The 69,643-nt window shown below is 54.5% G+C and overlaps 1 protein-coding gene across 2 annotated transcripts; it reads left to right on the top strand.

Moving 5' to 3' along the window:
• The first annotated feature begins 11,053 nt into the window (after positions 1-11,053).
• On the top strand, positions 11,054-67,809 carry PCDH1 (protocadherin 1). Of its 2 annotated transcripts, XM_052816295.1 has the most exons (6): positions 11,054-11,393; positions 17,257-18,071; positions 19,682-21,874; positions 38,826-39,045; positions 61,664-61,706; positions 63,684-63,797. In XM_052816295.1, the coding sequence occupies exons 1-5, from the start codon at positions 11,330-11,332 to the stop codon at positions 61,687-61,689; spliced, it is 3,318 nt and encodes a 1,105-aa protein (XP_052672255.1). In that variant the 5' UTR covers positions 11,054-11,329; the 3' UTR covers positions 61,690-61,706; positions 63,684-63,797. The 2 variants fall into 2 exon arrangements, with proteins under 2 accessions (XP_052672255.1, XP_052672254.1); XM_052816294.1 differs by lacking the exon at positions 61,664-61,706 and having other exon boundaries at positions 11,055-11,393; positions 63,684-67,809.
• The last annotated feature ends 1,834 nt before the right edge of the window (positions 67,810-69,643 follow it).

The following is a 69,643-nucleotide window of genomic DNA, read 5'->3' as shown; positions in this document are numbered from 1 at the left end:
AGGCAGGCAGCTGGCACAGATGAATGTTTCTGCCCTGGGCTTTTCTTGGCAGAAAGAAGAACAAGCACCTCCCTCAAGGGCCTCCTCTGCCTGCCTTGTGCCCCGGGGCATTCGTGCACCTTTCTCTAGAGCATTTGCATGGGGGCACCACAGAGACTGCAGGCTAGTCTGGAGGGATGCTGGTCTGGAAATCCCCACTGCAGCTTCCCACAGCATATGCCAAGGGGCCTGAGGACAAGAAATCAGGAGGGACCCTCCCCCACCCCCCCCACCCCCCTTAACTGTTGAAAAAGTAGGACAGGTCTCCCAGGCTCTCCTGTGCTCCTTCCATCACTCCCAGCATCTCTCCAGTTCACTCCTGCCTAACCCTGCCCTCTCTTGCTCCACCAATGTAATCCTCAAACTCAATCGTGTCCCCGATTTAACTGCACCCCCTTTGAGCCGGGGCTGTCTGGTGTCTCACAGGATACTAATACCACAGGCATGGAGTCACAAAGAGCAAAAGAAGGGCAGAGAAGGGGAACACGTTGCCCAGCCTGAGAACTGCCCCTTCAGCCCAGCTAAAACTGCCACTGCAGGCAGCTCAGGAGCCTCTTGGTGCTCTGTGAGGCACTTGCACTCTCTGGCATCTCCAAGATGGACCAGAAGGTGATGAGCACCATGCACATCAGCAGTGGATCTGGTGCCGGTGTCCCTGCAGGGTTGACTTGGCAGAGTGATGGTGTCACGATTGCCCTGTCCTCCCCATATCTCCTATGCCTGCTGTAGTTGCACCATCACAACTGTCTGTGGGGCTGCACTGAAGTAGAGTGGGTTTTGTCCAAGGGCCAACAGCTGAGCTTCCCCTTGGGGCCAGCCTTGGTTCAGCTTGATGGGCTTTGAACCCGCAGGGCAGCCCCTGCACGGAGTAGGGGAGCGGGAAGGGGAGCACGGGGTCCCCTTCCCCCTTGCATTTCAGCAGCCTGCGTGCTGGCTGTGCCTTGCCTCCTCCCTCCCCGTGCTGCCACCTCCCATGGCGCAGCACCCCGGTGACATCGGCACGCTGCCCCCTTCACCTTCCTCGCCACTCACAAGGGGCTGAGCAGCTCCCCGCACCACTTCACAATGCCCTTTGCGTGCAGCTCTTCAGCCCCCTCCAGGTCCAAGCGACACTGCTGTAATCAGGCCAAGATATTTAATTTTGTGAGCGAAACGTAATGTGATCAGGCTCACTAAAAATGTCTCACTGCAAGCCAGGCCAACACTCTCCAGTTTTTTTTCCTTTCTCTGCTCATCTACCCTTTTGCTTGAAAACGTGTATCTGGCATGCACAGCCCTCTCTAACCCCAGTGGCACTTCCCACGCTTGGCTCCACTTGCCTTGTTTTCACGTCTCATGCACAGAACCATTGAATTTGCTGCGTGGGATAGGCCACGGTTTCTTGCCACGCAGCACTGAATTCACTTTCCTCCAGCTCTTACCAAAGGCTGCAGCTCCCTGTGACACCCCTCCGACTCACAGGGCCATCTCCATACTCAGGCTTGGGATGTCTTGATTTCCAAAAGGCTTTCCTTGTTGCCTGTTGGCCAGGTCATGGTAGTTTTGCCAGGGACCTCAGCCGGATGGATGGGATCTCGTTATCCAAACGTCCCCTCCAAATTGTCTAAGGATGTTAGTTTTACTTCTTGCTGTGGAGAAGACCCAGACAGCAAGATTGCTTTTTCTTCTTGGCCCCTAGCTCCTGCAGCTCAAAGCCTTTTGTGATTAAAGCCTTGATTACTGTGGGCCAGGATGAGGTTGGAGAGCCTTGTCCTGGCCACAGGAGGGGTAACAGGAAGAACATCCCTCCCCATGGTGGTGACTGTCCCCATCGTTCCCTACAGAGAGATAGACTGTCCTGAGAGCCCGGTCCCTGTTCTCTCCAGTCCCTGTGTGGCTCTTTACACCCCATCACTCCCTGCTCTCAGTCCATCCCATCAATCCGTCCCTCTTGCACTTTCTCATTTCACAGCTCTCAAATCCAGACACACTCCACCCATTTCCAAAACAAGCCCCGGGGCAGCGGAGTCCAGAGGTGGCCATGGCACCTGGGCCACCGCACCGTCGTCCCTGCAAGAGGCCACGTTGGGCGCACTGCTCGCCTCCCTCCCGGACCCTGGCAAGGAGACACCTCCGTCACCCATTGCAAGCTCTGTCCTGGGTGCCTGGAGGTGGCCACCCCATTTCGCAGGGGCTGAGACAGCCTATCTCAGGGTCACCCCACATCATCGCCGGTCCTGGCAAAGGGCAGGGTCCGGTTCCAGCAGTGCAGGGCCAGTTCCTGTCCTGTGCCAGGCCACCAGTGATGCAGGCGGTGGCCATGGACTTGTTTGCCTGCCTTGCTCTCTCACCCCCTCGCTTGCCAGGCTCACATGCACGTGGGCTGCAGTGCCTCTCGGGGGCCCTTGCACCGTGCCAAGGGAGCTTTCTTATCTTCACAGGAATGAAAACCTTTCCCAAATCAAAGTGCTTGGGTGGCTTTGAAGAGTTTCCTCTGGAGATGAAATAAGGCTGTTTGCAAGTGTGAGCGATTGCTGCTGAAGCTGGAGCTCCTGGTGGGATGGTGACTGGGCTGCTGGTGAGCACTGGACCCGATCAGTGGTCCTGGGGCTACCCCAGGCTGGGCCCTTTGGTGACCTCAGCAGGCTTGAGGCCAAAAGAGCCATCCTCCAGGCTGAAACCTCCCCCCTCAGACAAAGCCCACCAACACAGGGCTTTTCTAATTCATTTCTAACTGGCTGCACACCGGCAATTGTGTGGCATGAAAGACAACCAACAAAGGAACGTTTTAGAGGATTATGTGGAGATAATATAGATGTTCAAAGGGCACCCTGCGCAATAAGGTCCTGTACAAATCCTCAAGTCCCCAGGACCCACAGGGCCCATCTGAAGGGGAAAAATAAATGCAAGGGCCAGTGCAGCAAATGAGTCTGAAGAAAGTCTCACCTCCTGGAGGAAACTACCCAGACTGGGTTGTTCTGCTTTGAGATGCTGGATGAACGGTAGATGTGGAGGGACTAGAGACAATCCTGCTGTGGGCCTGGGGACAGGCAGACATGCTTATGTGATCTGGGACTCACCAGCACAGGCTGTACCTGCCAGCATGCCCTGGGGAGCAGAGAATGTCTGAGAAGCCAGTATGCATGTAGATTATTTGTTGTTTGATATTTTCCCTTTAATGCTTTTGTCCTAAAATAAATATACAAAAGTTCAGGGCCCTGCAGGTTGTGTCTGTTAGCAAGAGAAACGGATGACTGACTCAGTTATTGCTTTGGAGCAATCGATGCTATTTGTTTACCAGGATGGGCAAAGTCTAGTCTCCCTGGGCACATCTGGCTCACAGCTCCTCATGAACCTGCCCCAAAGCTGTCTTGCCACCCTGCCAACACAACCCTGCCACTGCCACCTCTCCTCTGCCTCCCTTGTGGGGAGAGCACACTCACCTGCATGGCACCAAGCAAACTGGTTGACATACTGCTGCACGAGCCAGGGGGTTTCTTGGGCTTTGGGGACAGAAGGACTTTGTCAAGGGGCAGGAGGGGCGAAGGCCCACACTGGATCCCAGCCTGGGGCGATGATGCTCAGGAACAAGGGCAAGCAGGATATACTGTGTGCTCTGTGTCAGCGATGGGTCCATCATCCTGGCACCTGGGCACAAAAAGGCAGCCTACAGAGCACAGCAATGCTTACCATATGCATCCCATCCCCAGTATGCCACCTACTGAATCCCAGGTCCAGCTGATCCCCCCACCAGCACATGCACCCTGGCACATCCATCATCCTCATGTGCCCCAGCCCCACGTGAAGATCCCGATACAAGGATCCCACACTCCAGGCCTCCAGACCTCCCAGTTCAGGCTCGTTCTCTCCCTAGGGATATGCTATTTCTGCATGGGGCTGGATCAGGGCCACTGTGGCCAGCCTGGCTGTACAGGGCTCCCACTGCTGGGAACTGCACCCCTTGTGAGAGGGTCTCGGTTGGCCTTTACAGCAGAGCCCAGCTTGTTTGTAACTCATTTAGCACTGCATTCCCCTTGGAGTCTCACTCAAGTGTCTCTGGATTTTTCCCTAGAAGAGTGTTGGCTCTAGGATATTGCAGAGCAAACAAAGAGCAGAGATAAAGGGACAGCATCATCCCGTCAGAGCAAACACAACTCTCCAACCTCCAACACAGTGACTACAAAGGCCGCGCGGGTCCACCACTGCTGTCACCTCCCACCCCAGCCCCTTGCTGGCCCCAAGCCTCTGCCTGTGGTCCTACCTGGTGGTGCTGGGAGGCCACGTGCCAGCTCCAGCGGGCAGCACACTGACCTCCCACCAGATACTGCCCACATGGCCTCAGTGCTTCTCCGTTCCCAGTCCATGCTGCCCTGGTCTCCCCCATCCGTGAGGTCCCAGTGCCAGGGCTGCTTGTTCCTGCCTTCCGTGTCCACAGTAGTCTTGTTTCTACCCTGCTGATGCTCATGGCAACTTGGGGTCAGTCCCTGTCCTCCACCTCCCTTCTCCTTTGCTGTTTCCATCCACTAACCTTGCCTTGGGCCCCCACCTCTCAGTCTGTCCCTGCCATCTTCTGCCAAGTCCACGCTGACCCTGAGCTCTCCATCTTCTGGTGTCCATGCGCATGGTCTGTCTGCCCCCGCCATGGTCCCAGCGTCACGGTCGGTACCCAGCACCCACCCTGCCGTGGTGCCTGCCCCTGATGCCACCCTGAGCCCTACAGAAGCACGCTTGACAGCACGGATGGCCAGGCCTCCCTGAGACATGTCTGCCCTGCCAGAAGCGGGGCTGAGGGGACCCCTGCTTCTCCCTTTCTCCGTACGCAGAGCAGCTTCTCTCCTGCCCAGCCCAGTCTCCGTGGGCAAGTCGGAGCGTGAGCCGAGTTTCCTGCTGTTGTGTCTCCCGTCCCCCATGTAATTCACGCCAGGCAGGGCAGGTCTAATCTGGTCTCCTCTCCCCGAGTTTCCTCCTGCCTCCCTTAGACTGCAGCCAAAAGGCAGGATCTTGTGGGGAGAGGTCATGGCTGGTCTGACAGCCAACAACTCATGTTCTGGGGATGTGGAAACCTCCATTCACCAGTGCCTGCTCACAGAGACTCTCTCCAGGGCTGGACCATCTCCCAGCAGCAGCTGGGGGCTGGCTGGAGGTGGGCTTACAAGCAGAAGACCATTGGACCCTAACAAAGGCAGGAAATGGGGGTAATTCTCCTTGCGGAGGAGGTATGGATAGCAGATCCCCCAGAGGAGGTGAGGCCAGCTTAGAAAGCAGCAGGGACCTGGTAGATTCAGCTGACTCCTTGCAAAGGTGTGCTTCCAGCGAGCTTCCTTCTTCCTGCTCCTTTCCATCCTCTCCTCCCTTTGGGCCAGCTCTGCCAGACCCTCAGCAGTTCCTGCACTAGCAGGACATGAACCCACCAGTGTCCCGGCCAGGGCATGGCTGAGGGTGCCTGCTGCTAGACCTGCACCCTGCCAGGTCCAGGGCTGGAGGGTTGGGGAGGCAGCGAAGGGGGCCAAAGGAGCCCCCACACCTCATGCATAGCACAGCTCACTGCTTCCTGCCCAGGAGCCCTGTGCTAAGCACCAGGAGAAAGAATTTGAGTCTCTAGGGGAATAAACAGAGTGCCAGAGGCAGGGCATGGGAGGGAGGTCCCCACAACCCAAGTCCCTGGCATGGGGCGTGGTGGTGGGAACAGCAGGAGCTGCCCCTTGGGGGTGGCTCACAGCCCGGGGAAGCTGAGCATCCCCATGGGCTTCCGAGAGTCTGATAGTCTCTAGTAAGCTCCTCTCAAGTCTGAATCCCAAGATCAGCTCTGGTTTTGAGCAACAAAGCTCAATTTGCCAGCAGGATTTCATTTTTTTGGTGCTCTGCTGTTTCTACTTCAAGAAATCTCTGCTGCCGCAGAGGATGGGTGGAGATTGGAGAAACATTCTCTGCAGAAGTCCGCCTGAACCCTGAAGCAAGAGATTGATTAATCATTGCTTGAATAATTGCAGGGCACTGCAGACAATCTGTTCCCAACGGCCTGTGAAGGAAAGGGATGAGGTGGACAATTGGGCCCCTGCAAGGCCAGGGGAGGTCACTCACCCCAGGCCATTCGCACATCAGCCTCAGGGTTGCTGGATTAAATGGTTTCTTTTTAAAAAGGAGATCTAATCTCTTCAAAAAAGCTTGAGCAATGCTGTGAGCCCATCATCTCCCTGAGAAAAGCTCTTCCAACCTTCAAATGCTTTCACCACTAGGACACTAGCTTTCAATTCAAGGCTGAATCTGCCTCTCTTCAGTTCCAGCCCTGTTCTTGTTACACCTTTCTGTGGGATTTAACGGTTCCCCACTATCTTTTCCACATGCGACGACATAGGCCAGGTCCTCAGATCACCTGACAACATACTTTTTAACAAGCATCACATCACTAGGCCTGGCTTTCCAGCCTGTGGTCAGGTCTGCGGTGCTTCTTCAAGCTTTCCTGGTATTTCCCTGCCTTCCTCCAAGGGTGGGTGCCAGACACAGAGCTCCAGCAGTGAGCTATTTACTAGCGCTCCCCTTTGAGACACCCACAGCAGGGCACACCAAGTTCATTTTGGGGTACCTGTTCATGCTGATCCCTAATTCCTTTTCCATGGAAATATCTGCATCACTGGATGAGGCAGATAGTCCTGGGAGGGCTTCAAACGAGCTCCCTTGGTTGCTGGTTAAAAGCCAGTGTTCATATCTCCGCCCTGTATAGGCATGCCTACAGTCATTGCTTTCCAAGACCTAGCCTGCAAGCTTAACATGCAAGCTTCATTTCCAGATATATATATTCCTGTGTTTATCTGTATTCAAATGCGCCCTGACCATTTAACCAGGTGATTCAGCATGAAACCATCCTCATTCCTTTCTGTCTCATCACTCTCGGTGTCATTTTCAAGCTTTACCAGCAAAGATTTCATATCTTCTTCTACATCATTGATAAAAATGTTTAATAGCAGTGGACGAAGAATGGGTCCCTGGGGGGAGGTAGGTAGAAATAGCGCTACTTACTGATATCTACCCATTAGCAACTACCTCTGAGATCTGCCAGGGAAGCATTTTTAATCCATCTAATATGTGCCCTGTTAATTCCTTATAATGCAAGTTTTAATCAAAATGTCAGGTGGAAGTAAGTCAAATGCCTCGGAGAGATCTGACTGTACTATATCAACACAATTGCCTTTCTCAACCAGACCAGTAATCCTGTCAGAAAAAGACAACAGGTTTGTGTGACAAGCCCTGCCATCCATGCCACCATGCTGGCTGCAGCTCCTGGTTCTGGGGACCTCACATCACCATTTGTTCCTCAACCCAGGGATCCACGTGTGGACCAAAAATCCACCAGAGACCAGCAAAACCCTCTGAGCAATAGCCTCATCCCCTTCTCCTAGTTTATACCCATGTTTCCTCCTCATTCGCAGTGATATTTTGGGGACAGTGGTCCCTGAGGAAGGGGATGAGCTTTCAAGGCTAGACGAGGTCTGTGATGCTCAGCCCCAAGGGTCTGTCCCAGGAGGAGCTTCCAGCGTGGCAATGGTGGAGCCTGTGCGGCCCTGAGATGCGAGGTGGGCTGAGAGCCGTGGGAGGACCAGAGCTCAGGGGCTTCCCCGGCTTGCAGGATCTTTCATCCTCCGTCACCACAAAGTCGGGCCAGATCTGCATTTGCAGCAGCCCACAGAAGCTGCCTCTGTTGTCTTATTTTTGTTATTTTTGAGAGGATATTTTAGCGCTGAGCACATTCCCTCCTGTTGCCATGGCAGCCGTGACAGGGGTTATATACCGTGAGAAAAATACCAAAATTAATGAGTGAGTGAAAGTGCAGCCGAGAGAAAAACAAGGTTAAAAAAAGAGTTAAAATAGTAATAAAACCCATCTCCCAATAATTCGGCAGCAAGTCGAAGTCCCACAGGCAAGACAGGCAGCGACCATCCAAGCCGTTCAGCCCCTCCATCGATCCCAGCGTGGGGGTCGGCTGCCCGCATCCCGTGGCCAGCACATCTCCCGTCTGCGCTTGCCAGCGCAGCGCTGTCCGAGGGATGCGCCTCTCCCGCAGCATCCCGCTTACACTCCGGATCAGGCCAAAACCGCTCAGTCCCTTCCCCTGCAAACCTGCAGCCCTTCATTACGTGGTAGGCATGCGGAGGAGAAGTTCTTTAATGTGCTCATTTCCTTGCATTTGGGTTTTGAGGATCTTTTTGTTTTTAATTGTAGAAACAAGCAAATTGTCAGAACATCTGTGTTATTAGCATTTGCTGCCCAAATCCGCGCTGCTGCTTCTCCTGTGGAGCCCAGAGCTGATAAGAGAGAGAGAACAGAAGAGCCTTTGAACTCCTTGCAGCAGACGGCAGCCAGGTTGCTGCGTGTGTGTGTTGGGGAGGGGGTATTTATTCTCTTGTAAGGTTCATTTGCTCTCCGTGTTTCCCTTTCTTCTCGCTTTCCCAGAGATTTAGCTGGATGCTCTTCTCTCGCAGGCTTTGTTCTTCTGACAAGGCCCCACCGGCACCACGAAGCAGCTGTCTGCGTGACGCCAGAGCATCCCGGCATGGGGTACCCGCTGTGCGGGGCGAGCCAGCGCCTCCAGCAGCATCTCCAGGGTCGGTGGCACTGCCAGCACCGGGGCAGGTGGGTGGGAAGGATCTGGAGGGTCTCACAAAATAACTCAGCAGCCAAAGCTGCAGCTTGATGGTTTCCCATTGCTTAGACTGGCCCGGCTTTCTGGGAAATGGCGAAGACAAGGTAAGGACCAGTGACGTGTACTGTAATGCCCCAGCAAAGGGAGGACAGGGAATGGCAACACCAGCATCAGGTTTTCCTTGCTGTCAGAGGGCAAGGAGCACTCTGGGAGGAGCTCGTCTGCTTTCAAAGGCAGTGGGCAGAGGAGGAAGGTAAAGACAGACAAATCACCGCTGGGATGCCAGGCCTTGGGTGGCCTGGACACGGCGTCCTGCCAGCTCCCCTGGCCGTCAGGTGCTGCTGGCACTGCCCAGGGTTTTGCCAGGCAGCTCCTCTGGGCTGCAGAGAGGTGAATCCTGAGGCTGGGACATTTCTTTTTCCCCTACGCTCTTAGAGCCTGGACCTGCCTCTCAGAAACGTGCCTGAGCAGAGGCTGCAGATGGCAGGCTCCAGTCCCTCACAAATAGGAGGCATCTAGTAAACTGTGTGCATGCACAGCTTCCCCAGCTGCTCTCTGCACAGTTTGCCTATCGACTACCTGTGCCTCTTGCGAAATGGAAACCTTTGGTCACCAGCGATCTCTTAAGTTTGCCTTCACTGCTCCACAGACAGCCTTGGATCCACAGGGTCACTTCCTCAGTTATTCCCTTTGCTACAGCTCTCCAGCCCTCCCAGGAGGGCTGCCAGTGACTGATAAATTAAATCTCATGCTGTCTCCAGAGAGTTTAATTCCCTCTCTCTGTCCAGATCCCCGCTCACGCTGTATCAGCAGGGTAAACCCTGACAAACCCCACAGCTCCTTTCCCTGCCCTTCCACGGTGGGCTTTGACCTTCCCTGGCTTTTCACTTCACATCTTCCGCTAAATTGGCTTCATGACAATTGACACCCAGAAAAAAACCAAACACACAGACGCAAAGAAGCCGACATCCCTGTAGGAGCAGAGATGGCCCTGCTACAGGAAAGTCTCGGAGGAGAGCAGGGTTTTCCACCCAGAGGGGATGACTCTCCAGCTCCTTTCTCCTGCCCAGCAGGAAGAAGCCCTGCCAGGGGCTGAGCTTCCATCTTGCGGGGGGGAAAAGTGGGGTGATTTGGGCTGAGCCAGAGCCAGGGCTCCTCCGAGCATTCTGGCGCAGCCTCTAGATGGTGCAGTCATCGCAGCCGAGCTGAGCATGTGTGCAGCGAAGAGAGCTGCGCAACAGGTTGGCGTAGCTCAGCGGAGAGAGCGAGGCTCCCATCCTCACGCTGCGGAGAAGCAGAAAGCGACTTTCCAGCACCCTGGCGAGAAATCTGCACTGCAACCGGCTGAGAAGGCGGGTGCTGCTCGGTGAGGGGCCCTGCAGCCCCGTGGGGTGCCTGGCCCTAGCAGGGTGCCGAGAGCCACCCCAGCATCTCCGTCTGAGAGAGTTGAGGCCTTTGGGAGGGCCAGGCTGCAGGTCCAGCCCGCTGGCAGGCAGCACTGGCTCTCCTCGCAGGAACACAGAGGCCAGCGTAGGCATCGAGGGAAGGGGCACCCCTGGAGCACGCTGTCCCCAGGCCCCCTGGGACTTGCACTCACCCATCTGGGGTCCCACGGGGGCTCAGCAGGCGAGTGAGGACCCAGCTGAGGTAGCAGAGCTTGTGAAGACGTTGCAGGGGCAGCCAGGAGCATGCAGGTGCTTTTGGGAGCTCGCAGGTGCTCTCTGCTCCTGAGTCCCGACACCCTGCAATAAAAGCATGATTCACCAAGGTGTGACGGGAGGGGACAGTTGCTTTTCCAGGCCCCAGTGCCTCACCCGGGCAGGGCTGCAGGAGCCATTGCTTGCAGCCTGCCAGGAGCCCTGCTCAGTTGGGGGGATCCGAGGAGGGGTGGGCACAGCCCCCCGGTGGGCTCCTTCCCACGGAGGGGCCGTCCCCTTAGCACAGCGGGGTGCACTGCCGGCCGAGCCCCCTTCCCCCGTGCAGCGGGGCTGCGGGGGTGTGAAGCGCCGGGTGTAAAAATAAATGAACAGAAATGAATAAACAAGAGCACTGGGAGGGGAGCGAAAGGGGAGACCCGTCCCACACGTGAGCGAAGGGGTCTCCGGGGGTGAGGGGTTCCCGGGGGGGGATGTGGGGGGAGCCCTCCCCTTCTCCACCGGCCCGGGGGCTTGGCGCCGTGCCCGCAGCCCGGAGCCGGGCGGTACGCGGCGCGGTGGGCGGACGGCTCTGCCCGGCAGACGATGCCCGCTCGTCCCGGCCCGGCTGGGCTGGGGATCTGATAAGGAGCCGGAGCTCCACCTCCCCGTGGTGGCGGCGAGAGGCGGAGGCAGCGGGGAAGGAGGTGGGGGGGAGGGGGGGGGGGGGGGAAGGGGCCGTGCCTGCGCTGCGCTTCCCTTGCACATCCTCACACACACCGAGGGACGGAGGCGGGCACGGACGGAGCTGCCCACCGGGGCTGCCGCCAGCCCTGCCGCCGCCGCTCCGCCGGAGGAGCCGCAGCCCCGGCCCGGGGGAGGGGGGCGGTTCCCACGGGACATTTTTTTTTTTTTCGCCCCCCCTCCCCTTTTTTCTTTTTCTTTTTTTTTTTTTTTTTAAATTTGGTTTTCATCCGTGGATAACGATCGAGAGGAGCCGGGGGGGTGGGGGGAGCCCGGTCCCGGCGGGGAGGAGGCGATGCAGACGCCGCTGGATCAGCGCGCAAAGGGCCGGCACGGAGCGCAGCGCCGTCCGCATCCAAGTAAGAGCTGCGGCAGGACCGGGAGTCCCCGCCCGCGGCCGCGGAGAGCTGCGGAACGGTGCGGAGCGGTGCGGGATGCCCCGGGCGGGAGCCCGCCGCTGTGCGGGAGGGTGAGCCCGGGGCCGGGCGGCGGCGGGAGAGGCGCTGGCGAGCATCCCGCTCCCGCTCCGCGCCTCTCCGCGCCTCTCCGCGCCGGGTTGCGCGGGCGGCGGCAGCGGGGCGCGGGGCTGGGCGGGCGGCTCCCGGTTACCGGTACCGCCCGGCGCTGCCACTTGTTGTGCGGCGGGGAGCGGGGACAGCCCGGATCCGGGCAGCGTGGGTTGGCGTGGGGTGGCAGTGGGTGTGCGGCTGTGTCGGGGTGAGTGCGTGTGGGTTGTTTTTTGTGGGTTTTTTGGGGTTGGTTTTTTTTTTTTCTGTCGGGGGTGGCTCTGGGTGTGCGTCCCCCTTGCACCCCTGGGTGTGTGCGCCCGGGGTGTGAGCGCGGCTCGGGGTGCGCTGGTGCGTGGGAGCGGGAGAAGTTGCCGGTAGGAGCCGGCTGGGAGCCGGGGCGAGCGCTGGGTGCTGGGAGCGGGGCTGTGCGTGTGTGTGTGCGTGTGTGTGTGCGAGGGGAGCGGGCTGAAGGGGTCTGGCAGGTTTGCACGCCTGTGTCCGTGGCGGGGTGTCTCTGCGTATGTGTGCGTGTACCGGTGGGGTGTGGGTTACAGGAGTGGTGTGCGTGTCGAGGAGCGGGCTGCGTTTGTGTGCCGGGAGCGGGGGTGTGTGTTGGTGTGTTGGAGGGGGGGTGGGTGTGTGTCACAGGAGCGGGGTGTGCGTGCGAGTGAGTGTGTCAGCGGGGTGTGCGTGCCTGCGCCTTAGAAAACCCCCGTTTCCCTGCCTGTACGCCAGGCTGAGTGTGAAGCCGGTGCCGGGAGAGCGGCTCCCGTGTGTTTTCCGCGGGTGTGTGCGTGTGTGTGTGTGTGCGTGTGTGTGTGCGGGGCTGGCGGGAGGCGCCCCGTTCATCCCCCCGGGGCTCGCCGGGGAGCGGCGGAGCGGAGCGCTCCGTGCCCGGAGCCTCAGCCCGGGCAGACCCGCCGGGGGCCGGGGAGCCTCGGCCGCAGCGGCCGGGGAGCGGAGCCCGGCCTCCATCCTCCCTCCCAGCCGGCGGGGGCGGCTGGGGGCCGGGAGCCGCGGCTCTCCCCGGCACCCTGCGAGGTAGGGGGTTCCCTATCCCCCCCCTCCCCAAGCCCCCCCCCCCCAGCCCCTCCGGGCTGCAGTCCCGGAGGAGAGCCGCTCCCGCTGCTGCCGGCTCCCTGCGGCCCTGCCGGGGTGGGGTGTTTCAGGCCCGCCACGTTTTTGCCTTCCCCCAGGACCTCCCTCCAGGCCGGGATGGAGGGTGGGATGGTGGCAGGAGGGGACAGGAGCCCGCAGGACCCCGGAGGGGCTGTGGGGGACCCCCGAGGTGGGAGAACGGGGGCTGCCGCCCTAGGGAGGCTCTGACAGGTCTCTGCCTCGCTGGCTGCTGGAGTTGGAAGGGATGTGGAGAAGGAGGCAGAAGGAGGGAGGGCCCCAGGCTTCGCCCTCTTTTCATCACTGTGCAACTCCTAAGAGATGATTTTGGGGTAAAGCTGTTCCCAAGCAAGTGGGGTTCCTCGTTACAGGGTGCTCTGGCTTCGGGGTGCTTGGGCCCAGCCTGCATAAATGCTGAGCAGCTGCAGTGGCAGCCAGAGCCGAAAGAAACCATGGGACGTGCCACAAAATGCCCAGGATTCACGCCATCCGTGCCTTCGATGCAGGACTGAACACCAGTGGCTGTTTTTTGGACAATATGGTCCTTGATCTCAGGCCCTCGCGTGGAGTGGAGCCCGTGGAGCCGTGATTAGCATTTGCTGCTTCCTCGGATGTTGCTCCAGCTCCGAGCATCAGAGTAGAGCTTTGGGGGGGGGGGGGGGGGCGGGATTAGTATTTGTGTGCTCAGTGCAGGGTTTGGATAGACTTGTAAGCATGGCTCCCAGCCACGCAATCAGCCGTTGGGAGCAATAAGCGTGGACTTTGGTGCCCGTTCCCGGAGCGCTGCTGCCTTCCGTGGAATGGGGCCAAGGGGCTGTGGGAATCACAGGGAGCACAGGCTTGTTCAAGCAGTTGCTTAAATTCTCGGTGCTTTATAACCTCTCTGTCATTAGGGCTTGTTATTTTGGGGGGGGGGGGGTGGCTGAGTTCTGTAGGATTTTGCATGCCACTGTCCTCTGAGAGCTTCCCAGTCATGCATTAAGCAGCGTGACTAACGCCTCTCTCATGTGGTTCAGTCTCTCACACTCTCCCCGTAGGGAGAATTGTGTGTGCGGAGGAATAGTTGTTTTGGGAGGGGTTTTTATTTTTAAGTGCTCTGTGCTCTGCCAGCAGGTCGGAAAAAGGTGCCTGGCACCTGAGAAGAAAGTGTGGGATGGTCTTTAGATCCCATGGGAAAATAGCCTGATGCCTTGGACTGGCCCCTGGGAAGCCTCTGTCTCCTGCACAGACGTGCTTTTCCCCGGTGGTGGAGGCTTCCTCCTCCTCCTCCTCACGCCCAGCTCTGGGCTCCCATGTCTGTGCTGTGTCATTCGCACCCCTAGGCGCCAAGCAGGATTCCTTACCCCGGCGAACCCGGGGCCCCTCACGCCTGCCGGCAAGTCCATTGCGGGACGATGGTCCCACTCGGGTTCCCAGCCCCTCTCTTCTTCCAGCCTCCCTGTTTTGGAGGTTTCCTTCACCTGCAGGAATGGCGCTTGGGTTTAGGCTCCAGCTCCTTTTTTGGAGCAGAAAGCATGGGTGCTGGGCACCCTTGGGTGACTCCCTTCCTCCTCCGCTGGCACAGGGCTCCTGGCATTTCCAGCTCCTGGGGTCCTCCCTCCCAGCTTAGTCAGGGCCATGTGAGGCATCGCACTGCTTTGGGACTATCACCTTTACCTGCGATCTTTCACGTCACACCAAGGCTTAGTCAGGACGGCGCTACATCATCAGCAGTCACAGCCCAGCCTAGTGCAAACAGACTTGTGCAAACAGTCCGGCAGCGGGCATGGGTGCCTCTCCCAGCTGGGGTATCCTCCAGGAGCCCCTTCCCAGTGGCCCGGGCTGCCCGTTTTTCCCTTCTCCCTGTCCTTGCCGCACAGCGATTTCCAAAGGGAGTGCGGGGCAATGGGGTGATGAAGCTCAGTGTGGGTTTGGACACCTCATGGAGGCAGGTGGACATGGGGGGGTTGGGGTCTGGTGTGAGAGCACACGCATGCTGCGGGCAGACACACGTGTGACCCAGTCGGGGTGTGCACACACACACGGTGCAAGTACCCCCGCACGGGGTGACATCACACAAATGCACACCCGGTGGCAACAGGGGCATGCGTACATGGTCCCCCCACGCAGGCACACGCGTTGCTCGGTGCACACACACACACACTCAGTGCAGGGTTGCAAACTCCTGTCTGGTGCACAGGCTCTCCCAGTGCAGGCACGGATGTGCTCCTCGCAGTGCGTGCACACGTGTGGCACGCCTGCACACCCGGCTAGTGCACATGTGTGCGCGTGTCCACTTTTTCCTACAGGCACATAGTCGTGCTCCGGGCAGGTGCACATACACCCAAATGCTCATAGCGCACACACGGATACATGCACACTGAGTGCAGACACACGCGTGTGCGCGTACACGCATCGCTGGGTTTTGCCTGTATTGATGCAGAGATGCGTTGTGTTTCTGCTCAGCTTCTTACCTCCTCCATCCTCAGCCCTGTGCATGCCTCTTCCCTTCCTCCTGGGGACATACATCTCAGAGGTATCTGTACACAGTGCCGGTCTGGACAGTTACGCATGGCCTCAGCAAGGTTGGAAATACCTCTTCTCTGCATGAAGGACGCTTGCAGGACAAGGGATCAGAGTCAAGCTAGGCTTCAGGGCCATAGTTTCGTCTTTAGAAATAGAGATGTATTTTCACCTGCGGAGGGAGAGCTCCTCTCTTCCGTGCCACCAATGAGGCACTTGTCTGTGGGGAAGCGGAGGGGTGGAGGGACTGGGAGCTGCTGGCTTATGGGAAGTACCAGGGTGGACAGTGCTGGATGCTCCACTTGTTGAGGGTCTGTATGATGCCAGGGTAACCAGGAATTAAGCACTTGCTATGTGGCACCGTGGAGGGGAGATGGTGGAGGAGCACTCACCCATCCCACAGGCTAGGTGCAGAGTATGGAGAGAGCGAGTGATGGGAGTGGCGAGAGGGTTGCTGCTGTGGGGCCATGGCAGATGCTTGTGGCTGTTGATTTTAGGGCATCTGACCACTGAGCTTTCTGGGTGCCCGTGAGCTGGGCTGCACCCCTTCATGCTTACGGCTCGGCAGAAGCTGTGTGGGTGTGCCTGGACCCTGGAGGAGGAAGGTGTGTTCCCAGAACAGAAAGCGGGGGACGGGAAAGCTGGTGGCCAAACACAGCAGCAGGCAGGGGCTTGGTGACAGGGCATGTGGCTTGGCATAGAAGGGGACAGTCTCTGTGGGGCTGGCAGTGCGCCTGGCACTGCCTCTGCAGTGTGTGCATACTGGGAGGAGGTTTCCAGTGGCTGGGTGCCTGCGGTGCAGCGTGTGCAGTGTGTGTCTCTGCAATGCGGGGGGGGGCAGTACTTCTGTCACTGCCTCTGCAGCGGGTGGGGTGGACACTGGCACTGGCAGGGTCCTGCCTGCGGGGCAGGGTGGGCACCCAGTGCGTGCATGCACTGTCCCAGTCTGGGAGTGGGAGGGAATGGGAAGGAACAGTGTGTCTGCAGTGAGCGAAGGGAACAGTATTTGCTGGCGCAGGGTGTGGGGTTGCCTAGTGACTGTGCAGCAGAGGGGAGATGCTGTGCCTACCATTGCAGTGTGCTGGGGCTGTGCAGTGCTGCTGCTCCGCGGGGAGGCACGGGCTCTGCCCTGAGGGGTATGTCCGCACTGCAGTGCAGGGTGGGCAGTGAGTCACTCTAACACAAGGGTGGGCAATGTCCCTCTTTCTGCGAGGGGCACAGGCGGATGGCAGTGCCTCGCATGCAGTGCAGGATGGATGATGCTCAGGGCTCCTGCATCCCTGCAGTGCTGGATGGGTGGTGCCTTCGTATCTCGCAGCGCCAGGCTGGCAGTGCTGCTGTGTCGGCAGTGCAGGGAGGGCAGTGCTGCTCTGTCCCCGCCGTGGCAGTGCCCTGTGTCCCTGCGGTGACGGATGGGAGGTAGCTCTGTACCCGTGCAGTGCCCCATGTCCCTGCAGTGCTGGGTGGGTGGCAGCCCTGCATCCCTGCAGGGCAGGCAGAGCCCCTGCCCCCCTTTTGGTGCTCCTGTTTCTGCAGGGCTGGCAGATTCGTGCAGTGCCTCTGTGTCCCTGCTGTGCGTGGCAGGCAGTGCCCCTGCAGTGCGTGGCACACAATGCTCCTGTGTTTCTGTGGTGAGAAGCTGTCTCTGAGCCTGGCCGGCTCCATCGGGTTGCTGGCAGCAGGCTGCGTGCAGTCCACCCTGTTAGTGTGCCTCGTTGGGTCTAATTACAGTTTGTGTGGTGATGAAGAGGGTGGACAGTGGCAGGATTGGCTTCCTGCAAGTGACAGGAAGCCAGGGCTGAGGTTTCAATGACTGGGTTGCTCACTCGAGCAGGGCGTTGCAGGAACTTTGCAAGCCGGGACCGGTCCTCCCGGGCACTTGCTTGCGGAGGCTGCCAGGAGACCATGGCTGGGGCCAGCTCTGCCAGGCGAGCCCCTGAAGCCCCTTGCCTTCGGGGGGCTGCTTTGGGACCGTGTGCAGTCCTGCGTGGCACAGGGGGTGCACCCAAAGGGATACGCCAGGGAAGTGGGCTGGGGCGGAGCGGTCCCGGGGGCCTGGGGCTGCCTAACCTCCGGTGTCTGTATCTCCTTGCAGCTCCCCTGCAGCGCAGGATGAAACCACTGGCATCCTGCCTGGGCCTGTGGCTCCTCTTCCAGCTCCCTGCCCTAGTCTCTGGGACGCGCGTGGTCTACAAAGTGCAGGAGGAACAACCCCCCAACACCCTCATAGGGAGCCTGGCCTCCGACTACGGCTTCCCAGATGTGGGGCACCTCTACAAGCTGGAAGTGGGGGCCCCGTACCTACGTGTGGATGGCAAGACTGGGGACATCTACACCACAGAGACCTCCATTGACCGGGAGAGCTTGCGTGAGTGCCAGCACCTCCTGCCTGGACAGCCCTGCTTCCTGGAGTTCGAAGTGTCCATCACTGACCTGATCTTGAGCAGCAGCCCACGCCTGCTCGAGGGGCAGATAGAGGTGCTTGATATCAATGACAACACCCCCAACTTCGCCTCGCCCGTTCTCACCCTCTCCATCCCTGAAAACACCAACATCGGGACGCTCTTCCCCATCCCCCTGGCCATGGACCGGGACTCGGGCCCCAATGGCGTTGCCTCCTATGAGCTGACGGCTGGTCCGGAGGCGCAGGAGCTCTTCGGGCTGCAAGTGGCAGAGGATCAGGACGAGAAGCAGCCACAGCTGATTGTCATGGGGAACCTGGACCGGGAGCAGTGGGACTCCTACGATCTGACCATTAAGGTGCAGGACGGAGGCAACCCGCCACGGGCGAGCAGCGCCCTGCTTCGCATCACCATCCTGGACATGAATGACAACGCGCCCAAGTTCGAGAAGGCCCTGTATGAGGCGGAGCTCTCCGAAAACAGCCCTGTGGGGCACTCTGTCCTCCAGGTGAGTGCAGGGGCTTTCTTCTCTCCAGCTCCCCTCCTACCTGGCTGCAGCAGGGACAGCCTGGGGAGCATTTGTACAACTGCTTGCTGCCACGGTTCTTCAAAGGAGGAGGGAGCCTAGAAGAGTTGCAAGCCATAGGAGCCCACAGTGTCACCTGTGGCCATCAGGCAGGCAGGTCCCTGGGATGTCACGTCTGCTAAAATGAGGTTGGAAAGGATGCGCGGGAAGGTGCAGCCACAGCGGGGGCTGCAGGACACAACTGAGGGGCAGCAGCAGGGCTGGCGGGTATGTGGGAGAAAGGCTCTGGGTTATGGGGAGGGCTGGGACCTGAGATCCATGGGGAGTCTGGCTTCATGCCAGACCTGTCTCAATGCTGCCCGCAGACAAGACATAGACCCTTTCATAAGTTGCATTCCCTTGGCCACTCCATGGAAACTCAGGCTCGCACAAGAGATGGGGGGCAGGCAGTGTCCCTACTGCCCGTCTGGGGGGGCTGCCCATGACTCCAGGGGTGCCTTGCTGTCTGCAGGGGCCAGGGGTTCTGCCCCATCTCAGGCAGCGGTGCAAACTGGACCGGGGAGCCCAAGGGGATGAATCTCAGTGGATTTGGCTTGGAGGGGGCATTGAGATGATAGTAGCCGACATCTGTTTATCTGCAGCTGCCATCTTAATAAGCGGAGCGCGGCCAGCTCTCATCTGCTTGCTAATTCTGATGTGAATTTTTTAAGAATTCATTTTTCACTGTTAAGAGAATGGAAGTTGGAAGCAGATAAGGGAGCTGCACGGCCGGGAGGAGAATGGGCTGAGACGCCACTGCTGCCATTGCTCAGCTTTTATCTTTCAGGGGGAAAATGACTTCCGCCTTTTTTGTGAGTGGAGGTAAAAGGTGGAATTTACATTTAACAACTTTCGTTCTCCATCCAAATCTGCTGAGCAAGATAACGGCAGAGCAGCAAATGGTGCAGAGAAGAGGCTGCTCGGAGAGCCGATTAGGGAGGCAAATGTTAGACAAACCTCATCTTCTTTAGAAAGCAAATAATAGGCGTAGAGGCAGGTTTATGTGAATGCAGAGCTCCTGACGGGTGGGCAGGGATGGCTGGTGCTGTGCAGAGCTTAGGCAGCCCCAGTCCCCGCTTGGCTGAATCCCTGAATGCTGGGATGGCGCTGCTGCAGCTCCGCACATCCTTGCCTCCATCCTCCTCATCCTCACATCGGCCAGGCAGCTGCTCAACGAGCCCCTCTTTGGGGAGGGTTTTGCAAAGCGGGCACAGCTGGAGACGTCCCTCCCCGCTGCTGCTGCCTGGGTCGAAGAGGCACGGGTTCCCAGAGGATTCCCTGCGTGCCGGAGCTGGCCGGGAGAGGAGCGCGGCCAACCGGCCTAGCCGGTTTTGCCGGAAGAGCAAAGAAAAGCCTCTGTGCCGGAGGGCCGCTCCCAGCTGCTCTGACAGTCCCAGGCTCTTTGCCCCATAGTCCTTGGCCCCAGAAGAGGAAATCCTGTTTTTTTCCCCCCAGCTATCCCCAGAGGAGGCTGCAGTGGGCAGTGCGGCGGTTTGTGGAGGGGCTCGCACTGGCTTGCCCTCTTGCTCACCGTTTCTCCCTCCGTCCCGCAGGTGAAGGCCAACGACTCGGACCAGGGCGCCAACGCCGAAATTGACTACTCCTTCCACCAAGCCTCAGACATGGTGCGCCGGCTGCTGCGCCTGGACCGCACCACAGGGCTCATCACCGTGCAGGGACCCATCGACCGCGAGGACGTCAACATCCTCAAGTTCTCCGTCATGGCCAAGGACAAGGGGGCCAACCCAAAGAGTGCCCGCACCCAGGTGGTGGTCACCATCAAGGACATGAACGACAATGCGCCCTCCATAGAAATCCGGGGCATTGGGCTCGTCACCCACCAGGATGGCATGGCAAACATCTCGGAGGATGTGCCAGTAGAGACAGCAGTGGCTCTGGTGCAGGTGTCCGACCGAGACGAGGGCGAAAACGCCGTGGTGACCTGCGTGGTGGCTGGTGATGTCCCGTTCCAGCTGCGGCAGGCTAGTGAAACAGGGAGTGACACCAAGAAGAAATACTTCCTACAGACCACCACGCCACTGGACTACGAGTCGGTGAAGGAGTACACTATTGAGATTGTGGCGGTGGACTCGGGGAACCCGCCCCTCTCCAGCACCAACTCTTTGAAGGTGCAAGTAGTGGACGTGAATGACAATGCGCCTGTCTTCAGCCAGAGCTTCACCGAGGTGGCCTTCCCCGAGAACAATGAGCCCGACGATCTGGTGATGGAGGTGAGTGCCAGCGATGCTGACAGTGGCTCCAATGCCAAGCTGGTTTACTCCCTGGTGACAGACCCCTCCTCCAAGGGCTCCTTCACCATTGACCCCGACTCCGGGGAGATCCGGGTGAAGGCAGTGCTGGACAGAGAGCAGCGGGAACGCTACGAGTTCTTGGTGGTGGCGGCAGACAAGGGCAGCCCCAGCCTCAAGGGCACAGCGTCTGTGGCCATCAACGTCATGGACAGGAATGACAACGACCCCAAGTTCATGCTGAGCGGCTACAACTTCTCAGTGATGGAGAACATGCCGCCCCTCAGCCCTGTGGGCATGGTGACGGTGATTGATGCTGACAAAGGAGAAAACGCCCGCATCCAGCTGTCGGTGGAGCAAGACAATGGGGATTTTGTCATCCAGAATGGCACCGGCACCATCCTCTCCAGCATCTCTTTTGACCGGGAGCAGCAGAGCACGTACACTTTCCGACTCAAGGCAGTGGACAGTGGGGATCCTCCCAGGTCTGCCTACGTGGGGGTGACCATCAACGTCTTGGATGAGAATGATAATGCCCCCTTCATCACTTCACCCTCCAATGCCACCTACAAACACATCCTGCCCCACACCAGCCCTGGCCAGCAGGTGAGCAAGGTCAAGGCAGAGGACATTGACTCTGGTGTCAACGCAGAGCTGACCTACAGCATCACAGGAGGCAACCCCTTTGAGCTCTTCCAGATCTCCCCGCACAGTGGAGACATCACCCTGGAGAAGGAGATCCTCCGCAAGCACCATGGCCTGCACCGCTTGGTAGTGCGTGTCAATGACAAGGGCAAGCCCTCGCGGCACGGCACGGCCCTGGTGCACTTCTACGTCAACGAGACGCTAGCCAACCGCACGCTGCTGGACACGCTGGTGGGGCACAGCCTGGATACACCGCTCGACATAGACATCGCTGGGGACCCTGAATACGAGCGCAGCAAGCAGCGAAGCAACATCCTCTTTGGAGTCATTGCTGGCATCGTGGCCGTCACCCTGGTCATCGTGCTGGTTGTCCTGGTGCGCTACTGCCGGCAGCGGGAGGCCAAGAGCGGCTACCAGGCGGGCAAGAAGGAGACCAAGGACCTGTATGCACCCAAGCAGGCCAGCAAGAGTGGTAAGAGCAAGAGCAAGGTGAAGAAGAGCAAGTCTCCGAAGCCGCCCAAGCCCACGGAGGATGAGGAGGAGACGGGGCTGCAGAAATCGCTCAAGTTCAACCTCATGAACGACTCTGTCAGCGACAGCCCCCGAATCCACCTGCCTCTCAACTACCCACCGGGCAGCCCAGACCTGGGTCGCCATTACCGCTCCAACTCGCCGCTGCCCTCCATCCAGCTGCAGCCTCAGTCGCCTTCTGCCTCCAAGAAGCACCAAGTGGTGCAGGACCTGCCGGCCACCAACACCTTTGTTGGCACCGGGGACAACAACTCGACGGGCTCCGAGCAGTACTCGGACTACAGCTACCGCACCAATCCCCAGAAATACACCAACAAGCAGGTAGGAGAGCTCATCCTGAGGCCGGCAGCGGCCCCCCCCCTGCATCGGGGAGCCATCTGGACAGAGGTTTGGGAATGAGCGTGGACTGGCCCCCAGCCCTGCACGCGTGGCCTGGGAGGCTGGCGGAGAACTACCCTGGAGCCGAGCCACTGAGCCTGGTTGTGGGGTGGGGAGGGGATGGGGATGGTGGGAGGGGGAGTCCAAAAACTGTCAGACCCCTTGTCAGAGCGCCCGGGGCTGGGTCCTGGCGGCGCTGCCTGGGTGACGGTGATGCGAAGGGTGCTGCATGCGTGTGCCTCTGCATGTGGAGCTCTGGGGAGGGAATCCCACTCGCCCAGGTCCCCTTTGGGGACCAGCTGTAAGAGCACCGAGGAGGGCAATGCCCACCCTCCCATCCATCCTTCCGCTTGGGCTGACGTGTGGGTAGGAGAGACGGGTCCAGCTCCTGCCACAGCTCTGGGCAGCTCGTTTCCAGCCCTGCCCCTGTCCAGGGAGCAGTGAGGAAGGCACTAGCCTTGCTGTTGCCAGCCTGCCTCTGCTGGTGCGGCTGTACCTTTTAACCATCCGTGCACAAAGCCACCCAAAAGGGAGTTTTGCACCCGCTGTGGCTGCCCAGGCAGGTGGGGCTGGGTGGAGGAGCAAAGCTCTGCCTTTTTCCCAGGCTCAAGCTCTGGCTTCCCCCAGGCTTGGGCCCTCTGCCATAGTCGGCGCGGTGAAAACCGGGCTTCCCTTAGCGCGAGCATCGGGCCCGGAGCTACGGCTCTGCGGCAGCCGTGCTGCAGCCGCTGCGGAGGGGGAGAGCGGATCCCGGCGGCCGGGGCGCTTCCATCAGGCGGCATGGGTCCGGCCGTGTGCTGGGGCTGGGGCTGGGTCTCGTGCTCAGGGCTGGAGGAGCGGGGCACTGGGGTCTCTGCTGCGTGCTGCGGTCGGGTCACTGCTCTTGGTCCAGCCGGGGGTTTCTGCTGCGTGCGGGGCAAGGCGGAGGTAGGTCTTGGCTGCGGACTGGGAAGGGCTGCTCGCTGGTGTGCACTGGAGCTTGGAACTGTCCCAGGAGGTCGTGGGATGAGCCTGGAGCTTGCAGGACCCTCTTTCCTTGGGCTGTCTGGCTAGTTAGCTTGCACCACGTTTCTGCTTTGGCGCCTGTCGGGTCTATCCTTAAGTAGCTAGGGAGGGAGAGGGGGGATGAGTGCCTGTGGCTTTGCCTTCTTCCTGCGGTCCTGTGAGTGAGGAAAACCCACTCCCCCACTGTGCTGTACCCTCTGTGCCCTGTGGAGACCCCTGCTCCCTTCTTTGTATCCCAGTGAGCGGCAGGCTGGGCTCCTGCCGTGGGGCTGAGCTCAACTGCCCTGTTGGATTTGATTTCAATAAAGTTTTCTATTTTTGACCAGTTGTGCCTTATTTTCCCTACTGCCCCTGAAGATGCTCTTGCTCCCAGCAATTTCCCAGGCATCTTTTCCATGTCCTCGGCCACCAGAGCACCCGGGCCCCGCAGTGCCCAGAAGTGATGCTCACGTGGGCCAGCCATCTCCACAAGCCCTCCACCGTGCCCCAGCATGGCCAGTCCAGAAGCCTCATGGTACTGAGCCCCCCTCCCCAGATTGACAACTCCCATCTCTAGTCACTGCCTGGCCCTCTAAGGAGACAGCTTCTTCCAGGACCTGGTTCACAACGCATGCATGTACATACACACACATGCACATGTGTGGATGTGGAGGCAGTCTGAGCCACGGACCAGCCAGCCCAGCTTTCTTCCACCCCAACATCCCCCTCCATAGCTTCTCCTGGTTCATACCCACGTCCTTTTGAGACCCACCCATGTTCCAAAGCCAGTGCATGGAGGAGCAGAACCCTGCCACGCGATGCCTGGCTAGCATGACCCAAATCCTGCCGGTGAGGGCTGGAAGATGCCTGCAACTCGCCCGCTGCAGTGCTGGAATGAGGATGCACGTGGTTGCAGATGGAGTCTCAGTGCGTCAGCAGTGCCGGGGGGAAGCACCCGAAGCAAGGTGCTCCCCCCCCACCCTGGGATGCAATGGGCACCCTTGCAGTGAAGGAGAGGTCCTCCCAGGCAGGCTTGCTGGTGGTGGTGGGGCTGCGGGAGGGCAATGGAGCCAGGAGGCCATGCTCCCCATAAAAATGGCTCTGCCCCTCCTGGCAGGCAGGTTGGGGGTGATGCTGCTGCCACGGGGCTCACTCAGGCTCTTGTCTCCAACGGGTTGGAGAGAGGATGGATCCTGCTAGGCAAGAGCAGCACAGCACCCCTTCCCCAGGCCCTGGATGGGGCTGTCCTACAGCCCCCTCCCTCCTGCCAAGCATCACATCTCAGGGACCCCCTCCGGGGCCACCTCTTCCTCTTTCTCATGGTTTTTCTTTCAAACTGGGGCAGACATCCCTGCACCCATCACGCCAGCTTCACCTCTTCCCCAGGGGCTCCAACCGGCTGCACCAGGCTGCTGGAGAAGAGGAGCTCTGGCTCTGGGAGAGATTAGATCATCTGGGGAAACCAGTGGTTCTGGCTTCGGTGGTTTCATCCCTGTGCCAGCCTTGGCTCTCACAGCCTCCTAGTTTGTTTTGCTAACAGCATAAGGTTTTATCTTGAACCGTCCAGGAAGTGTCTGGGCCTCCTAGGCAGGCAGGCAGAGCTGGGACCTGCGGGGAGATGCAATGGCTGCAGAGGAGGAAAGGAGACACCAGCAACCACCTAAATAACTAGTTCCTGCAGGGCTGGGCAGGGCAGTCTGGGGGCTTGGCTCAGTGTTGCTATCTGCTTCCCTTTGGGAACTTTCTGAGAGAAGTTTCCCTTCCTTCCTTGTCCTCTGCAGCTCTTTGATGAACGTGGGGTGAGAACGCAACCTCTCAGACGCTGGCGTGGGGAGCATCTCTTTCTTCTGCCTGTCTCCCAGGCTCCATCATTTAGGGCTTTTTTTATACCAGGAGGGCTATGCTACATACTTTCCTGGCTGTACAAACCCAAGACTGCCCTGGGTCCTTACAGCCCCCCCACCATCTGAGAAGGTGGCTGGAGTGGTGTTAACTTCAGCATGCTACTGCAAGCTCAGCAGAGGTGCCTGCACCTGCCTGCAGGCTCAAGAGCACGGTGCAGTATTAATTACTCTCTGCGGGGGGGGGGATAAGAGGAATATTGTAACTGTAATGGACAGAAATGAAATTGTCTTGTTTTAGAATTTAGCTTAGAGTCTCCATAAATTGCAGGTTTAGGTGTTGGCAGATGTCTGGGAAAGTCTCCTACCGTCCTGGGTCAGTGGATTTTCTCAAGGTCGTTCACGTGGAATGAGCTGATAAATGGATCCAGCAACGAGCTGCAGATGGAGCTGAGGGTTCATGGGGGACCTGCCCTGTTTTTCCCCAGTTTCAGAAAGACACTGTGCTGGGAGCAGTTCCCAGGCACTGCAAAATCAGCTCCTGCTCCCGGGATCAATTGCACTTGGTTCAGATTTGGCTCTGACGTGCAGAGACTGAATGAGGGAGTGTGTCGGTGAGGTCCCGGGGGCTCCGGTGCGGGGGCTGAGCCCTAACTGTGCTGGGAGGAGTGGCTGGGCTCTGTAAAACAACTATGAATGCACAGCAGCTTGCGAGCATCAATGGGGTGCTTGTGGGAGTTGAGGAGCACAAGAGGGGGCGAGGAGTGGGTCGTACACCACGCTGGCTTCTGGGGAGTTAGTGAGGATGCCGAGAGCCCCACGAGCGAGGCAGGAATGCGCCACGGCTCCTGGCAGGCCTGTGCTGGGGCACTTCGGTTTATGGCAGGGAGGGGTGCCTCTGCCCGGCAGAGCTCCGTGGGACATTTGGGACCCCGAAATGAAGAGCTTCAGCCATGGGCGACAAGCAACCCTGTGATACAGCCTGGCCTGTACCGCCAAAGGCAGCGTGGGTGTGCGTGGGCTGTGCTGCAGGGGGAGGTGACAAGCGGGTGTACTCAGCCTGCGCTCTGCGTGTGGGAGGTGACAGCGGGGTGCTCACAGCCTGTACCCCACTGCGGGGTGGCACAGGGGTGCGTGCGATCTCTGTGGCGGGGGGTAGCGGAGGCACGTGCGCAGGTTGTGCGGCAGGGGTAGGTGATACAGAGGGGTGCAGCCTGTCTCCTCCAGGAGGAGGTGGCACAGGGAGGGGTACAGCCGCTGTCCCCAGAGGAGGTGGCAGCATGTGCAGCCTGTACTGCAGCGGGAGGAGGCACGGGGGGTACGCAGCCACTACCACAGGGAGAGGTGGCACAGGGTTATGTGCAAGCTCTGTTGTGCGGAGCGGTGGCAGTGGGGTGTACGTAGCCTGCCTGCGGTGGGAGGTGACAGCAGGGTGTACATAGTGGGCAGCCTTGGGCAGGTGACGACTCCTCTGTAAGCAGCGTGTCTGCAAGGAGGCAGTGGCACTGACTGTCCCTATCCCATTGAGGAGAGCATCGAGTCTCTCCTGCCTGACAGTCCCTGGCCTCACCAGAGCTTGGGACCTTGTCCTTTGCTCCCTTGAAGGCTCGCCCAGCCTGTGCTACCTGCCTGGGGCCCCTCATATCAGGCTGGGCTTGCCTGGGTGGCTTGCAGCTCTGGCCAGGTCCCCTCTTCCCACCCTGCTGAGCCAGATGCTGCTCATTCCTCCCTGCCCTCCTGTTCTCAATTCTCACACCCCCAGGCTCTCCCCTGCCTGATGCACTTGGAGCCAGCGTTGGTCTGTGGTGAACACGGGCTTTCCTAGCTTGGATCTGGGGGGCTTCTCCTCCCCCCCCCCCCATCCTCTCCTCTTTTCTTTCACAATTGTATCTGGTCTTCTCCATCCCTCTCTCCTGATCTCTCCCCCTGCTCTGCTCGGGCAGTGACCTCCCCCTTCCCCATTGCTTTCTGCTCCCCATCAGTCTCTCCTGACCGGCTGTCTGCTGGCCCCAGTACAGAGGGATGCTGAGCCCTCCACAGCACAGGGCTGAGTCCCTGGCTGGCTCTGACAGCCGAGCTGTGGAACCTCTGTGCGATGAAAGCGCTGGCTGTGTGGGCAGCCGCCTGGTCCAAGCCGCACTGATTGATATTCCCAGCACTGCTCTGCCCGCTCGGCCGGGCTCTCAGCTGCAGTGCTGTTCCCTGCACGCACAAACCAGCCTGGAGCAGGGCCCAGCCCTGCAGCCTGCTTAATCAGTCAACCAAATCCTGGGGCAAAATCCGATGCTGCGACGGGGCGTGTCCCCGGGCACTTTGTGGTCCCTCCGCCCAGAGAGCATCCAGCAGGACTTGGATGGGGTGAAGGGTGGAGGGGGGGATGAGGCTGGAGGGGGTGGAGGGTGGGGTGCTGCCGGGTGAGGACAGAGCTGGGATGTTCTGGGACAGGATGGAGAGGAGGCTGGGGTAATGAGAGGGTGCGTGATGTAGGGCAGGATGGGGTGGGGTGTTGCGGGGGAGAGCAAGGGCTAAAGGATGTGTGGAGCAAAGGGGCGCAGAGCAGCTCTGTCCCTGGGAACTGTGTCAGCTCAAGGTGTGGAGGGCAGCCCCAGGAGGGTGTGAGGCAGCAGCCGAGAGGTGGATGCTGTGCGCTTGTGTCTCTGGAGCTGGTGTCCACCCAGGAGCCCCGGCGTGAATCGGGTGCGAGAGCCACGCAGCTGTGCACGGGCTGACTCACGTGGGGCTGTGCCGCGGTGGGTCGCAAAGAGCAGGAGCTCCCCTTCACGGTTTGTGGCGTCTTGGACATTCAGCCCCTGCGGTACCCTGTCAAATTTCTCTCTTCCCGGCATGTTCTTTTGAACGCTGCCCCTGGAGCTGAGCCCTGTGCCAAGCCCAAAGCACCTTCCTCCCCCTCCATCCCCATGCATACCTGTTGTGTGAGAGCACCTGCCCCTGAAACCCCGGGCACAGCCCATCTCCACGGGAGAGCTGTGCTCCTACGTACTGCCCTGCAAGCCGGTCCATCCAAGCTGCAGTTACACAACCCAAGCTCTGCTCTTGGGAGAAACCAAGATGGTCGATGGAGATTACTGCAAAAGGGACTCTTCCCACAGTCCCCTGCTCCTTCAGGAGCCCGGGAAGCATGCAGTCTGCTTGGCTGAGGCGGAGAAGGATTGAACGTGGCTGGGGAGGACCCTGGCTGCAGGGGCACAGGCCACCTCTGGCACTTGTTCTCCCTCTTCTTGTCACCTCTGATGCTAGCTCAGCGTCCATCAGTCCAACCGGGAAGAAGCTCGGTCTTGGTTTCACTTATGGGAGCCAGGGTCACCTGCGACTCAGACCCACTCAGCCACCCCCCAGTAGGTCCTCTGTTGACTTTGTCTTCTCTCTGACTTTCTGGACTTTTCTGGAGGTCTCAGTCTGCACCCTTGAGGACCTGCTTTCCATATTCCACCAGCAGTATAGGTTTCTTTTCCTAGTGGGGTTCCTGATTCAACCCTGGGCTTGAAAGCACAAGACAAAGAGGAGGTCAAACAAAGGAACAGAAAGAAAACAACTCCCCAAAATCCCTTAAAAATGTCTCCTAGTTGTTTTGCATGAATGTCTTCCCATGGTGTAAGCTGTTTACTGCCTCAATCCTTCAGATGCTCACAGGAAAGAGTGGGTGGGAGAGTAGGTTTGTGGCAGTGACCTGCTAGGAGGGCAGGAGAAAGGTCATGTGTTATCTCATCATTTACATCCATTTTGGCATTCACAGCCATGCCTTGTGGATCCCGCCCAAAGATCCCTAAAGATGCCCCTGCCCCAGGAGGTAAACAACCTTCTGAGCACCTCTTCACTTGCAAAATACCTGCCTCCTGATCTACTATCTAAACGTGGCATGGCATGGCTGGTGATCTTGGCAGGTTTCATCAAAGGTGTCTTTAGAGCCATCATTTTGGGAGGGCAGCGAATCGCCACCTCTCCCTTGGAACTGATCCTGCTCCGTAGTGAAGTTCTCGGAGCAGAGTGCCCTGATTCAGCTCCTCTGAGACATCTCTAAAGGCCTGAGCAACCTGAAAGCCCGGAGCTATTTAGCTCCCACGTGGCCTGGTTTTCACATGCTCCAAACTCCCCAATGCTCTTGAGCAGCTGCAAAGCTGCTGCCAGGGAGGCAGGAATCCCAGGGAGACTCTGACAGATATCCATCCCTGCTGGGGGGGGGGAACTTCTTGTCTGAGCTTGGGACTGAGATCGTGCTCTAAATGTCTTGCTAATGTGATGTCTGATGTTCCTCTTATACTAATCTGTTAATCTTTCTGCTTCTTCATCAAAAGCACTCAAGCCCAGTAGAAAGCAAAATCAGTATTTCAGATGTTTGAAGAGCCCTTCGTTATTATGCAGGCTGGGCAAGGTGGTGTGATTCAAGGCTCTGGGAGTGCCTGGAGGAGCTTGGGTTGTTTTTTCCAAGGATTTCAAGTAGATCACAGTTTATTAGGGACTATCAGGACATCTCTTGCCCAGAGAATAGAGCTCAGAAACCTTCTCTAATGTTCAGGAAATTTTTCTTGAGCCATGATCTGCAAGTTCTGGCCTAAGGACTTGACAGCTCACCCGGGATTTGAGGATAGGGTAAAAGCAAGCTGTCCTCAGCTCATCCTTACTAGGGTTCCTGTGCCAGTAAGAGTGGCAATGCCAGACCAGTGCAGGCAAGATAAGTGGCCTTAACAAGCCTTACAATATTACTTGTCTTACCTCTTACCTGTTTGATCTCTCCAAATGAAGGCTTGTCTTACCCAGTATTATCATTCATCATTAGGTGCAGGTTGGTTGCAGAGCACTAAAGTGAGGGCTCTGCTGATGTCTAGAGTGTGTTGATGCACAGACACAATTCCTTGACCAAGCAGGAAAAGCTTCTGCCCTTTGCCTATGGAAATAGAGGTGGTTAGAAAACAGGGTTGCTGTCAGAGGAAAATTTTGAATTTGAAAACATAACAGCAAGAATTGACAATTTTTTTTCTATTTTGGCTCAAGTTAATCAATGGATATAGCTGTATAAATATATATATTTTTCCTAGTAATTTCTGAAGGCATGATTCTGACTGACCTTTTTGAATTTAGCTTCATAATTAATACTTGGCTTGAATTCTGAAGTGAAAGTTACCTTTGCAAGAGCATCATTTTTTTCATTTTTGCATGTCAGCAAAGATATCCCCCCTGCCCCAGCTTTGAAACAAGAAACTCACTTGAAAAATGATCCAATTTCAACAAATTGACATTTTTCCCATGCAAAGTCTTCCATTGAAGCATTCCTGGTTATCTCTCCTTTTTTAGAGTCCTGAGTCTACGGCTTGGGACCCCCTGCTCTCCCCAGAGCTTTCAATACTATCTGTCAGCTCCACTGGGTGCAACTGGGAGCCAGATTAGCTCATTATTTTGCCAGCATTATTTTCCCACTCTACAGCTGTTGGATTCCTCAAGGGCTTTATGCAAGTGTTACTCCCAGTCCTGGAACCTTTTTCTCCCTGGGATCTTCAGATGGTTTTAACGTGATTATGAGACCTCCTTCTGTGTCCTGAGCAATTTCCGCTCTATACCAACTATCTGCAAAATGGCTCTATTATCAGCTTGAAGGTGATAGACATTTCAGGACACCACGGTCATTCCAATTTAGACATCATTCCATAAAGATTATGACCCCTTTAGATTTTATGATTTACCCTTCAGATGATTTATTTCCGTATTTTCCTTTCCAGTCTTAATTTCAACCAAAGAAAAGCCAAATTGCACATCTTTGATGGGCTCAGAGCTCTGATAGGCTGAGAGGTTAGGCAATCTCTGTCCTGAGGCTGTCTAAATGGGTTTCTAATTGTGTTAGATCTTGCTATGAGTTAGATAAATTCGATCTGACCAGGCAGGTTGGCACCGGGCTTTGGCGGCTTCTTTGAGCGTCATGCAAATTTCAGGAGGCTTCAGGGCACCTATGTGGCGTCAGCCCACATTTTACCCAGATTTATTCATTAAATAGTGCCTTGGGATTTGATGTCCATTTTAGGATGGCTGTTCTGCTGCCATTATTTCAGCAGGACTTGTAGCACCTCTCTTCTGACTGCAAGGTCAGCACTTGCTAATTGTCAGCAGTGGAAGCCATGCAAACAGCCACTTAGAAGAGCGAGCAGTTGCTTTTCAGATAATACCTGGTTTGGGGAGGTGTGATTCACATGGATTCCTGTGCATCTTTCCTCCAGTGGTGGATTCCTTCTGTAGCTTCATTTGTCAACACTGAAAGAGGTAAAGGGTTATTGGGAACAACCCTTACTTCAGACACTGGGATGGGGATACAGACAAGGATTTGTGGGCAGAGCACAGCCATCAAACAAGACCTTATGAACATCAGATGGACCGGAGCTGTCAGCCCTGTTGCTAATGTGCCTTGTGCAACCACAGTAGCTGTGATGGAGGTGATCCCAGCAAATCGTCAGTCTGGTAGATCAGAAAACTGGGCCTTTAAGTCTGCTAGTAGTCCTGTCCAGAATTGTCAGCGCTCATTTGGAGACACCACCTTCAATGACAAAAAACTGGGAAGGCCTGAACAGTTTTTCTGAATGCCAGAGGGGTCTTACAGGTGTGTGTAGACCACACCTTTGCTTAGAGCTGGGTCCATCTATCACCCTCCCTTGTTTGTGGTGGCTGGAGCTCCAGGCAGGCAGTTGTCCTGCCTGGTTGCTCCATCCCTCCCTTGACCAAAGCAGGCAGAGCCCCCGGGACCTGTTCCCTTGCTCTGCACCAGCTCTTTCCTCAATTCCTTCATGTTACGCTAAAAGGGAGCAATCCAGTACTGCTAGGAACTGCAGCTCTGGCGTGGTTCAGTCCATTTTACAGAGTGGTGGTTAGCCCTTGTGCCTCTGAAAATCTGGACCTGGAGATGCTGTGGCAGGGCAGGGAGGAACCTCTGGGGCAGACAGGATCCCGAGACCACAAAGGGGACCAGAGGGGCACAGGAGGGAGAAACGCAGTCCTTGAGGAGCAGAGGGTTACCACGGGTGCCAGGAGGCTGACGCCAAGCCAGGGCAGCATTTGCCTTTGCTGCTTGTACGCAGACACTCTCCCTCATCATGCTGCTCTGCCTGGTGCCGCATAACGTTGTGAGCTCTTCACATCACGTGCAGGTATGGCAGCCTTGGTATGGCGTGAGGGTGGGTGCAGGAGGAGTGGGGGATGCTCTTGGGGCGTTTCTTCTCCAAAAGTCAGTGCAGTGGCCAGACGGCGTGCTGCTGGGGTAGCACAGGAAAGAATGGGGAGAGCTTTCTGCTCTGACTCCGTCCTCACCCCAAAACACCAGAAGCACATGCTGTTGCTCAGATGAGCTGTAAAATGGTCGACCGCTTATGGCCAAGAGCTGAGCTTGTGTCCTCTTTCCTAGAGCTAGAGCGTTGCCCTGGATGGTTCTTGGCAATTCAGCTCCAGCTTTCCTCGAGGCTTGCCCTGGTTTCCATGGTCATAACATTCCCCTCGGCCTCCTGCTCTGCGGCCTGTGTTGCATTGCACTGGAGCTGTGCTGTTCTCCAGACATGACGCTAGCAAATACAATAATTCCCACATGCAGCAAAGCGTCCATACATGAAAAGCTGCATCTGTGTAGTTTGGGGCATGGTCCCTGGGCTTATCTTTTTTTTTTTTTCAGTAACCAGGGATGTTGCAGAGCTCCAGGTTGGTTTGTAAAAGAGAGGGGTTCATGAATTAATCTGAAGTTGAGGAACTCATGTGCTACAATGGCTCCCTTGTCACTTATTTTTATATTCTGGGCAGTGGGTCTGACATTGCCTTTCACTTTCAGCCCTGTGAGTTGCTGCATTGTGGTGGCTGTTGGGGAAGCAAGCTCCTTTGGCAGCTGGCTGAAAGGCCGTTGAGGCTTCTGGCATGTGGGGAGGTGCAGGAGCAATTGGAGGCTGCCAGATGAGCCCATTCGCCGCGGATCCTGCTTTCGGATCAGCAGCGAGGTAGTTAACAATTTTGATATTTCTACCACTCCAGCATTAATCGGTGCTCAAGGGGGAGCAGGGTGGCTCACCTCTGTGGGGGCTGTTGCACCGCACCATTCCTGTCAGCAGGAAAAGGCTGCCCAGGGCAGATTTTAAGGTTTTCTTTGTGAACAGCGCAATTTCTCGATCATCAGATGGGACTGCATCTCCTGCCACTCGGTCCATGCCGTCTGCACAGAGGGTGATGCCGTGCACTTGCGGGGAGCCCGTGTGACACCCCGCAGCCCTGTTCCCTTGTAGCGCTGCTCTCGTTTTGGCTGAGTTTGTTTTCCCTGGGTTTGGCAAGGAGAATCGGCTTGGTCCAGGTCCCCATGAGAGCTGGAGATGTTTGCGATGGAGGGGAGAGGCAGGAGGGAGCAGAGTGGTGCTGAGGAGGGAGGGGGTCCCCTTAGTCCCTCTCCAGCATCCGTAGGTGGGGACCCTCATGGTAGAGGGCATCAGGACAGAGGAGCCCCTTGGCAGGGACTGGTGTTGGGGGGTTTTGGTGTGTGCAGCCAGGACTAGGCAGGCTGGGGAAGGCTGTCGGGGAGAGCCCGAGAAAATTTCTCATCAAAACAAGTCCCAGCTACTGTCAGAGAAGCCCCAAAACTGGAACGGTGGGTGCAACGCTGGCTTCCCCGTTGTGGAAAGGCTGTGGCAGAGCTGGAACAGGCACAGAGAAGGGCAGCAAAGCTGGCCTGACCTGCCCGGCGTCTGCAGGAGGACGGGCTGCATGTACTCTCACGCTGCAGCTCACAGAGGACACAGTGGAGCAGGATGCAGAGCGGATCTGTGAAATTGGAAAGGGGTAGAGCGAGGAGCAATTACTCATGTTTTCTCATAACCCTGCAGGTAGGAGAAGTTCAAGGAAAAATTACCAGGCGGCAGATGTAAAACCAAAGGGAAGTGCTTTTCCGCGTAGCACATGGGCAGAGAGTTCATTGCTGCAGGATGCCACAGAGGCCAAAAGCAGGCATGGACTCAAAAAGGCGTGAGAGCACTTCACAGAGGATGGGGGTCATTAAACGTATGAGCTGCAAACAATTCCTTGCTCAGGAAAAAAACTGAGCTGCAGCACAACAGAAACCCGCAGGATTTACTAGGGGATGAATGTCTTCATCAGAGCATCCGCCGTTGCTGGAGGCAACTGCCGGTGCTCCCTGTGGAAAGTCAGGGACGGGGGCTCAGTTTGCTCCTCAGATGTACAGGCTGGCACAGGCAGGTCTCCCCATCAGGAATATAAGAGTGAGCACTGGGGAGCCCTTGAAAGGAGTTTTTTCAGAGCCACAGTTCCTCAGCTAAGAAAATAAACAGCTTTGCCCCAAATCCCATTCTCGTGCAGTGGCAAAGTGGAGACAGCAGTTAGAAATAGAAAAACAATAAATACTGGGGGAGGTGGGGGGGGGAGAAAGGGAAAAGGGAGGGAGTATATAGCAATTAGTAGAAATGAGTAGTTATGGAGTGTAGAAAATTGACAAGGAAAGCCAGAAACATTGGGGGAAAATCAATTTTGACAAGCTAAACACAAAAAGGAGTACTTTAAATAATGTGCTAGAAAGAGGTGGAATCTAGTAACTGTCGTTTCCAAATGGAGATTGCAAAATTGTTATTTATTGAGAAAAATGCAAAAGTATTCAATAAATGCCAATGCATTGGTAACCAGCAAAGACATTAAAAATATAATCTCCTTGAAATAGTGATATCTGAAATAATAAAATAAAATAATTTTTTCCAAACAGTCTTCAAAGGTCTGGAGTAGGAGCTCTCTGATCTGGGAGTATTAATCGAGCTGGGGACGCCGGGATGGGCCAGGAGGAGTGGGAGGGCAGTGATGCCGTGAGCCAGCTGGAATAGTGATGGGGATGCTGTGTGCACTGCACACTGTCCTCGCCAGCCCCAGGGAACAACTGGATTAATAGCTAAGGCAGGAAACTCAATGATGGAAATAGCACTGACGTCAGTCAATGCAGTTTGATGGGAAAGGATACTGGGCAGTGTCATTACATGACAGGTCCAGCTCTTAAACCTTTCCTTAGGCATCTGCTCCTGGCCACTGTGAGGAACAGGATCTGCTCTAGGCGTACCTGTGGGTCTGAAGCAGCAGAGCTTGTTTTATGTTGGTGTGAGATTACAGCATGCAGCTGATCAACTTGGAGTTTGATGAAGACGCCGAGTTGATAATGTGTTATGTTGTTATTATTGTTATTATTTTGAATTAACACTACTCATTATAAGTAAAGCATTGTTAGATAGATGAAGATCTGGTTTATCAGCTTAGCGAAGAAAGGCAGTCGTTGGTTGGGAGTCCTTGTGGAACGAGGTTCTCCTGGAGGAGCTCTTCGGCAGCAGTACTGTGCCCGCTGCCATTCAACGTTGTAATCAATGATCTGGAAGTAAATATAAAATCACCGCTGATAAAATTTGCAGCTGACTCGGAGATTGGTGGAGTGGGAGATCATGATGAGGATAGAGCAGTCATGCAGAGCAATCCAGATTGCTTGGTAAACTGAGCCCATTTAAACAAAGTGCATTTTAACACAGCCAAATGCAAAGCTGTACATTGAGAAATAGGGAATGCTGGTTTATATCCTGGAAAGCACTGACTTTAAAATGGATTTAAGGGTCACACTGCATGAGTAGCTCAGTGTGAGCACTCACAGTGCTCCTGCCAAAGGGCTAATACAGTCCTCAGATGAAAAAACCTGAGAGGTAGGAGGAGAAGAAAGGCTCTGCAGAAAGCCCTGGTGAGATGGCACCAGCAGTCCTGCAGGGATCGCTTCTGATGAGGAGTGGGGAAAAACTGGGGCAAGTAAAGATGAGGGCCACAAAAACTGATTTTCTGGCTTGCAGGTTGAGACTTAAGGAACCCGGTTTGTTTAACTTCTCAAAAAGAAGATTGAGGCATGCCTTGATTGCACTGTACAAGCAACTTCTTGTGTAGAAAATACCATGTGCTGAAAGGCTCTTTAACCTAGCAGAGAAAGGTCAAACAAAACCCAATTTCTGTAAGTCAGTGCCAGACAAATGGATTCAAAGTCTTTCCATGACTCCAGAACAAGGCACTTCGGGTGGAGAGCTTCAGCCAGACACAAGCTACTGCTAGGACTGCGCAGAGTACGAGGGGGCACTGACCCCTGTCAGTGCCATGCTGCCATGAAGCGAAGCGTTGGAGGGGAGCAGGGTTGTATGTGGATTGCCTTCGCCCTGCGGTGAGGAGAAGAGCCCTTTCAAGGGCTGCCAGGCAGGATCTGACATTTAAAGGAGGTGTTTTTTAGGTAAAAGTAATGCTATTTGGAAGGAGACCCCTCAGGGGAGGGATAGTAGCTGTCACAGGCTGGGTTTCTGAGGCTGTTTGTTTATATTATTGCAGGCACCCCAAGGAGCCCTAGTTGTTTGTCTGGGGTTTTACGAGCACACAGTGAAAGCAGAAGCTTTGAGCTAGGGATGAGCCACAGTGATGGAGGAAAGCAGTTTTAGACAGGCAGTCAGGGTGCAGGAGGAAGCTGTGGGACAGCATTGCCTGGCATGGTGGGCAGTGACGTCTGTGCAGTGAAGGCTTTTGCAGGCTTTACACAGCTGCACAGCTTACAAAGTGGGCTGGGAGATGACCTTGGGAGGGTCATCTGCACAGACTTCTGCTGTGGGCAGGACTGCCTTGACCTCAGCTCCTCCAGAGCTGTACACGAAGACCTCCCGAGAGGTGCTCGCCTATCCCTTCATGACAAAGATTGCACCTTCTGCTTTGGCAATCTATCACACTTGGCTAAACCTACCTTTGTATTTTTTTCTGTAGTGGCTAACTTCGGTTTTCCTTGCTGCAGGTGAAGGTCATTCCTTCTTGCCTGTCCATGGTCAAAAGCAGCACCTTTCTCTTTGCAGAAGGCTCGTATGAGCTTGAAGAGTGCTGGCTTTGCCACCCTTAGCCTTCTCCTCCCCAAACCAGTTTCCTCAGTCTTTTCATGGTTTGTTATGATTTCTAACAGCTACTTTTTTCTGCTCCTCTCTGCTTAACTGCTGCACGTGTTCTTGAAAGTGGTGCCCAGACTGGACACAGCTCTGCCTCTGAAGTCCTACTTGAGCCCAGCAGAGCAGACAGAACCCTATGTGACTGAAAGACAAAATGCCTGTTTACACATCCCAATATAGATGCATTTTTTGGTGAGAGATTGACACTGTTGATGGATAGTCAACCCATGATCTGTTGTAACCCCCAATCCTTCAGCCAGCCTGCTGCTTGTGCAGTGATAATTTTTCCCAAGTGTGCAAATGTGACAGATATATTCCACATCTGTCATCCAAGCAGTTAATGAAAATACAGGCTAGCGATGGACTCGGGACACAACCCGAAGAATTTCATTTGATACATCATCCCAGCTGAAAGGCCTGTCTTCAGTAATTACTTTCTGAATACAACTTTCTAAATGCTTGAAATCCACCCTGCAGTGAATTGCACTATATTACCTAAGCAGAGAAGTACTATGCTGCACCTACACTGTTTTCCTGCATTACTTATGAGAATATTGTCTAAAATAGTGTCAAAAAACTTCCTAAAGTCAAGATATAACATTTACTGCTCCTCCTCCATCCACAAGGCCTGATGTCTTTTCAAAGGAAGAAGTTCAATGGCTTGACATGTTTGTTTGTGACAAACCTACAGTGGCTGTTACTCATTTCCTTGTTATCTTGTAGGTACTTACAAAGAGTTCTTTTATCTGTTTCAGTATTTTTCCAGGAACTGAAATTAAGCTAACTGTTTTATAATTCTCCAGCTCTTCTTTTGTCTCATCTTTAAAGACAGGCGCTATTTTAGCTCACTTCCAGTCTTCTGGAAGCTCCCTGATTCTCTACAAATTCTTTAAAAAAAATCTAAAAAAAAAAAAGGCAAAAAAAAAAAAAAAAGCCCCAGCAGCTCTGAAGTTACTTAAATCAGGTCTCTAAGCACCTGGGGTGAATTTAATCAGGTCCAACCAACCTAAAAGCAGCTAGCTCATCTAAATGTTCCCTGTGTGTTCCTTCCCTTGGTTAGTCTCAATTCCTACCCCTTCCTCATCGGTGCTAGCTATGTGGGATGCCTGATTGCCACTCAGTTGTAGTAAAGACATCAGCAAAAAAGGTATTCAACCTAAATGGCGTGTTGGTTCCTCTCTCTCCTGATCGCCTTCAGAGCCCCATCAAATAGCTCGTTTCTTGGGCTCCTGCCTACATTTATGGGTGATTTTGTGTCTTTTTCTCTCTCTTGGTGTTTGTGTTTCATTCTCCGCACTCATCATCCTGCTCTTGCCCTACGAACTTGTGCTACCCTTTCCACTCCTCAGTAATCACGACAAAGAAGGATTTTATGGAAGGATTTGGAGGAGGATAATGATGTAGCTTAATGGCTGTTTGCAGGGAGCTCCTTCCAAGCATGAGGCAAAGCTGGAGAAAGAAAGTGTGAAGTAGGGTCTTTGAAATGTTTAACAAGCAGACAAAAGAAGCGATGGTGACCCTTGATGGAGAACCTCTTAGGATGAGAGATGGTGTCAGGCCAGAGGCTGGAAGGTGAGGGACGTTGTCACCGCTGGGCAGTGATCCCATTAGAGAGGCTCTCGGGTGGGCTTAGCAGGTGGGTCTCTGAGAACAGGTCTCTGAGAGCACCAAGCGTGCATGCAGAGTCTGACTGCAAAGTGCAGACCCCAGATGAAGGGCGGGGGCCAATGATTCAGGATGCTGTGCTAATGGGGGACCTTTCTGGAGCCTGCCTGTAATGCGAGAGGGCATCTGCCCAGGGTTGTCTCTGCGTGGAAGAGGCGGCTGGCGCACGAGCCATGGAGGGAGCTGCTGGGTCAGGGGAGTGCAGAGACCGTGCAAGGTGTGCTCCCTGCATGGGGTGGTGTCTGATGGGGTGCTCTTGGCTGGGGTGGAGCCCGGCACCATGTCTGTCGGGCTGGCTGGGGGGGCTGATGATGGACCTTGCTGGTGTTGGGAGCGCTGGGCAGGAGCGCTCTGCCTCTGTTTAGGGATCAGGTTTGATGACCCCGCCTTTGCCTTCATCTGCTGCGTGCGTGATGCAACAGCTTTTCTCTTCTCTCCCAGTTACCTCATCGCCGAGTGACGTTCTCTGCAGCCAGCCAGGCTCAGGACCTGCAGGATCCCTCCCAGCACAGCTACTATGACAGCGGGCTGGAGGAATCAGAGACCCCAAGCAGCAAGTCATCGTCGGGGCCCCGCATTGGGCCACTAGCCCTGCCTGAGGATCACTACGAACGCACCACGCCCGATGGCAGCATCGGGGAGATGGAGCACCCTGAGAACGGTATGTGCTCGCGGCACGCGTGCCTGCCACCTCCCCAGGGACCCTGTGCCCGAGGCTCTTCATCCTCAATGCTGCACCTCCCCTGCTGCGGGTGAGATGGGGCAAGGAGCTCAGTTGGGACAGGCTTGTCACGCTCAAGTCTGGTGGGGCTGGGAGGCTGGAGAAGAGGTGAGGCTCAAAGCAAGAGAGCAGAAAGGACATGGTGAGGAGGGGAGAGGTGGGTGAGGGACAGGAGGTCTGCTGGGGGCTAGGAGATGTGGGATTGGGAATAGTCGAGGAGGCAGGTGGGTTTGGCATGATGTAGACAGGGGGCCCAAAAGGATGGTCCGAGATGGCGGCATGGGGAGGGGGTTGTAGCCCAGCCAACGGTGAGCTTGCGTGCAGCAGTCGGGTGGTCCCATGGGTGCCTGCCCCTGTGTCAGGGCAGGGGTCTAGGGCTGGTTGGGGCGTGATGCAGCTCTCTGTGCTGTGATGGGTGTCTGAGCTGTGGGAGTTTCCCGGGGAACAGAGGAGGAGAGCAGGTTTAGTGGCACAGAATGGGGTGAGGAGATACGTGGAGTGGAGGATCAGAAAGCATGGTGGTGGCAAACCCGAGAGCGACATGTCCTGCCTTCATTGGGCCCTTCAGGTCACCTCCTGCTCAGGTCCACCTTTACCTGAGAATGCCACTGGAGGTGTCTGCACTCTCACCGTGGGAGAGCTGGCTTTCCCCTGCCCTGGCGCAGCTTCGACCCCAGTTCTGCTTCTTGTGCTGCCTCTGTGCTGCCTGCCTGACTACCCTCAATGAGCCCACTCCCCAAGCTATCTTCTTTGGCCAGCTTAAGTTGCTTCCTTGGACTTGGCTCTGGCTGTGCGCATAACATCTACTTTCCTGTACCTGCTGCATTCTGTGCTCTTGTACTGAGGGGAGGTTGCAATGGAGCTGGCAAGTTCAAAGAAACCTCTGGGAGGGAAAAAGAGGAGGTGCAGTGGGTTCTCCTGAAGTCTCCCCCTACTTCTGGGAGCATCCTTGACTTTGGGACAGGTCTGTATGTGGTGTGAAAATGGCTGAGAGTGTGTTCAGCTGGTCTAGGGAGCTGCAAACCTGCTGGGTCCCCCTGTTAAGGAACACATGGGGCCCAGGGTAATTTGTGGTCTTGAAGGTCTAGTGGAACATCTCTTCCTTCTTCCCAGGTTAGTTCCTGGAGTAATGCTGGAGTTCGCTATGCTACAACCATTGAAGCAAGGCATGGTGGTGCCGGGTCTGGCAGGGTTCCCAAATTCATTTGTTGCTCTTGCAATATGAGGCACCCTCCTCTTTAGGAGTGTTGTGCAGATCACTTTCTTCCCAAAAGTATCAGCCAGTCAACTGGGAAGAGCAGTATGGAGAGGTTCCTGGAGTCCTGGTGCAGGACAACAGTACTGGACTTCCCAAGTGCCCTTGAGTATGAGCCTGTGCCTGCAAGAGAGGCTTGAAGGGCATGTGGGCAAGGAGATGCCACATGGCAGTGCTGAAGGATATAGTGGGGCTGTGGTGATGATGGGCCTGGAAGAGGAATGTTTGAGACCCTGACAGGCAACCCAGAGATGATGAGGGAGGAGCAGGGCTAAACGTAGAAAGAGGAGAGAGAGAGGAGGACCTGGAGTGTCTGCAACAGGAGATGGAGGGCAGAGAGAGCTGCCTCTAGTCCTTGGGATGTTCATTGTCTGCCCAATGGGGATGAGCAGACCTGAGAAAGGCTAGGGGACACTGCCCGGAGCAGTGGCTCTCACAGGGACAGAGCACCGGGGCATGGTTCCCTGCCCACAGCATCACAAAACCCAATCTGCCCTATAAATTAGTCAGCTTCCTCCCTTTGCACAAGAGACCCTGTGTATGTTCACAGCCCAGGAGGACAGAAATCTCCACACACCCATCCATGAACAAATCTGTGCGTGATACAGACATGTGCAGAGGCTCCCAGGGGATAACCATAACCCTGTTCTGCTTGCCATCCCTCAGCCTGTCCTGGCTCGGCTCCCTTCACGTGGCAGTGGTTGGGAAGTCAGGCTCCAGTGCCTCCAGCAGCCGTCCTGACCTGTATAAACCAGGTTCAGTGCAGAGGCCATGGCAGGCCAAGGCTCTGGGGAATCCACAGGCATTAACCCTAGTCAGTCCTGGTGCTCTGCAGATAATCTGGCAAAGACAGTTCAATGAACTTGAGGGGCTGGGGTCAGGGTCGTGATCCATTAAGCAGACTATTAGGGGACCCTGGCACCAGGCCAGGTGATCTGGAGATTAGGAAGTACTGGTCATGTTAGATCAGTTCATCAGAGTTGCGTTTCCCACGGTCTGCCTGCCCAAGATGTGGTACATCAGACCTCTGTGGCGCAAACAAGACCTCTCTGTCTTGTTTGTCCAGAGAAGGGTCATGTCTTGCTTCCTGCAAAGAGTCTCCAGTGATGTGGGACCATCATGACCTTTTTGGGGACTGTCTCACCATGCCCTTGTCTTGGCTTCTGCAGCTGCTCAAGCAGCACCAGCCCCTCAAGGAGATCAGATTTTGTTTTTTGTGAAGCTGGGAAGACTAAGCCGTTCTTGACCTTACATTAAACTGAAGAGACGAGTTGGATCCCACTCACCCTATCTCGTGGCACGAGTGCAGGACTGACACGGCTGTGCATTTTCTAGGCTTTCATCTAGTTATAAATATCCAACATAACAGGGCTTCCATTGCTTTCTCCAGGAGATTATCCCTGCAGCCGAACCAATCTGATAAGCAAGTATGCAAGGCTATTTATAGCTTTTCAACTGGAAGACAGATCCATGCCTTTTCTTTGTAGATGGTTCTTCACTTGATTAACACACATATCAGTGTCCTCCTTTTTTGGACACTTTTTACTGTGCAGACTGCAGTAAAATGCTGTATTGCAGGGGCTGAGCCAGGTCCTTTTCAGGAGGAATTATGATGTTTCGGATGAAGACTTCTCCAGTATCTTGGCACTAATGTGCCAGCTCCTCAGTCATCCCAGGCATTTGTCATCCCTGGTATTTTACCTAGCTGCCCACTGTTTCCTCCCCAACATTTTGCCGTGCTGTTATCCACTTCTGTGGGGTACACTGAGCTGGGAACTGAGCTTAGTCTCCCACTTGGCCACCCGTTGCTTTTGCTAAAGACATCTGCTCCCCCTGTATCACAGATTTGCTTTAGTTGGAAGAAGCCTGGGAGTGATTCTGCTCTGCAGAGGATCTGTCCTGCCATAATGCATGTAGAGCTTGGATTATGAAAGTGCCAGTCTCTCTCCATTGACGATGGAGAGAATTTAGTAAGATTACAGGACCAAATACGTGCAATTTAGGAAATGTTACACGAAGGCTGTTTCACTCTGTCCCTGTGTGGTACAAAGGTATCTGAGATGACGATATAGCGGATGAAGTATTTCTGAATTGCGTTCTTCAGCCCACAGAACAGGGGCAAACGTTTAATCTGTTTTATCCCCATTATTTAAAGTGGGGACCCCATGCCTTTTAATGCATGCCATTACAACCGCACACTGAACATGTAATTAACAATCATCTTATGAGCTTTTGCAATGCACTTAGTGCAGTAGTATCTGTACTTCACAGATGTTATTGAGTTTATCCTCACAGCTCCCCTTCCAGGGAAGAAATTCCACCATAGTTGGGGAATGAAATAGAAAATTATAATCTGCATTTCTGAGATGTCTGCTAGCTTTGGGTGACCCCCTGGATGAGCTGGCAGCTCCTCGGTCTGCTCTTTTTGGAAGGCAAGAGCCGCCATAGCATCCCAGTGCTCCTGAGCCACGAGGCAGGTCTCCAGCTGCTCTTGGATGGTGAAGCCAAGGCTGCATCGGCTGCCTCCAGGCAGTCGCTGACGTATGAGGCGTGAGCAGCATGGCTTTGGGACTTTGTGGCAGAGCTAGATGTAAAACCCTCTCGCCTGGTTCATAGCCATAGGCTTTTCTGACAAGACCAGCCTTTTTCTCATGGTCTCTTACCTCCTCTGTACACCTCATCACAGCTTGAGCAAATGAATTGAGATACCATTTCCAGGGTTTGACTGCTGGACTTGATAAAATCCTTTTAGTCCAGATTCTTCTTTGTTTCAAGAAAGACTGGTAGATTGATGCATTGTAAAGCCAGAAGGAGCAGCTTGTCTAACCCCTGTGTGACACAGGCCATAAAATTTCACCCTGTGATTCTGCGTCTCACCATGGCTGACTGGGAGCACTCCTTTGGAAAGATTCCATTTTGATAGCAAATGGTGGCAAGTGTGTGAGACCCCTGGTGAGCCCTTCTGGTGGTAGATCCTCTCTGCCCCCAGTTTCACAAGTCTACACTTAAATTCTGCTTGACCTGCTTTAGCTCCCATTTCTTTCCATTGAATTGATATTAGAAGATGCCTCACTTGATGCGTACTTGTAGATCACATGCAAGCAAGTCAACATTTAAAGTTCTCTTTGATACACTCAAAACCTGAGTCAGGTCCCTTACTGTGAGCAGAGCCAAGGCAAGACATTTTGGCAGCTGGGTCTCTCTTCCTTTCCTCCCACCCTTCCTTGCACTCCTCCCAGCCATTGCCATCTGCTCATGATGTCGCCACAGACCTGAAGCCCCATTCCTGGGCAGCAGCAGCAACATCTGGCACATCTTGGGTGTACGTGCTGCTTTTTGGCAAACCTTGCAAAGGCAGCCTGGGGAGATATTTTTCCTCTGGCTCCCCTTTGCTACACTTCTGATTATAGTTCAATCTTTCATTCCTTCATATCATTTTTTGTCTACGTGATCACCAATTTGCCAACAACCTTTTAGCGGTGTGGATGTGTCCACATGATAGCCCATAGCTCTCCAGCAGCACTCAGTGGCATCCATAGCAGCACCAGGCACAGAGATAATGTGACTGCTAGTGTTTGTCTTCATAGTCTCACGACAGGCATGTGTGTCCATCACATGCAAACAGAGCTGCTTTTGGCTAGCACTGGGCTGTGTGTGCACCCTGCAGCATCACAGCACCTTGAGAAGGCAGGTGGCTCAGAATAAGACTCCAAGCCAATGGTCCCTTCTCACTGCTCACGGTGATGAGTTGGATTTGCAGCACTGGGGAGCCACTATCACCTGTCTTCTGCTTAGCATCAGTCCGGTCATGCACTTCTTCTTAAGGTTCTCACTGCTATTGTCATTCAGTTCCTACCAGCCAGCAGATGGGACAAAAAAAATTACTTTCTGTCTCCTCATCTGGCAGAGTGAAGTCTCTAGATCTTGAAACCTATTCTTTTTTTGCATTATCTTTAAATGTCTCTTTTGTCTTGATGAAAGTGTTCCAGGCACATGTTCAGTCTGTGGATTTTTTTTTCAAATGTACTCTGCAGCATTTTTGCTTTGTTGCAGAGTGCTGAGGAATGCTTTTGACTGGGCTCCCATCTGGGATGTGGGATTCGAGCTAGCTCTGTGCCATTCCTGGTCAAATGCCTGTGAGCCCAGATAGGTTGACTGGTACGCAGACCTCTTCTGTTACTGAAAGAACTCACACTTTGTAGGAGAGAACAGGGTATGGTATAGGATAGGATAAATGCTGCTGTCCATGGAATAAAGAAAGATGGTCTCTGGCTGGCACTGTGCACTGGTCTCCCCTTTGCTGACTGAGAACCAGCAGGTCACACATCTGACCAGCTGAGGACCATTGGCTTGGGTCTGGCTGGCAATTGGACTGCTCTCTAGCTGAGACATTGTGGGGTTTTTTTTAACTAATCTGCAGCCCTTTCCATTTTAACACTGACTCTTGACATCAGGGCTGGAATTACTTATTGTAGATGTTTTGTCATTACTAGTAGTTTCCAAGTCCTGCTCTTGTTGAGGATATGCATACTCTCTGTGACCATCTTCTGCATCTTGTATACTTCTACAAATTACGTCTAGTTTCTCAGTGATCTTCAGCTCTACAGGCATCTGAATTTCTTCATAAGAAATTGTGAGCTTCTCTACTTTCTTCACTTAATGTTGGTTCATCCCCAAAGACAGCTTCTGATTTTCCTAATCACTACTGAAGAGAGATGTGGGAAAAGTTTTTATCATGATAGACAACATCTGACGGATTGCAAATGGTCATGGATTACACCATCTTGGTTTCAACATGCCATTTCTGTCTGAGCTGTAATTTCGAACTTGTTCTCACCCTGTTTCTTCTTTTCCGTATTTTCCAGCACCTGTGTCTGGGTAAACTCTCTCTTACGAAAGAGCCATTCCGGTCAGAGCAGTTGTGGCATGCCATGTCAATCAGGTCAACTTCCTTAATTGTACCGAGGATCCCAGGGTAAATAGGGTACAGCTGTTTTTTCTTCCCCAGACTGAGTAACAAGTACATTGCTACTAGCTACAGAGAATGCCTTTAATCCTCTCAAGACCTTCTAAGAAGGATGCTACTTGCTTCAGACGTTGTCCAAAATAGCTTTAATAATTTATTTGACAGTGTCTTTCTTGTCTCACAGGATTATGTGGTAGCGCACATGTAAGATTGTCCTCAAGTTCTCCAAAGATCCTTGGCAGATCCTGGACATCTCTAGAGCAGTTATTTGAAGGAACCAAATTTCTCTGTTGGATTCTAATTACTATTTTCATCCTTTCTGTCCCTGAACTGTGGTTGTGTTATGTGATTATGAAAAATCTAGGCAGGACAGTCGTTCTGAGTCAATGCCCAAGAGACAAAAAGCTTCATATTTCAGTAGGAAGGTGCCTTCTCTTGTAGAATATATAGGTCCCTGTGGCTGTATGTGTGCCTCCTGCATTTGAGATTGGATTTTTTGAGTTTTCTGCTATTCCTTGTGATCCTGGGCTGGGCTGTGACATCTTCCATCCCCTCTTGCTGTCTGTGGCAAGACTATGGAAATTAGTGAATGTCATATCCCTTCTTTTATGTCCTTCACATTCTTCCTGCTCTGAACCTACTGGATGGAGAGAATCCTGTCATTTTTCTTAATCTTTATTGTTTCTTCCATTTGGAAGCCCTACCCAACACTATCCTCTCCCTGCGCTATCATGAGTGCACATCTCAGGGAGGTGACCCTCCTCTAAATTTGCTGATTTACTGGGCAATACTGCAGACACCACAAACTTGGAGAATATGCTGAAAGTTAGCCCAAAACTCACCTTGCTTTTTGGAACCACTCTTCCCTGTTCACTAGGCTTCATCAGCTCCACAGCAAACTTTGAGACTTTTCTTATAGGATCCAACTGCAAACACATGGGAGCATATAATTTTTATGTAAGAACTATAAATGAGCTTATACAGGGAAGACGACTTCTACTGTCCCAGGGAAAGGAGGTTTTCCCAGTCTCCCAGACCAGGGAGACCAAGCAATGTCATGTACCTCCTCCAGTCCAGAGCAGGAACACTTTTGACCACCATTTCATCTCAGCAGGCTGGGTCGTAGCTCTCACTTGACCGGACATGCACTCCTGCAGCCTTAGTGACATTAAAACAGGGAACTCTTCACCTTCACAAGGTGGCTGCAAGATGAGATATAGGTTACTGCCACTCAGTCCGCACAGGACTTAGGTTTTTTGCATTTGCCTGGCAATGGTTGCAAATGCCCATGCAAATGGTCATGCACAGCTATTCTTATCTGGACCAAATCTAAACACCCCTTCTTTGGTATAAAGTCTCTTTTCCAAAGAGTAGTTTATGTCATCCTCAGACTATTCATGGGTTCAACTCAAGTTTGCTAAAGCTTTCAGAATTAGACCCACAACAGGAACAAGAGTGTAGGTACCTTCTTCATTTGTACTATGTTGCTCTCCAGAGAGGACATTTCCTCAGAATGAGGGGTTGGCTGAAGCTCCTTCACACTCTTCTTTTGTATTTTCTGTAAAATTTTAAAATATGCATTAGAACAGGGCTTGAGATCCGGTGTCCTGCCTTTGGACAGGTGCTCTGGAGCAATTGCAGATGGTCCATGTGACATCCATGGGGGAGAGCCAGCAGATGGGTTATGAGCATTTCTGTTGATGAACCTGTTAACCACAGCCAGCACTCTGTGTGTTTTGTTAGCGAGAGTGCCAAAATAGGCAGTTCCCCTCCTCTCTGTCTTGGTTTGCTCATCCCTGTCCCTGTGCCATGTGCTCTGTTGTGCCAACACAGCTGTTTGTCTGGCTGCATGGCAAACTGGATTGGGGAGCTGATCAGGCTGAAGTTTTGCTGGATCACTTTTTTTTTGCCATATTGTTGTTCAGTCAGAGCAATTTTCCTAACCTGACTACTCTGTGGCTCCACAAAGAGCTGAAGTTGCAGAAAGCAGGGATTTTGCAGAAGGGCAGTGAGCAGCCAGATGAGGTCGGGATTCAGGTTTAGAATACGTCTAAACCAGAAAAAGCAACCAAGTGTAAAAGCAGTAGACAACTAGGATCCCTCAGCAGTCCCAGACTGTTTGTTGTTTTCAAAGACCTGCTTCCTTAGAAAGCACCTTTTGAAGTAATTTGACATGCCATTTCCAGCTCCTGTGTGATCTAACTCAGTTATTTCCCCTTTATCTGCCTCTGAATGCTCCTGAATGTCTCTATAAACCTTCCTGCTTGGCAGTACCTCTTCCCATGTAAAGGGACCTGCATTAGTGTGGGATTTAAACTTAATGCTGGAGAAGCTTATGAAGTCTCCCATTTGAGCTTCTTGAGGACTTCACACTGCATTTTCTTTCTCATAAAAATAGCATGTGCCTGAGTTTGAAGGATCGGTCAGGTGTAGATCCCTCAGGTGGAAAATCCCTCTCGTAGGCATGAGAGAGAGGATAAGGGATTCATTCCTGTCCCCGGTGAAATCAATGTGAGCTTTGCTACTGAGACAGGTCAAATGTCAGTCTCAGTTGTTCACTCTTCCCCAGGATTTTATCCTTTGTGCTCTCACTATTAATGAATCTCTCTTCCTGTCTCCTTCCCACAAGCTCTCATCCATCCTGATTTGAAGTCACCTCCATTAAGTGGTTGTAACGCTAGCTCTTTGCTTTACTTGCAGAGAGGACACTCCATAAATCTAACATTAGTCATGGCATCTGGTGAGAGATACCAAGGATAGGCTGCTTTGACTCAGAGGTTATCTAACCGTATCAGCCCCTGCGTTTGCCTTTCCTTTCAGGGAGCTGAGGTTCCCCTGCAGGATCCAAGGCTCATTTCGTGTGAGCTGATGCAACCATGCAGTCTGCTCAGGGCCAGTGCCGACACAACAGCAGTGTAGAGAAGCCACGTGGTGGTCAGCTCCTTCTTCCCTGGGCAGTGTGGTTGGACCTGGGCTCCCTTTCCAACACCTCAGCCCTCTATCTGGTCTGAGCCAGACAAGAAGCTTTCAACAAGCAGAAATGGGGGAAGCTTATGTGCTTCATGGCTGGCGGGCTCCATTTTCCCAGGCAGGCACATCTGGACAGGTCTCAGAGGCATGTAGTGACAAGTTGTCCGTGTTTGTTGTTACTGGAGACCACAGTGGGATGGAGAAGGGGCTGTGCCTTTGCACCGGGTACAAGGCTTCCCAGATAATCTCTGCAACGGGCTTCAGCCTCACTCCTCATGGGGGAGGAGAGCTGCACCTCACTGATGGAAGAATTGGACTGCCCAGGGCCTGATGGATACAGAGTCCTACGTGGGTGCTCCTTCCACTGCCGTATCACTAAAAACAAAGAGACAGATCTTGTTCTCGGGCTTTGAGGCCAACTGTTCCAACAGAGCTCATGTCTACTAGGCTAAACTCTTTCAGTCAGTGTTGCTTCATCCATCCTATCCGTTGGGAAGGGTTCCTCCACAGTGCTCACCCCCAAACTGTGCCAGGGCTCTTGTCTGGTCGAGAGCTGCTCTGAAGCAGGCGAAAGCAGGCTGACCTCAAAATGAGCCAAACGATGAGGACAGTGCTCGTGGTGGGTCTTGGAGATGCTTAGATTTACACTCAGGACCCTTACTCCAGTGTAAGACTGGCATTATCAGGTTTAACTTCTTTCACTTTTAAAATCGTTTCGCATAAACCAGCAAAAATGCTCTCAGTCAGGAATAAATCAGCTCAGATGGCCCATGTGTGAGAGGACATGTGCCTCTGTTTTAGTCTATCTGTGCATATATACTTACTCAGATATAGAAGGTAAAACATTCTTACATGCATGGCCATAAACCCTCTGTACAAAAAACACTGGGAGTGGCTGGGGAAGGGATCCAGCAGAGAAGAGCAGGATGCTGGAGTACATGGGCACAAGTTCATAAAACCAGCAGTTCTCAATCAGTTATGTGTCTGTTTCTGTTTTAAAACAACCTTGCTTGGAAGTGAAATAACAAGGAGGCAGCAAGAGAAAGGAGGAGAGGCTTAGGATATGATCTTTGTTCAGGGATATGTCAGAACAGCATGTTGTGTTGTTTTATAGCTGCTGAGGAAAGAGAAGATGGAGTAGGGAATGTAAAATGACAGAGAGTGAGTAGATGTGATATTTGCCTGATGTATTTTGCTGGTAATTAGTATAATGCCAATTAGACATAAGTAATCTTTTTTTTTTCTTCTTCAGCTGTATAAGTTATTGCTTGAAAATATGCCAACTAAAATCATGATATTAAACTTTGAGGGATATGGAGATCTCTGTTCCTTGAGGATCTCCAGATGAAATTACCCAGGCAACAGGGATCTTGACAAAAGCAAGACTTATTATATCTAGAAAGAAAATGAATAAAAGCAAAAGAAGTTGTGTATTCCATGTCTAGCGTCTTGCTGCTTATTAGCCACACAGGAAGGGGCACCCACAGAGATGCAGATAAATCAGTGAGAGAAGGCAAATATCTTGCCTTTCCTGAAAACAATGCTGCTTCAATGTTATTATTCACGCTATCAGTTTCCCTCAGCAGACAGGACCCTTCCCATGTTCAGGCAGTTCCCCGCTGCAGGTAAACCCTGCTGCCCACATGCATTTTATTTTTCATTCTCCAAGCGCTGTTGTCTCTGTTTGCTAACCCACATCATAAGACACAGGACTCGCCTTATTGTTTTGCCTTTTGGTCCCTTAGGACATAAACCTCCTTAATGATGATTAATGGCTTCTTTCAAAGGGTCAATTGCTGATCCTAGACCTCTCAAATCACAGGTCCTTTAGAGCTCTTCACCTGTCTGGTTCTGGGCTGCTCTTTCAAACAGGTACACCACTGCTTTGCTCGATGCTACACACATATTTTCTATTGCTATGGACTATGCATAAGGAGCAGACCTGCTATTACTGTCTTCTGCCTTTTGAAAAATAATCTGTAAAAATTGTGCCCTTGGACTGATTCTGGAAGTTTTCATACATCTTTGTTGGACCATGAAATCAAAATCTTCTTGTGATCATCCTGCTGTTCCCTTGTGCTGTGCTTTGGGGGTGACAGAGCTGGCAAATCCCCTTTGCCAATCTGCCTCTAATGCAAGGCAATGATGTATGCCCGTTGTCCTACCAGGATGTTAGGCAGCAGGTTTAATCCTTGCTCGTTCTTTAAAGCGTGTTTTATTCATTCTGCGCCTTTAGAACTGCCTCTGGCAGGTCTCCCTCAAGTGGTGCAAACTTTATTGCATCTAACCTCCAGCAGTCTGTAAACTGCAGCACCCAGGGGTAGCTGGAGGTTGAAATTCCCTATCGGAAGCGATTATCCTTCTTTTTCCCACTCTCCCACAAGAGCGCCTTTCTGCCATCCTAATAACAAACACAGGGCAGAGCAGTATTCATCAGGATCTGGGTTTTTTTCCTGGGTCTTCCCAAGCAAACCATAACCAGTCTGCCCCGTTCCTAAACCTCCCCATTTTCATCAGCACACTGATATCCTCCTGTTTGCTCAGAGCTGCACCTTTAGCAAGCTGCATCGGCGTTGATACCTCCTATTTTTACATGAGGAGGTGACTTGTCTCTGGCCGTGGCCATCAGCACTGCAAATCCTTTCAATGCCTTGGTGGGGAATCATGCCAGCAAGATGGCAAGTGGTTCAATTCAGAAATGTTAACCACCTGGATTGATTTCTTGGCATGTATTTTGGCTGCACCAGAGGAGGAATTGACCAGTGCATATGCTGCTTCTGCCATGTGCCAGCCACAAAATCTCTCCCCATTTAGCTTCCACTGCAGATTTTCAATCTCTGAGTCTGTGGGTGTTTGAGGCATCAATAACATGCATTTTCAGCTGGGTTTATGGCATGTCTCTTCACTGCAGAAGGGTAGTTCAGAGGTTCAGGCTCTCCTGCGTGGGCTGCTTTTGATCTTCGAGCAATCAGCAGCCAGACACCCTCGTTTGGTGTCGGATCATTCCTCCAAATTTTCATGACCATACCCCTGGCCCAATGCTCACAAAACTGCTGTGTGTTGGATTTCACGTGCATTTGGTTCTCTGTGGCCGGGTGTGGTATCTGGGTCTATGTACGCATCCTCCATCAGCAGACAGACGTTTCCTCCTCAGGGCAGCCGAAGAGCATCAGCCCTGGATTTAGTGCCTGTCCCCTGGTCCTTCAAATATCCACTGCAAATTCTGGCAAGGATCTAGCCTATTCCTCCTCAGTGTCTGCATTATGGTTCAGGCAACCAGCACATTTCTACAGTCAGAACAGACTGTAAGAAAGCTGAAATGAGAAGTGAAGGTGCTCACTTTACTCTTAAGCAGCCCAGGAAAGATCTGTGGAAAGCAAGCAAAGTATATGTATGCAAATCCATACTGTCATTTCCTCTCCCAGTTTCCTCGGGGTCTGGCTTGACTCTTTACCAAGGGCTCTTCCTTCTCCCCTGCTCTGCTTCTCTCTGAGTGGTCTTGGTTTTCTTTGTTTCCAGACCCCCTTGTTGAGGCAAGCCGTTTTCATAAAGTCATGATTTCTTTTGTCAGCTAAACACCTATATGACTTCAAAGGCCTTGAACAGTGCTTTGCGCTGTGGCTACTGGCCCCCCTGCAAGAATAATTTTCCCCGATTCATTGTCCTGCTAGTGAAAGATTATTAAATTGTTGATGGAGCTTAACAATGGTTTTGTTCAAAGGCAGACACACGTATGCCAGTTCTTTTCTCCTTGACACAGGAGCTTTAATACAAGCGTACAATGAAGGGCAGCCACCAAGGAGCAAACAGTGTGCTCATAAAACCAGACCAGTATTCCTAAGTCCCTGTGCACATGAATTGGCGCACCTTGCAATGCACTCCTAGGCTGTGCATGTGGCTACCTGCTCACTCCCATCCAACACAAGGCTGTAGGTGAGGTGAGAAAATGGGTCTTGCTGAAAATTAATTTAAAAAAATTAAAATATTGTGCGTTAATTCTTGCTCATATGATTAGGACACTAGGAGGATTGAGGAACTAGCAGATGAGCAATGGTGGGAGAGGACCACCCTTTCCAGGAGCAGTCGAAGGACTGTACAGTGTTGGCATAAGGCTGAAACAATTGCTCTATTCCTCCCGCTCGGAGCATGCCAAGCACACGCATACATCTCCCAGGCAGGCTGCACCTTCAGAGCAGCTTTTGGAACCTGCAATGAGGATCATTATATAGACTGCGCAGCCTCAGGCTGCTTGACATTTTGTATTATACAGACTTATTTTCGATTGCTTATCACTTCAGCAGATTTCCAACACTAAAGCTTAGATTTTACATGCTGGGTTTCCCTCAGGTTGATTTCTTTTCCTTTTTTTCTTAAGTTTTAGCAGAGGTGTTCCAGCTGTTTTCTGAGAACAAGACATGCTGTCTCAGCCCTGCTAACAAACTGGTTATAAGAATTTCTTTTCAAGACCCATTAGCTTAACCATGCTTTGGAATAGAGGTGTGGAATTTGGCACAGAAGCTGTCAGCATCAGTTGGGGGTTGTTTGCCCCAAAATGGCTGAGTCTCTCATTGAATGTATGCCAGCACGCATCCCTGTGTAGCTAGGTCCGCACGCTGTTCTGTGGCCTTCAAACAACAGCATTTCTCAGGGCTTATGCATCCTTGCCCTCCCTCAGAGACCTGGTGGAGGATCTTGCTGCAGTTGCCGTTGCTTGATGGGCATCCCTCCTGGTGCTTGATGGCATCCCTTCTGGACATGCCCCTTCCCCAGTTCTCTGGGGCTCCCCAGTTTTCTTTGGGGTGCTGGGTACTGCATGGCATGGGTCATTCCTTGCCTGTGGGAGGATTGAGTGTGGCTTGCTCTGCTGCTGGGGCTTGTGGCATGCATAGGCTCTGGTGTCAGGGTGCATCTGAGCGTGCCTTGCTGGGAGAGCTGCTTTGGGGCAGGGTGGGGGGTCCAGGGTCCTGCTCCTGCTGGGGGATGGAGCTAGCCTGTAGTGCCTCCCAGCCTGCCTGTGGAGGAGTCAGCTTTCTTGGCTCACTCCCAGGCTGACATTGCCGAGCTCCATCCAGAGCTGAGAGGACCCTGCGTGCCCCCACGCACAGCACCGCAGCTGGCAGACTGGCACTGGGGCTGGGGCTTGGTCCCTCGCCGCCCTCCCAGTCCCCAGGCTGCCAGCACAAAGGGACCCTTTCTTTATCTTCTTCCCCCTTTTATTGTCCTTCCTGGGGCATGTTCCCTGCCCTTCTCCTGCTCCTTCCCTGGCAAACTGGCAAAGGCTGCCTCAAGCTCCAGTGCCCTCCCTGATTAGCTGCTGCCAGGGAGGGAAGCACGACTGCAGCTTTAATTAAATGATAAGGGCAGAGCCCCGGAAGTGGGGAGATAAGTGCAGCGGTGTCTGCCACCACACTTGCCCAGGCTCTTTCTAATTAGCTTTGAGAAGCTCTAGAGAGGAAGATTAACCCTTGGAGGGAGGCTGGCTGGAGCAGTGGGCTGCAGCAGACAGGGGGTGCTGAGGCTGGCCCCAGGGATGGGAGGCTGCAGTTTGCCTGGAAGCGTATATGGGGTGTGGGCTGGAGGGGACCCCTCCATCCACTACCCCCCCCCCCCCCCCCCAGACCCCTGCCTGAGCAGAGGGGCTGGATCAGAGGGGATTAGACCCCTGCCTTTCACAGGCTCAGGCACAAGGTAAAGCTCAAGGATTAGCCGCTCAGGTTCCTTCTGTAAGAAGCATTTGCTGCTTTAACACATCCTATGACTGGCAGCTGTGGGGTGGCCTGGGGCATGTGGGTTGCTGCGCTTGCCCTTGCTGCTGCCCCAAGGATATCAGCAGAAGCAGACAAGTGTCCCCAGCCTCTGGAGCAGTGGCAGGAGCGCAGGGCACAATCCTCCTGCAGGAGCCATGGGACAGGTCTCCAGTCCCCTCCAGAAGCCATGATGTGTCTCAGCGATGCTCTGAGTGAGGAGGAGGGAGATGGGGTAAGAGGACCACTGTATGTCAGCAACCCATAATAATATGGACCAGGAGCTCCCCAGGACCTGGTGCCACAAGGGCCGCAACCTCAGCTCTCCTGCCGTTCACCCAGATGCAGCAGACCCCGGCTGGAGGGTGTGTTGCATCGGAGGGCTGGACAACGGCACCTCAGCTGTAGGCACCCTGTAGCTAGGTCGGTGGGTAGCCAGAGCTCTCCCTGGCATGGGTGGCACTGCTCCTGGCCCTGGTGGCCTGGCCCTTCTGGTCACCCCCCTCCCATCAGCAGGCAGCACACTGGTACCAGGGCATGCCAGGAGGCTCTGGGCCGCGCATCCATGTGTCCGCGGGGAGCCCCTGGCTGGACAGAGGGACAGGTCAGCCCCGCAGACCAGGCTGCGACCCCCACCGGGAGGGTCTGGGGGCAATCCTATGCATGGGAGGCATTGGCAAAGGCAAGGTGGGAATGTGGAAGGAGCAATTTTGTAGGTATTTGGGTAGCAGGAATGCGCATACGAGGCATGCATGAGCTGTCAGCCCCTGGGGATAGCAGGTGGTGTTCCTCTGCTTATTTGCATAACCATCATTAGCCCTTGCAAGAGAGGACTCAAAAGCCAGAAGAGCCCTGTGCTCTGACCTTCCCCTCCTCCTTGGGCAGAGGGGGAAGAAGGGCGGCTGCTCTGCTGCCCACAACTTCTTGTCAAGACCTTTGTGCACTTCTGAAGGTACTACAGGAGTTGTTACTCACCCGGGCTGGTTATTGCAGGAGCATATAATGACACCGGGAAGATGGTTTGGTTATTGCATGGTTTGGTTATTGCGTGACTCCTCGACCTTTCTGGTGGTTATTTGTTGAATGTCTGTAGGTGTCATGAGAAACTCTTGGTTGGCCAGAGGACAGTGTTTGGATATTGTAGTAACCAGGATTTCATTTTGCAGCTAAACTTGTTACTGTGTTTTATACAACATGGGTGAAGTAGATTGCCCAGTAATGCTCATTACCTAACTTAGTTTTCAGTTGCTTGAAGTTTTGGCAAACTTTAACTGCGAGGATATAATTTTTCATAATGGACATAGGCCACTTACCAAATATTTTGAAAAGTGGCAGTGAAATCTGTCCAGATATTTCACTTCCAAAAGGAGGTAGGAAAGGAAATTGCTAGTTTTTTCTCAATAGTAAAGCAATCCCCCTATCCTCCAGCCCCATGCTTTAAAGAAGTAATTTTCTGTGATCTCTTGACCCTTTTATTGTACCTTCCCCAATTTCTGCAGCCTGTAGGGTAGTCTCACTGGCAAAGCCTCTTCTTCCTGAAAAGCCTGGTATATCTCCCAGGTGGTTCTGTCCTCTCCCCCAGCGGCACAAAAGGACCCCAGGGAAAATATTTTCCACCAGAGTGTAATTCTGGTCTGCACCATGAAGCAGATTTTCATGAAGCAAATTAAGACTGCATGGACAATCCTAATTTTGGCATTTCCTAACCTTTGAACCCTGTAATCCTATTAAGGTAGTTCTTAACATAATTATTCAGTAATTTAATGTAATAATTCTGCTTTTTATAGTCCAGCGAAAGTTGAAGCCCCACTGTGCCAGGGTAGGAGATCATGTAAGAGGCACCACAAGCACAAAATCTGTTACAGGGGGATTGAATATGTTTTGCTGGGTATCACAGGGATTGCAGTGAAGCTGGGGGGCAGATGGTGCTTTTGGGAATCCTGCAGGTGCCATAGTCTGTCACTGAGCCCTGCGAGCCCTGCCTGGTCCTTGCAGGAACACGGCCAGTGTCCAGAGCCATCCATCTGGGTGCTCCTGCCGCTGGCGCAGGGTACGGATCACCTCCCGTTGCTGTGGCGATGTGGCCGTGGGATGCCTGCGCTTCCCAGCCAGCCTGCCACTGTCGCACAGCTAGCTGCCTGCAATTTACAGGCATAAAGGCAGTGGGGAGGTGGTCCCTCAAGCTCCAGTTACGGCAAGCAAGGGAAGAACATGTCCTCTGGGAGCCTGGGCTCAGGCCCTCGCTGCCGGCAAAGTGGTTTAGCACTACCTGTGCTGGTGAGGCTGAGGCTGGTGGGTGCATCTGTCCACATTAATTACGTGCTGGTTCTGCTGTGATACCCTTGGCAGGATCTGGGAAGTCATTTGCTTCGGTGCTGCAGTTAGTGTGTGCTGTTGTAATATACTCCAGAGGCCATGGTTTGATCCGCGCATGCATCTGGGGGCTGACAGGCCATTAACTTTGGAGCAAGCTGTCTGTACTGGTGTTTAGATACTATTGTTTAGCATGAGGGGAGAGATGCTCAGTGCTGTAGGGTCTGGGCGAGATGGCTGTGCGCGTTATATCTCTTGACTTTGGTGCCTAGGAGAAATCCATCTGTGTGCTGGCATCAGTCTGAGGATCTTGCTCGGTATTTATTGTAAAAGCGGGTGTTGCTCGTTATTGCCCTGAGAGCTGTAGGTGTGGCGTTGAACTGCAGTAACCACCTTTATGGGCAGTGTCAGGTCGGTCTCAGATACCAGAAGCCATCTGTCTGCGTGCTGTAGTGACGGTGTTAAGTTTGGAAAGCCATCTGTCTGGGTGTTGTAGTGCTAGAATTGGTCCCCGAAGCCGTCTGTCTGGGTGTTGTAGTGCTAGGAATGGTCCTGCAAACCGTCTGCCTGGGTGTTGTAGGGATGATGTTAGCTCAGTCTAGGAAAAATAGGGACTGACGTGGACTGCGGGGAGCTCTCCGCTTGTGCTTTCAGCTTCTGATATTTCTGTACTCATTGATCTCTGGAGCATTGCTGTGGAAATGGGCAGCAGTCCAGCAGCCTTCCCCAAGGCCTGGAAAGTGAAATTGGTGTTGTGCTTGTACTGTTCTGGAGGTAGAGGGCTCTGGTCACGTCCACATGTGATGTGGGAATCAGGGACCAGAGAGGAGATGGACTGAGGAGTTGCAGAAGGTGAGCTTGCTGCTCTGGTCCCCTGTGTCCAGAGGCAGGCCATTCCCTGCTGGGGATAACGCACTGGCCATGCCCACCTCATTTGGGGACCTTGAAGGGGGACCCGGTGTCAGGGCTTTGCAAAGGAGGTAGTAGCTCTGCAGCTACCTACAGCACAGCTCCCCTCTCCCCAAAACCCTTGCAAGGGGGAAGACGTTGGAAAGGAGCCACTGAGCTCCTGTACACCAAAGGGAGCTCACGCTGAGCTGGCCGGGTGGGGACAGGCTGTTGAGTATCTCTTGCTGCCAACGTGGGGAGACTCCTCCAGGCTACTGGGTCGGGCGTGCTGCTGCAGGGCAAAGGCACAGAGAGGGGTAAGTCAAAGGGCGGGATAGTGCAAGGCACTCATTCCAGCAGTGCCAGGATGCAAAGACATGAATAGAATAGAATAGAATAGAATAGAATAGAATAGAATAGCAAAGTAATGGGGCTGCTGGTATAAGAAAACGGGATGTTGGGGCACACTATCCAAATAGCTGTACTATTAGGGTATAGTGAAGAGGGAACAGACCATGAAGCAATGGTGCCTGGAGGAAGCAGCACTGCAGGGGAGTGGTATCTGGAGGGAACAGCGCTGTAAAACATGGTACCTGGAGGAAATGGCACCATTAGAGCAGCAGTGCCTGGAGGGAAGACAGCAGCGGGGGGAGGCAATACCTGAAGGGAGCAGCAGCACAGAACATGGCACCTGGAGGACGTGGCACCATGGGGGACCAGTACCTGTAGGCAGCAGCGCTATGGGGGAATGGTGCTTCCTGGGAACGGCACTGTGGGGGAATGGCACCTGTAGAGAGCAACGCTGCGGGAGAGTGGTACCTTCAGTAACCACGCCGTGGGGGACAGTACCTGTAGGGAACAGCTCTGTAGGGGAACGATACCTGTAGGTAGTTGCGCTGTAGGGGAGTGGTACCTATAGAGAACAGTGGTGTGGGAGAATGGTACCTGTCAGCGGTACCGCGGTAGGGGAGTGGTGCCTGTAGGGAACAGTGCTGTAGGCAGGGGTACCTATAGGTGTGAGCACTCCAGGGAGTTGTACCTGGAGGGAGCGGTGGTACAGGAGAACAGCAGCAGTAAGCTATGGTGGAATAGTGGAATGGTGCCTACTCTCAGGAGCTGTGCTGTGGGAACGGAGTTGCTGGGAAGAGCAGCACCAGGGAGGCTGTTCCTATTGCATCGATGCTGTAGGGGCAGGCAGGGAGGACAGTGCTGCTGGGATATGATGTCATGGGAGGTCGCTGCTGTAAGGGATGTCCCAGGAGTGGTCTGCAGAGCCCTGAGGGCTTGGTGTGGGAGAAGGGGTGTTTCCAGGTGTCCACACCAGGGCAATAGAGCTGGTAAAGCTGCCCGTACTGGAAACACTGCATCCTTCCCTGGCTGAAAGACAGCCATTTTGAAAGAAATACCTTGCACCCCAGCCCTCAATCTGCAGCATGGGTTGTGCTCCACCCTTCTACCCCCTGACCAATGCTAGAAGAGGTACAGTGCTTTTGGGATCTGCACAGGGGTAGCTGGTTGAAATTAGTGGCTGATTTTCTCCATGCCACCAGGTAGGGAAGATGAGTCTTTCTGATCTAACGCTTCAGAAAAGCATTCTGCTTTGCCTCCAAGCTGCTCTCCCCCCACTGTCATATTCCCTGTTTCTACATACCACTAAACCTCTCCAGTCCCTCCTAGCATGCTGCGCTTCCCTCCTCCTCCCTTCCGGGCTTCTCTGCATCCTCTGCTGTGCTCTGCTGTGTCACATCCCCACAGTCCCACTGTCTTCCCTCCCAGAGCTGCTCTACTGTATCCCCTCACCCGCAAGATCTGGCCTCCTGTGCTGCATCATCCCTGCTCACCCAGCGCTGCACACCACGCATACGGTGCTGATGTCTGACGCAAATGGAAGACAGGGAGAACCAAACCAGACTGCGGACGTTGCAGATGGTGCCAAAAAAAAAAGTGGTTGAGGCTGGCTCTCAGCCTCTGCTTGAAACTACCTGGCTTGAAGTGGGCGAGTGAACCTCTGCACATCTAATGCAGGAGGTGGAAGTGCCTGCTGAATGAGGCTGCCTGCTTTTGTCTCCTGTCAGTACTCAAATGCACTGTTGAAATCCCCCACTAAGAGCAATAATACTACTAGAAGAGCCCTTGCAAGTGGCTGCACCAGGATGTGTTCCTGCCCTGCATGGGGATATAGAGAGAAATAATTAGCGGCACAAATATGTGCCTCTTCCCGGAGGAGACAGCCTGGCACAGTCTCCTTCACAAAGAGCAGAGGTGCCCTGGATGTCAGGAGACGAGAACAGCCACGCCAGCGTCGAGAACAGAGCCGCAGCTCGAGAGAGCTTCCCCTCCTCCAGCCAGAACGAGGGACCAGGGTGCATCTCTAATGTTTGAGGGACCAGGGTGCATCTCTAATGTTTCTCGGTGTAAAACCCCAACCGTGCCCCCTTTTCATCTGAAAAGTTCAAAGGGATGCAACTTTTACTACCCCGGATTCATTCCTATGCAATGTGCCGAGGCAGAGCAGCCCCGAGGCAGCTAACAAGAGGATGCTAGGGAAATGCAAAGCTATAGAAAGGGGAGAGCTAGAAGACTGTGAGGACTGTGAATGCCCAAGCAACTACAGAACCCTTCTGGCATGGAAATGCCAATAACAGGATGGGCCAGCCCTCCAAAGGAGCACAGTGAGAGGGCAAAGCTCAGGAAAACACAGCAGCTGCACAGACATGTTTTACTTTGCATGGCCAGGATGCCGGGGAGGAATGAGATGCTGGAGAAGGCACAGCCATCTTCTTCATCACCTGGAAACTTTGTCAGGTTTCAGGGGTTCAGAGTCACAAAACTGCATTCCTGGGGTGGAGAAGGGATCTGAAATCCTGAGTACACTTTGTAAGGTGAAGTGGGCACCTCGACCCCAAGGTGAGGTTTGGGTTCTGCCTTCTCACCGTGCTGCAGGGCATCCAGAATCAGCACTTTGTGGGCAAAATTTCCACCAGTGTTTACTCCCAAAGAAAGATTTCTGCTTGTCTGCAGTGGCACATCGAAGTCTCTGAACCACCAGCATGTGCTGAGAATTAGGCCGTAGGGTCATGTTTGCTCTAAATCACAGCTATTCAGGAATTACACCCTGCCCCGTTCCGGCGCTCTTAAAGCGGAGCGGGTTGTGCTCATGGAACATAATACGCTCCTTTAGTGGCAGAGCTCTGATGCCAGCATCTCACTGCAAGTGAAGGGACAACACTGGAAAAAGACTTTAGTGCCAGAAACAGACAATGGGAAAACCAGAATAAAAGACCCTGAACCCTGAACACAGCGTTCCTGCTTGATCCTGCGATTTCTGAGCTGCCATTGGCACGGGGAAATCACCATAGCTTTGTTCACTGGAGAGATAGCTTTTATTTTTGTCCTGCCAGTACCCTCCATTGACTCAGCAAAGCACCTTCTGTCAGAGCAAGAAGTGATGGCACTCATCCACTCCCCACCCCAGGACCGCGCAGCACCAAGGCATTTCTGGAAGTGGAAATGATGATGAGCCATCCCATTTGTCCAGCAGGAAAGTAGATGAGAGAGACAGCAATATTGCCTCTTGAACAGAAGAAGTGAAAGACAATGTAACACGACCTCAAACTGACCAAGCCGGTGGCCACCGGGGCATCCTGTTGTCCTGAGAGGAAGACCTGGTGGATCATCTAGGACGCAAGCTCCAGTCTCTGCTTTGACTTGCACAGAGTAGAGATGAAAACTGAGCTGTCTTGCCTCTGGTTTTGTATCTTGCTTTCTATCTGTAGCTAGGAGAAAGAAATGAGGCAACTTTCCACATGCTCAGGAAATAGGACAGTTGGTCTGTGGCCAGCCCTGAGAATGACCCCAAAGACATGCACTGGCAAGCTATGCTCTCACACTGGCCTGTGTGGGCATCTTGTCCCCTGCGATGCTTGTGCTTCTGCTTTTGCACCCTGCAGCGTGAGCACGGCTGTCCCCTGCGCATGAATTCGTTGGAGTGTGCCTGTTTGCGGTGCGTGAGCACGTCGGCGCGCATTCGGCTCGGCTGTATCCATGTGATGCACAGCCCCATTCCCTCTGCACACAGGGGCTCGGCGTGCCACTAGCCAGGTGGCTTCAAGCTTTGCCTCAGGTTCCTGTGTGAGTCCTGCAAGGGCCAGTGGGCTCCAGAGAGGCTAGTGTAAGGCTGGAGAAACTAGTGAGACATCAGCAGTGGTGGCCAAGCAGCCTCAAGGAGGCTGGAGCAGGGCCAGGAGAGGCCAAGGGACTCCTGAAGGCAGTGGGTACCAGAGGGATGCTGTGGGGCTCGGTGCAATGTGACGGGGAGGGCTGGCAGAGGCTGAAGGGTCCAGGAGGATTCTGAGGGTGGGTGTGGAGGCTGGGAGCTGTGCAATGATGTGACCCTCTCGTCCTTTTTCTGCTCCTCATTAGAGTCCCCTGAGCGGAGCAGGCTGTGAAGGGGGTCTGCGCTGAGGTATGTCCTTATGGCTTCTGCCAGGATATCACAGCTTACATGTGTGCCAGGGGATGGGACACAGGAGGTGGCTGCCAGCACGGGGAGCAGTGTGGGTGCCAGAGCCTCTGCAGGAACCAGGGGGAAAAACTGGGGGGACTCAGCCCCCAGAGGAGCTGAGAATTTGGGATACAGTCACTGGGGGTTGGTTTTAAGGCAAGATATGCTCACGCAGTGGTTTGCTGCTAACTTTTCCCCTTCTCCCATGCCCATCTCTTTAGCTCTCACTTATGACCCTTGTCAACCATTGCTGGCATTGTATGCAGCCTTCTTCTGCAGAGACCTTCCTCACATCCTGGGGTTGCCTCTGTGTGAAAGCTGTGCCAGGGTGACTTGGGGACGCCTGTGTCCGAGAGCCCCAAAGAGGTGGCAGGAGGGATGTGCTGATGAGGGCAGAGCCCCCAGCATGGTGCAAATGGCTCCGGTTTGCTTCTTCCCAGGGCTGAGGCAGTGCCAGCTGGTCTCTTCTTTTTTGTGAGGAGGGGATTATGTGTACCAGTGTGTATCTGGTGGGAAGGGGCATGCCCCGAGCTGGTGAAAGCCCCGTATGTCTCAGGTCCCCAGAGCTCCTTAGTATCTCCCTCCATCAGTCTGCAGGGCTGTTTGTCAGCAATGCAGTGGAGTGGGCTCCTGGGTGGAGAGATGGAGAGGACTTCTGTGAACCAGAAGGGACGTCTGCAAGTCAGAGCAGTCTCAAGGTCATGAGCAGCAACCCCCTTTCATGCCAGCATCAGCACCAGGCTTGATCTGCCAGCAGGTGCTTGTGGTAGTGGGCAGTGATGCGTCCCAGGCAGTGGCAGGGGGCTATGTTGTGCCCCAGGTTGGGGTAGATGGCAAGGAATGGCTTGTGTCTGGGATGGCTCTTGGAGGGACACGCACCTCTGCCTGGAAATGCCAAGTTTCAGCGTCTGAAGACTTGTGACAGGTCCTCCCTGTGTAAAGGACACATGGCCAAGGGTCAAGAAGGCCTTGTAGTGTCTGGGGTAGAGGGTGGCTGGTATGTGAGGACAGCAGACCATGAACTGGTGTAGCTGGTGATCAGAGTTGCCCGGCTATGCCAGGAGCAGGTAGCTATTGATGCCCTCAGATACCTGGCTCTCTCAGGGGCAGGTGTTTGGTGCACAGAGAGGCTTGGGCGCTCCTGCGGCAGGGACTCGTGAGTATCAGATAGGTCCAGCCTCTCTGGGGGTAGACGTGGGTTTGCCCATGTATGCTTTGCTGCGCTTGGGGATTTCAGGCTCCGTGGGAGACCAGACGATGTCTGAGGACGTCGGGCTGGGCTTGGGGCTCCTGCTGATGGGTGCTTGGGGAGGCTTGCAGGTGGCCTGGCATGCCTGATGGTGAGCAGGGCAGGGCTGCCCAAGGATGGTGCTCAGAAAATATGGTTGTGTACCTCAGGGCAGTGAAGACCCTGCCTGTGTTTAGGGCAGTTCCCTGTCCCTGTACGGTGAAGCTGTCAGTGGTGCCCAAAGGTGCTGGACCAAGGGAGTACCTGGAGCCTATCAGGGTCCAGGTGGTGCCCACAGCTGTGGGGTGATGAGTCTGGTGGCAGCCTGTCTCCTGCTGTGCAAATCCAGGCTGTGGAGCCCCTCCTGTGCAATGCTCGTCTCCAAAGGGGGTGAGCTCGGTGAGCTTTGCCCCGTGCTGTGCCTCCCATTTCTCTGCATGCACCTGCTGCAGGGAGGATGCTTGTCCAGGGGGAGCTGGGGCTGTGGACTCGGACGGGAGGTGTCGGCTGCCAGGAGCCTTGGGTTCCCCTCCCAGCTCTGCCTTCGCTCCCTCGGTGGCCGTGGGTCCGGCTGTCCCCTCCCACCATGGGAGGGTGTGGGTAGGATGGAGACGTCCAGGCTCTGTTGCTTGTCCACGTGCTCCTTCCTCATGTCCTGAGCCGGTGGTGCCTGGGCATGCGTAACGATGCTCTTGCTTGCTTCTCTGCAGATCTCCGGCCTCTGCCCGATGTAGCCATGACTGGGACCTGTACCCGGGAGTGCACAGAGTTTGGCCACTCCGATACTTGCTGGATGCCCGGCCAGTCCTCCCCCAGCCGCAGGCCCAAGAACGCCCTCAAACTCTCCACTTTTGTGCCTTACCAAGACAGAGGGAGTCAAGAGCAAGTCGGGAATGGCAGCCCCAGACTCTCAGAAGAGCGCAGCACCAAAATGGCCAACCTCCGCCTGCTCCCCACGTACAGTGCCTTCTCCAATAGTAGCCATGAGCCCTGCAAGGACTCTCCCATGGAGGAAATTCCTCTCACCCAGACCTCGGACTTCCAGCCAGCCACCACCCCCTCGTCCCAGACCACCAAGAGGGAGATATACCTGTGAGGCTGGGCGTGAGGGGCAGGGAGCAGACGTGCTTCTGAGGCCAGTGTCCAGAGGAACATTTTAAACTTCAATGCTTTATCGCTCCGGCCGGTTCTCCAGGCAGTGGGCTCTGCGGACAGCAGGGCAGGGCAAGGCAGGGATGAGAGGAGCACCTTTTTAACCCATTGTTTCCTGGGGCCAGGGGTGGGTGGGAAGGATGAAAGCATCCGAAACCCAATTTCCGAGCACTTGCGGGTGCATGTCTCCGAACTGCTGCGTCGCCAGGGAGGGCTGGGCAGGCTCCTGGTGCGGAGGGCACGGCTGGGGAGAAGGGCTTACGTACCAAAGGTCCACGCAGAGCTGGTGGAGTTCCTGGGGCATAGGACGAGGGGTGTCCCCGCGCACAGGGAGTGAGCTGCCTGTCTCTTTGCTGTAGACTCCTGTAAATATGAATCTTAGGAATGACATTCAAGTCCTGCCTGATTGAAACTTTTTATTGTCCTTGAAACAAAAGACATTTAAACAAAAACAAAAAAAGAAAAAAAAAAAAAAAAGAAACCAGAAACAAACCACAGGGAGCAAGTTCCAGCTTTGAATGGTTTGCTGCGTGGAAGAGCCCGCGGGAGCGCAGTGTCCGGCCCACACTCATGTTCTATATTGTAAATAGAGATGTGACCAGTCCCTGAAACAGCAGCTGGGGAGCTGGAGGAAAGGGGCAGCGTCCTAGCCGGACTGTAGGGACTTTGCTACTTTTCAGCCTGGATCTCTTTCTGAACGTTGTCACTGTGCCCACAAGCTGCAGGGTCCCTAGGGACTGCCCGGTGCCATAGGTGGGGTCTGGTTTGGGGAGGGTTCCCTGGTGGTGGCCCTGCACCCAGCGGGTGGAGGAGGGGTGGGGAAGCCCCTAGTCAAGGGTCTGGCTGGGTGCAGGGAAGCCCCCAGTCAAGGGACGGGCTGGGTCCGGAGAAGCCCTCAGTCCGACTCTGCTGGCAGGGAGGTCGCCATCGGCTGTGGCGTCTCAGCCCATCGCCTTGTGCCTCCTCCGGGGCAGGGGATGCCCATGAGGCCGGCTGTGCCATGCCTTCGACCTCCATCCCGTCCGCCTGTAAGCCACCATTGCCTTTGTGAGGAGGAGCTTTGTCTCAGGGTCACACTGGGGGCCACCAAGCCCCTGCCCGCTGGAGTCCCGCTGCCCTTAGGCCACAGGGCCACTCTCACGGGATCCAGCTTTCTCTTCCATTGTCAAAGGTCGACCGGTCTCCCCGGCAGGTCCCCGCTGCCCTGGCATCCTCGGCTCCCTTGCAGGACACCCAACCGGGGCAATGCTGCGCACGTGGTGGGGAGAGGACACCCTCGCCCCTCGAGGGGCTCCTCGGAGGGGGATGCCCGGGCGCTTTCCTGAGCCTGTCTGCTCCCTCAGGAGCTGGGGCACAGTCCTGTTTTGGGGGGCTCCACATGCACCCCTGGCAGGAGGGGTCCAGGGGACTTGCGCCTCATTCCTGGGTAGCCCTTCCCGGTCCTCCCCCGCCAGGACGCGGGGAGGGGCTGTGCTGCACCGTTGTTCTTCCCGTACTCATGCGCGCATCGATCGTCTTCATCTCTGGGATCTTCCTTAGGGAGCGAGGCCAGTGGTAACTGCAGGACAGTTCCCCCAGCGGCTCATCTTCAGTCCACGTGGTCCGTCGCCACGGGGTCAGTGGATGGCTCTGCCAGGCTTGACTGGCATGGTGGTGCCGCAGGGACAGGGCACCCCAGCGGGTCAGAGACTGCCCTGCCATAGCTGTAGTGCCTGTCAGGGTGCAGTGTGCCGGGGGGCCCCCCTGGCCAGCCTCCTCCCCCCCCCCTCCAGCATCCCTCTCTGAGCAGCTCCTCTCCCTTTGCTTCGTTGGTGGTGGCAAGATGCAGCCAGCTTCCTGGTGCGGTTCCAGTTGACCTGAGGGGACGGGGTGCAAGCCGAGCCTGGCCGACAAGGGAAGGGCAGCAGAAGGCGCCTGCTGGCACCCGCTCCCTCGCGCCCCATCTCCGCTCCTCGCCTTCCCCGGGCGGCACTGCGCCACGCTGCATCGCCCGCAGCCCTGGCACCTCAGGGTGCTACCCGGAGGAGGCAGGACCCTCCTCCCGGCCTCCTGCTGCTGCTCCCCGCCGACCGGCCGGGGGTCCCTTGAGGCGGGCACGATGCTCCCGGTGGATGTCCGCCCGACTGTCCGGGCATCCCTGCTCTATCCTTGCCCACGGCGGCCGCCCGGCGGGGCCCACGTTCCCCTGGTCTGGCTGCCTGAGCAGGTCACACTCCTGAACTTGTTTTTATTGTAGCTCTGTAGTTTCAGGGCCAAACTGGGCAGAATGTGCAATTTGGCCGCGCTGGCCAGGATCTTTGACTCCACTGCCAACTCGACTGCTCATGCCTCCCCTTGGCTCAGGCAGTGGCAGTGTCCAGTGCCCCTCTTGGGGACCCCCCAGGAGAGCGACATAGCCACATCTGAGGGGTGCTTGTCCAAGACCAGCTTACCCCGGCCCCTCGCCTACAGGTGGGCTCCCTACCTTCTGCTTAGGGTCACCAGAGGGACCCTGAAGCTTGAAGCCCTGTGGCTGAAGTTGCTGTCTTGTCTCTGGAGGACCTGGCGATGTTCTCAGTGCAAGCATGGTGCAAGGGGGGGGGGGGGGGGGGAGTGCAGAGGGGGTCCCCGAGGGATGGGAGGAATGGGTGCTGGAGATGCCTGCCATGCCGGGGGGGATGAGTCTCGTGGAGGTGCACAGAGGGGTGGTGGGGCTGGGTCTGTGGAGGGAAGCACAGTGGGGAGAGGGCATGGGTATCTGTGGGGTGGAGAGGGGATGGGTGTCTGAGGGACCATTGGGGGGGTGAGGGTGGGTCTGTGGGGAAGAAGAGAGGGGGCAGTGGGAGTGGGTCCTTGGTGGGGTGCGATGGGGTGGGAGGCTATGTGGGGTGCAGCGGGGATGGGTCCCTGGGGAGGAGAAGGTGCTGGACATCGGTTCTGGGAGCTGGGGAGCTGGGGATTTGTCACGGGGTGAAGTTGACAGTGTCACTGGGGATCAGTCCTAGGGGAGGGTGAAGAAGAGGTGCTGTCAGAAAGAAGCTCATTTGCACAATTATAAGCCAGAAGGATAAAGCCTCTGTGCACGTGGGAGGGGGGAAGCTCCCCACGGGCTCCAGTCTAGACAAGCACAGGGAAGAGGAGGGGGGTTCGACGCCTCTGCGGAGGGGTTCACTGTATCTCACACTGCACTAGGACAAGCCAGGGGTAAAACCAAAGGTGGGAGCCAGGGAGCAGGCGGGCTGCGTGGGAAGGATCTAAGCGACCCCTTTGTAGCTCTTCAGTGTTGGTTCTATTTATACGAGATTTCATTTCCTTGCTTGTGATGCCTTGTTTTTTGTACAGTTTTATGTACATGCAGGTGTAGCTTTTCTAAAGGAGAAATCCTATGGCAGAGTAAAGTACCCAACTATTTTTCAGATGGTGACCTATGTCTAAGGCAATGCCTCTTGCTAAGGTTGTATTGCTCTCAATGTGTGATGCATTTCCCTGTGCGGGGAAGGCTTTGGGCCTTGGGCTTGGTTTTCCCCGGGCGCTGTGAGCACAATTGATTCCCTTGTAATTCTTTCTGTTCAGAGCAGTGAGCATGACACTGTCGTGATCCCCTTTCCGTTCTCTCCTGTTCTGTTTGTTTGCTGAGCTGTCAGATGACCAACTCCATTGTAATTAGCCCTTCCTAAAGCTTTACAATAAAAGTGTGAAAACCTGGGTGCCTGTGCCTGACGGATTCTTCCCACGTGTCGCATCCTTGAGGGTGGCTCGGGGCACCCTCAGGGAAGAAAGCACATGGAGGCAGCGAAGAGCCTTGGTGGCTGTGGGGAGATACCTGCTCCTGCTGCCCTCCTCCAGGTGCAAGGAGCCCTGGCGTGGCTGCTCTTGTCTCCCTGCTCCTGTTTTCCAGCTTAAGGATGTTTCTGCACAGGTATGAGTAAGATAACCCCACAAAGCAGTTTGCCACAGACTAGTCTCCTTTATTTAAAACCAAAATGTTTTAGTGAAAGTCATCTGCAGCCCAAAGGCTGCCTGCACTTGTGGCCATCACCAACTAAGGTGGGAACCAGGGGCAGTCCCACCAACCAGCTCCAGACTCCCTACCACCTCCATCACTGCTCCTTGGAGACATGATGCCATTTCCCACCATTTTGCTGTCTCTTTTACCAAGCATGGTTGATTTCTTTTTAGGTAGTTTAGACCCTTTGGAAACAGCTGGGCCACTTCAAACCAGGGCACATTTGCGGCTGCTTCCTACTGCAGCTGCAGGGAGCTTGCTCAGCTGTGGCTGTTGTGTTTTCCTGCTTGCCTTTGCACAGGACTGCACTAGCTGTACAGGGCAGTTTCTTAGCTCAGAGTAGAGATGCTTCCTTCATTAATTGGGTTACATCCAGGTGCTACATGTCTCGGCTGTGTTGGGCTCACACACAGCACCGCGCCTCTCTGCTGAGTTGCCGGCACTGGGCTTGCTGTGAGCTTAGCACCAGGCAAAGGCAAGACTCACCCCCAGCTTGGAAGACACCAGCAAGTGTCCCTGGGAAGGAAGTTTCCAAGTGAAGATGTAGACCATCGTTCCCTTGGTGGGGTTTTTGTAGACACTCCTTTTCTACCATACCCTTCTCCCTGGGCTCTCCTCTGGGCCGTGCAGAGGGGAACCAATGCCCCCCACTCCCCATGTCCTCATGGGTGAGGGGGTGTGGGGCTCTCAGCTGCCCCTCTTTGCAGGCACATGCCAGCTGGGCAGCAGGGATGTGTCTACAGGGATCCTGGGGAACCAAGTGGCCTTGCTGCCTGCTGATGTCCCATCCCAGGGAAAGAGGTTCCAGATGAGGATGGTGCCAGACTCCCACAGCTGGCACAGGGGATCAGGTAGCACCCACCTGCCCCCAGGATAACCAGGATCACCAAAGAGTGTCTTCCTAAGCAGAGGCACAGTCCCAGGACTTCCCTGTCCCTCCTGAACCTGCCTGGCCTTGTGCCATGCCCTACAGTTGCTCCTCACACTCCCTCCTCCTCCCCAGTCAGCCCAGGCTGTGCAGATCCCCTGTACTCCCCATTCACGCCTCTTTCCCCTCCCCTGCTCTACCCTTCTCTGCCCCCTCCGCGCATCTCCCACCTCCTCTGTTCCTTCCTTGCCTCTCCCCAACTCCACTGTGCTCCCCTCCGGCACCCGCTCACCTTGTCCCACGCCAGTGCACCAAGCCTTCCCGGTCCTCTGGCACAGCCCTGAGTATCACATCCAGCCAGCTATGTGCTGGTCTGGAAACTTTGGTTTCCATGGCAGCACACATTGATTACCAGGGTGGGAAGGGGACTTGCAAATGCTGCTGGTGAGGATGCTGCGGCTGCCCAGCATGGCTTGAAGTTTGGACACAAGGCTCCCCAGGCAGTACTGCCCTCAGGATTGGTTTCAGTGCTCAGTAAGCCCCGCAGGTGGATGTGGAAGGGGTATCATCCAGCCCACCATGGCCCCACCGGGCTGGGCCTCATGAGCGACTGAAATGGAGTTGAGTGACGTGGCCTCAGTGACCCTGCCAAGTCCACCGGTCCT

This window comes from Harpia harpyja, chromosome 20 (genome assembly GCF_026419915.1).
Source record: "Harpia harpyja isolate bHarHar1 chromosome 20, bHarHar1 primary haplotype, whole genome shotgun sequence".
Lineage (NCBI taxonomy): Eukaryota > Metazoa > Chordata > Aves > Accipitriformes > Accipitridae > Harpia > Harpia harpyja.
The sequence above is the reverse complement of the archived record's forward strand: the minus strand, read 5'-3'. Positions and strand labels throughout refer to the sequence as shown.

Coding starts and splice junctions, on each gene's coding strand:
- PCDH1 (XM_052816294.1), top strand. CDS start 11,330: ATGCAGACGCCGCTGGATCAGCGCGCAAAGGGCCGGCACGGAGCGCAG. Junction 11,394..17,256: donor GCAGCGCCGTCCGCATCCAA/GTAAGAGCTGCG, acceptor ATCTCCTTGCAG/CTCCCCTGCAGCGCAGGATG. Junction 18,072..19,681: donor TGGGGCACTCTGTCCTCCAG/GTGAGTGCAGGG, acceptor TCCGTCCCGCAG/GTGAAGGCCAACGACTCGGA.